Raw genomic sequence first — 67,316 nt, 5'->3', positions numbered from 1 at the left:
TGAAGGAGTATTTTTCAGCCATTTGTCTGCAGCTCATTCTGTTAAAAAATAATCACACCGTGGGCGCCCGGATAGCTCAGTTGGTAGAGCGGGCGCCCATATATAGAGGTTCGCCTCCAACCTGCGGCCCTTTGCTGCGTGTCATTCCCCCCCCCCCTCTCTCTCCCCTTTCATGTCTTCAGCTGTCCTGTCAATAAAGGCCTAAAAATACCCAAAAAATAATCTTAAACATTTTAAATCCTGAATCGCATCGAATCGTGAGTTACATCCCTAAAAATGTACTTTATTTATGATGACTTCTTTCTGGCTGGATGCTTATAAAAACTTCGAGAAAAGAAGTTTTTGTGTAACAGATTGTATTTGGTGTATTGAACGTATTTATACACTGGGCAACTTAACCCTCACGTTTTCTCAAAACTTCTATATCAGAACTATGGGTTTCTTTTTAACCAAATTACTCAAAAAATGAAATACAATTGCAAATAGGCTACTCGATTACTACTTTCATTGAATTGTGGGTATTCAATTTTATAGCATTTGAAAAAATTGAAATAGTTTCAAAACGCTAGGGAGGTGTTCCAGGCACATCCAGCTGGAAGGAGGCCTCGGGGGAGACCCAGGACTAGGTGGAGGGATTATAGCTCCAACCTGGGCTGGGAACGCCTAGGGATCCCCCAGTCGGAGCTGGTTAATGTGGCTCGGGAAAGGGAAGTTTGGGGTCCCCTGCTGGAGCTGCTCCCCCCGCAACCCGATACTGGATAAGCGGACGAAGATGGATGGATGGAAATAGTTTCAAAACCTGACTAAACTTTGACTGACACACGTCTGTGATTCTCCACCAACATACAGTCCTTTAACATTAGTCAAAATCATTTCAGAATTAGGTTAATAAGGATATTTATTGACCATGAATTCCAAAAATAGATGTAAAACTATTGGTAATAAGTCGGTGTCAGTGAAAAATAGCATCGAAAATGTGGAAAAAATGACAAAAACATTGAAAAAAGTGACCAAAAAAGTGACAAAAACGTCAGAAAATGTGTCAAAAATATAAAAAAGACGGTCCAAAAAAGTGTTAATTTGGACCCAGAAGGACAACAAGTGCATGGTCGACCAGCAGACAACACAAGGGTTAAACCGTATCGACTCGGGGGTTGAGTGTATTGTTACATCCCTAAATAACATAAAACAATATTTTTTCATCCCAAATAAGTGAAATCAAAAGAAAATTTCACACATTTATATTGATTTTTAACCGATTCAAGATGCATCATACATCCCTAGTGTTATTTTAAGCTATGAATGTGAGAAACAGTATCATTTCATTGCACTATACTGTACATCAAATGAAAAATAAGTTTTGGGGACATATATAGCCTTTTCAGTTGCTGTCGAGGTGCTGCGGATAGCAATGCCTTTGTAATAAGCTGACACAATGCAGTGCAAACAAGCATCTGGAATATTGTTCAAAGCTCCAAGTTAGCTCAGCTCCATAAAAAGAAGGTGAAGGTGAAGGTCCAGAGACATGGCAGCAACGGGACTGCAGGCCCTAAAGCTTTTCAGTTCAAGTGCAATAAAAAGAAATGAAGCTATTGCTCAAAAACCTTAAAGAATGAACTTCATCGGGAAACATTGCTTGGATGATGTTTGACACAGAGATGAAACTGAAACCCACATCAGACTGTTTGTCTGTTTTGAGAGAGAGAGAGAGAGAGAGAGAGAGGCGCAAGAAGTTTCATTATGGCAGCCTGGTGTCTCTGTTTAACTGTCATAAACGCCTGCTGTCATTATGAGGCGACATATTTAATCGGGCTGCACAAACAGCATTTACGTGGCTGTTTGTGTGCTAGTCTGTTTTAAAAGGTCAGTGCAATCAGAAGTATGGATCTGCTCCGTAGTCTCAGCCAGTGTTTAAGCCAGGGGCGATTCTGGGATCAGACCTTTAGGGGGTTCAGCTCCTAATGAGAATGTGACACGGATACAGTGCCTTGAAAAAGTGTTGTTTTTACGTTTTTTTAAACGTTAAATATCCCCATTGACCAAAAAGTAAACATCCATATTGACCGGCGACCACCCCCCTGTATCTGCATGAAATGGTTTGGTCCTGCCTTAGCGCACTCAGTGACGGTGTTTAGTTGCAGTCAGTTGATGCGCCAGAACTACAGTGACTACAGTGTTACCAAGTAACGTTAAATCAAAATCTGGTTTTCAAAAAAGGAAAGAGAGAAAAGAGAGAGAGGAAAGACAAAGAAAAGGTGTCAAACTGTAACCCAGTTTTTCTCCAAGAAAGGTGGGTAGCCAATAGTCTGTGAGTGGTATTAACCTGTTGGCTTAGTGAAATAAGCTAGCTAGCTACAGACTAGTGTTAGCCTACATTTAATCACCATTTAATCAGTGCAGGAAACGTTTAGCAAGATATTCATATTAAATCATTGTCCCTGCCCCTTTTAGCAGACTTAACAACAGATGAGTCAGCAGCAGCCCAGTCTCCCCCTAACTGTGCCCCTCCCTGTTCCAGTGAAGAAGGTGAGCAACATTGTGTCCAATGACATGCCAGTTAGCATCATTGTAGGGAGTCTGTGGGGATTTCTCTGTCTCGCTCGCTCTTTTTACCATTACAAAAAAAGAAAAGGAAATATTTATTAATGACAGAAATTCAAACACATTAATAGCAATTATTTTCTCACATAATGATCATTATGAAATAAAATGAAAACCTACTGTCTGTACTGGATGCTGGACAGTTGGAAACAGTGAGTAGCTTACCTGAGCCTGCATGTAAGATACAGACAATATTAACTGTATTGAACTACAAGAAGCAAGACAGTTGCAAGCCTTTAATTCGAGTTATGTAAAGCTTTTGACGGGACAGTTAGGTCCTAGAGATGTGGTGACAACAGCTGCGCAGAGGGGGCTAAATTAGATTTTTTTTTGTCATGGGGCCCCTGAGAGTAGGTACAGTGGCGTGAGGAGCCAGAGGTGGAGTGTGGAGAGAGTCAGGGTGGTTTCCGGGCCTTGTTGATAAGGCTAGTGGCGGAGGGGTAAAAACTGTTTATGTGGCGTGAGGTTTCGGTCCTGATGGACCTCAGCGAACTGTCAGAGGGGAGGGGCTCAAAGAGTTTGTTTGTTTGTTTCCTTTGTCACTAACAGACAAGTTCCCAAACTCTAACTTTAAGCACTAAAATTGATTAAAAAAACAAAGTTTTTATTGTTATAATTTTTAGGGGGGGCTGAGATGAAATTTAAGGGGGCTTGAACCCCCCTAAAAAGGGTCTAAAATCGCCACTGGTTTAAGCTCCGTCTGTGGTAAAAGTATAACATTAGTGTGGTGAAAACGATACAATACAACCACTCCTTTCTTGGCTGTTCTTCCTGTTTTTTTCTCCCTTTAATGGTACGCCTTTTACCCTCTGTTAGCTGCTCAGATTGAATTTAACATTTTTGTATGGGAAAGCAAAGTCCTCCATTAAAGATATGCAAAGAACGCACGCAAGGAACAGAGCTCTACACATGAAAAAAAAAAACTAATCAGGATGTTCAATGTGCAACAGTCAGTCGGAGCATTGTCCTAATTTCATTTCCTGAAACTCTTGATAATGACTGGCATCTTGACTGAAAGACAGTGAGACAAGAGAGGGGGGAAAAAGAAACATTTTTAAAGTTTTTCATTTTTAAAGGGTGTGTGAGTGGAGAGATGGGGGGGGGGTGGACGGGTAGCTCTTTATCATGCCTCCCTATCCAACCTCTTACCTCCCCTTTTGGGCCTTTAGGAGCATCCTGTGACCCCCCGACCCCCTGGACAATAGAGACCAGGACGTTTCCCAGTGAGCGGCGATGGAGCCAACAACAGGAACATGAGGGGTGCTCCTGGGAAACAGTTTTAAACAGTTTATTGTGCAGCAGGATGGACGCCCCCCCCCCGCCCATGTCCCAGTCACTTACGTTTACTCGCACAATCACAGACACTAACCGCTCTGCACGGTGAACTCCTGTCCAACGACAGGTGGCTGATTTCAGACTGCACTCATCAACCATTCCTACATATAGCTACGCATTGCCAAACCATAGAGAAAAGTAGTGCATTGTAATTCCTATGTATTCCACATATTTTTTGCTACACCACAGTGACTGCTGCTGCTTTAAGATTGTCTGGTCCGTGCATAGAGGAGCTCGGGGTGGATGGTTGTGTCCTAAAACGCAGGGCTTTTTTTAAGCCGGGGTGAGGAGTTTGCGTCCCAGGGAAAACAAAAGAGTTTCACCCAGGAAACGCCTGTGCGTGTCCAAGGACTGTTTTAATCCAAATCCAGTCGTTTGGGTGCCAACATTTAAAGCTTTAGTGCAGGGGTGTCAAACTCATTTTAGTTCACGGGCCACATAACCCTAATTTGATCTCAAGTGGGCCAGACCAGTAAACCACTCCAGAAACATCAGAAACACCGCCCAAGACGATTGTGATTGGTTTAAAGAAATACCAATAAACCAGAGCACGTTTTTCTCCCATCCAGAAATGCTGTGTGGACTATAGCCAGATCTTCCTCAGCAGCGCTGTGGAGGAAGATCTGGCAATGCGAGACTATTCCTGTCATAACTACTACGGCCACTAGGGGGCGCCAACACTATGAACTTAAATATAGGTCGTTATTGCTGCTTGAACAAACGGCCTATGTGGGCATTTTCAGGGGAAGGGCAGTCTCCTGCTGTAATATTACCATTTTTTGGTGCCATTTAACATTGGCATGTTAGGCCTTTATTTGGATATGACAGCTTAGACATGAAAGGGGAGAGAGAGGGGGAATGACATGCAGCAAAGGGCCTCAGGTTGGAGTTGAACCTGGGGCTGCTGTGTCAAGAGGTAAACCTCTATATATGGGCGCCTGCTCTACCAACTGAGCTAACCAGGTGCCCTTAGGAAAGTTTTTAAAGGGGGCTTAACCGTACGAGGAGGTACGAACCTACGCCAGACCCTACGCTGTAGCCTGACGTGCACCTCTCGAAAAATATAACTACACGTCGCGATGCACCTTGCTCGGCCGTGGCTTGGTAGTGTTGCATTTCCTCCTGACTCATTTCCTGGTTCTCCTTCTCCATAAACAACATGAAATCAAGGAGAGGGTTAACATTTCCTGCTCCAGATTTCCCACCGTGGTCAGAAAGAACAGAGGAGACACTTTGTTTCTCTCACTATGACTCTAGAGTCGGTACTCGCTCCGAAGATAATCTCTCTCACTTCTCCCTCGCTCTACCACACACTTCCCCCCCACACACACACACACACACACACACACACACACACGCCGACTCGACGCACACGCCATCGCACAAGTATAAACATCAGGCCACTTACGTAGGCTACGGCGAAAGCTCTGCGTGGAGCCTCTGCAGAACCATAAGCCTTTAGGGTTATGTATGCACCGACCACCGAGGCAAATTCCTTATAAGTGTTACTTGGCAATAAACCCTTTTTCTGATTCTGAAAAAACGTATCACAAAATGGAGAAACTCAGGTAAAACCAGAACTTTTAACTCTAAGTTCTTCTGAATACAAAAAAACAAAACATTGCTGTTATTACAACAGCAGCGAGCATGAGTTATGGATGCATCATTTCCGAAAATGATTTACGGGTTACTTTTCGAATTCTTCTCTGATTATCAGGATTTTAATGTTAGTGTCTCTTAGAGAGAGAGAGAGAGAGAGAGCAGAAAGAATGAGATCAGATCCAGTCCCCTGTGTCTGTCACCTCTGATCCACCCTGATCACATGTGCATCATTTGGAGCACAGGCACAAACCACACATATAGTCATAAAGAAGCAGTAATCCTTCGGGGGGTTAAGCACTTAAAGACCAATCCCCAGAGCGCCCTGTGTCGCTGCGTTGCACCACAGCTCTGGAACGTTGATTGACAGCTCTGAAAACAATTTTAGTGTGCTGCTCTTGCAATGAGTGGTCTCCAGAGCCTATAGGTATAGTCTGGAGTGTTGACTAACACGTTTAGCGGTGGCTCTCCGTAATCAAATACGTTCCAGCTGTTTGACTTCTGATGACAAATTTAGGTTTTCCCAGTTTTGATGAGCTTCCTTGAAAGACAAAGGAGTGATTTCCCCTGAAACAGACAGGCAGTGGCAGCACCAACAAACGCCTTGGTACTGCTATCAGATAGAAAGTGGGACTAAATACAAACTTATCATCTGGCAACCTGAGCCTGTTGCACAAATGAAGAGAAAGCAACGGATGAAACAATGTCCTCGGACAAAGAAAGTAGATTAAAAAATGTAAGAAAAGACGTATCCTTTTAGTCACAGAATGTGATAATATTTAGTGACCTCGGTCAAAGGGAAATATCTTAAATGTTATCTTTGTACTTTTGTTACAGCCAGGCACACCTTTTCTTCAGGAGATTTGAATACGAATGTTGCTTCATGATTCAGAGGTATTGAAGTAGCATTCTCATGAATAGGTCGAAAACTCGTTCGAAAACTTTTTTTTTTACCCAAGCTGAAACTAAACATGTTGAGTTGTATTAACACGGAACCTTAAGTTTAGTATTTATATGTATTAGTAGTGTGTACTCAATCATTAGATAAAACTAGCTAGCTATAGCTATTGCTACTCATTATTTATTACAATTACTGTATTTTCCTCTAATTGAATTAGCTTTTGATTTTGTTTAAATATGGTATAAAACATGTTTTCAATTAAATTGGATGGAAAAACCTCTAAATGCTGCAATGCATGTGTCTGTGTTGTGTATGTGTGTGTGTTGTATGTGTCTGTGTTGTGTGTGTGTGGGTGTTGTACGTGTCTGTGTTGTGTATGTGTGGGTGTTGTATGTGTCTGTGTTGTGTATGTGTGGGTGTTGTATGTCTGTGTTGTGTGTGTGTGTGTGTGTCTGTGTTGTGTGTGTGTGGGTGTGTATGTGTCTGTGTGTGTGTGGGTGTTGTATGTGTCTGTGTTGTGTATGTGTGTGTGTGTTGTATGTGTCTGTGTTGTGTGTGTGTGGGTGTTGTATGTGTCTGTGTTGTGTATGTGTGGGTGTTGTATGTGTCTGTGTTGTGTATGTGTGGGTGTTGTATGTGTCTGTGTTGTGTATGTGTGGGTGTTGTATGTGTCTGTGTTGTGTGTGTGTGGGTGTTGTATGTGTCTGTGTGTGTTGCGTATGTGTGGGTGTTGTATGTGTCTGTGTTGTGTGTGTGGGTGTGTATGTGTCTGTGTTGTGTGTGGGTGTTGTATGTGTCTGTGTTGTGTATGTGTGGGTGTTGTATGTGTCATGTGTGTGTGTGTGTGTGTGTGTGTGTGTATGTGTCTGTGTTGTGTGTGTGTGTGTGTTGTATGTGTCTGTGTTGTGTGTGTGTGTGTTGTATGTGTCTGTGTTGTGTGTGGGTGTTGTATGTGTCTGTGTTGTGTATGTGTGGGTGTTGTATGCGTCTGTGTTGTGTATGTGTGGGTGTTGTATGTGTCTGTGTTGTGTATGTGTGTGTGTGTGTATGCGTCTGTGTTGTGTGTGTGTGTGTTGTATGTGTCTGTGTTGTGTGTGTGTGGGTGTTGTACGTGTCTGTGTTGTGTATGTGTGGGTGTTGTATGTGTCTGTGTTGTGTATGTGTGGGTGTTGTATGTGTCTGTGTTGTGTATGTGTGGGTGTTGTACGTGTCTGTGTTGTGTGTGTGGGTGTTGTATGTGTCTGTGTTGTGTATGTGTGGGTGTTGTACGTGTCTGTGTTGTTTGTGTGGGTGTGTTGTATGTGTCTGTGTTGTGTATGTGTGGGTGTTGTATGTGTCTGTGTTGTGTATGTGTGGGTGTTGTATGTGTCTGTGTTGTGTGTGTGTGGGTGTTGTATGTGTCTGTGTTGTGTATGTGTGGGTGTTGTATGTGTCTGTGTTGTGTATGTGTGGGTGTTGTATGTGTCTGTGTTGTGTGTGTGTGGGTGTTGTATGTGTCTGTGTTGTGTGTGTGTGGGTGTTGTATGTGTCTGTGTGTGTTGCGTATGTGTGGGTGTTGTACGTGTCTGTGTTGTGTGTGTGGGTGTGTGTGTCTGCGTTTTACGTGTGTCTGTTCGCCTGCTTGTTTAAGAGAAAATAAAAAGGTTTACCCCACAGGTAAGAAAGTGTTTTACTGGTGTGGCAAATAAAAAAAATAAAAATAATTGTAGTCAACAGCTACTTCTTACAGTAGACTTGACATCTCTTTACATTGCGAGCTGATTTTTCAAAGTCTGTAGCTTCGGCTTTAGGTCAGTGTGGCCTAACAGGGTTGGATGACCTGAAATGTGAGCTTCATAGTCTTGGGGTTGTTAAGATGGAGTGCATACATGAGTCCAAACAGAATGCACATTGCTTTTGGCAGCTCTTGAATGTTGTCCATCACAACTTATCCCTCAATGATGATTTTCAAGGAGGCTGGACTGAGATGCTGGGAAGATGTGAGCCCAGCACCTTCACGCTCAATGTATCCCGTATATATATATATATATATATATATATATATATATATATATATATATACGGGATACATATATCGTTATATATACGTTATATATATATATATATATATATAACGTCAAGGTCACGAAAAGAATCATCAGATTCCTAAATAAAGAATAACAGAAGAGCCCAATCATTACATTAGATTTCTCATTTGAAAAACAACTTTAATCAATATAAGAGTGTAATGGTGAAAAATAAATAATGGTGAAAATGATAAGAAAGCAAGAGCTTACTTACAAAGCCTGCTTTGAAGAAGTTTGTGGTGTTGTCCCCAAGGATGATAGGAAGCCCTCTGAGCACCTGTGTCCAGATCGCAGTTGGCTCTGTAGTCTTTTGGGATTTAAACACAGTACCACAAGTTAGCTAGACAGCGAAAATGAAAACAAATAATGATCTATAAGAAAGCTTAAATAAACCAAGCAATGTTTGGATTGAATTATACAACTAATAGAGTAGCATTGTGATATGATGTTTTTACAAAACCTGTGAAAAACAATGCCAAGTACATAATGTGTATGGACCTACATTGGCCTGTTGTGAAATCTGTGTCAACAACTGTCCAACATTCCCTCTCTTGGAACGAAATAACTCGAGGAGACGAGGACTGTACCGGTCGACGCTCTCGTAGAATTCCTGCTTGAGGTTCTTGCCCACAATCCTGCTGAACTCCATGAACACCTGAAAAATACAGAGAAAAAAAAAAAAAAAAAAAGAACTAACATCAACTGAACTATACAAGGCAGCTAAGCCATCTGCAAAGTAGTGCTGAAAAACATCCATGAATGTCCTTTTCATATGATTTGAAATGTTGATGTTTAAATTAAAAAACATCATGCCCCAAATTAAAAAATACCAATGTTTTCCTTAAAGAGGACAAGAGTAAATGTGTACTGCGCAGGTGAGAAAGACTGCTTCTGTGCAGGGTGCAGAAAAACCACATGACTGACAGTGAAAGGTTACTGAAAGGTAGTTTCACTCAGTTGTGCACCCTGGGTTTTCTGGTGAATCTTTGCTAAGTGGACTATAAGTGCATTAATGGAGTTGAATGTGCACACACATTGTTGGTGTAAGCAGGAAAATGGGACAGTTTTAACCGATAATGTTTTAAAAGGTTACCCCTTTCTCACACATGAACTCACAATACTTACACTTCCACAGCATCCTCACACCACAAGGATCTGTAAAAATATAAAATAAGAAAACGTTTAGCTCAACAATGTCACTGTTAAATACAATAAGGCAATAGAACCGAAATGACGCATGTAAACAAGCGTGTGTGTGAGAGTGAGTGAGAGGGAAAAAGAGAGCGGCCAAGGACGGGTCAAGTGGATCAATGTGCCGCAAGCAGCTAGCGGTGTCCACATCGTAAACGCCTCCACAGCGCCTGCTACACGCCTTTCCCCCGACAGCGGTTGAATCGCTTTTCTATTGCGTAAAATGGCGGTTATATAAATGATATAGTCAAGCTTACTTGCCGGTATGTGAGCCGTCCTCAGACTGTTAACACTAAGCTAACTTTAACATTCAGCTGACACTGTTTTGAGTAGCTAGCTATTGTTAGCAATAAGCACGTATTAACACCATGCACAGGTTCAAACAGTAACATTAGACAGAAAAAAAACTGCGTCAACAAATCATCTGCAAGCTTTTGGGTATTAAAAATGCGCACAAAGATAACTAGGCTACAATAGTTATTTTACATACTATATTAACCATTCCACTTGGAGTAAGGTTGCTTCCTGGTCAGGGTACCGTCTGCTGCCGATGCCTGTGCTGCTCGTCCCGCCAGGTTTAGAGCCCTTTGGACACACATTACAAGACGCTGGTCTTGTCACGTGACTAGGCAGGTTTTTGAATTAGCCCCCTCCCCTTTCTTATGAAAGTAAAAATTCAAAGTTATCTCTGCTAAACCTGATTAGTGCAATGAATCTTTCAGCTAAATAGTACAAACAACTAATGCTGTTTGGTAATGATAGCAGATTTTTACAAAACATAAAAGTATAAGTAATGATCACTCGTAAGTTTAATTAGAAACAAAATTGGGGTTTACAGTATAGTTGTATTTCTTCTGCATCCCAATTGTCCTGATCTGTTTATCACATTGTTTTTCCATTTCAGAAAGTTGTAGTGTCTTTCTGTGTTCTTATGATGGTGTCGCTTCTTTTTTCTGTGTCGTTTTCTTTGTCTTTGTAACTGACTCGACGTCATTGTAAATGAGTGCAGCAGCTCAATGATCTCTCCAGTATAAAGAAAGGTTGAATGAATGAATGAATTGGTATGATATCCTAACAATTACAGCGACCGCCAGCCTTTAACGTGACGACCGGTCACAGTTTAGCGGCCTATACAGGTAAATTTAGCCAAGAAAAGGTGACTGTGAGCCGGCTACAGAGCACCGTGAGACAGAGCTGTAGTCAAGTCCACCTTTATTCAGTCCAAGACCAGGACTAGTCGAGATCGAGTCAAGACTGAGTCCAAAGAGGTTCAAGTCCAAGTCAAGACCGAGTCCAACGAGGTTCAAGTCCAAGTCAAGACCAAGTCCAAATAAGGGACAGTCAAGGCGGAGACAGAAAAAAAGAATCCTGAAAATGATTGATGCCTGATGATTGAGGTATATGATGCAGCCCGGCGTGTACCAGGCGACCAATCTCAACGCCCGTTCTAGATGGATTTTGAATTAAACTAATAGCTGTTTTCTGAACCACCCATTTCATCAATGGTATTGTTTTAAAGGAGGAAGTTACTTTAGAAAAAAAGCACATAGTGCTGGACTCGGTCGGGACCAACTACAATATTTGGCGAGTCCGATGGCCGAGTCCAAATACCAACAAATATACAAAAAAAGTCTCAGACTCAAGTACTACAGCCCTGCCGTGAGATATGGTCCTTTCAGGGGCCGTTACAGTTGAGTTTATCTGACAAAAAGTGAGTGTCATGCTACGACAGTTAAGTTCAGGCACCAAAACAACTAGTTAAGATTAGAAAAAAGATCACGGACTCTCAGGAGACACAGCAATAAATACGTAGAATCTCTCCTGCTCTGCCTTGTCTGTGTTTCTTTGTGCTCTGCCTGTGTGGTTGTCTGTTTCACTATTGTACAGTAAGGAAAATCTTCTGTTGCTTGTTACTGTCCCAGTAGTCTATATCGAAGACGTTTCATTTCCAGGATTGTTCAGGGGCCCCCAGATATTCCACCGGATGTCCCTCATTTCGGCCGGATGTCCGTTCCCTTAAGACTCTGACACACCAACCCGATGGCCGACCGTCGGCAGAAAAGGCAGTTGGACTGATCAGTCGGCTCCCCGAGGTAAAAAAAAGTGCGCGAGACGTCATATGTCAGGGTAACAGCAGGCAGCGCTAATCTGTATTGTCGCCCAAAAAATGAAAACCGGAAATGACGAACGCGACACGTGGGTCTGGCTTCTCCCGAATTTCAAAGCCGACCATATTGGCGGCTCATTCGGAATACGATCTCTTATTTTAAGAAAATAGTTCACCGAAACTAACGTGTTTCTGAAAACATTTTAAGAGAGAAATAGGCCATGCAGTTGCTGAATCTGTCTGTTTTTTTGATCGACAAAGGTCAGTTTGAAAAAATTTCGTCAGATTTCGTCACGCTCATCCCACTCGTCATTTCCGGTAAGTGTTTTAACATAAGTGCACTGATTCGCTAGTCAAGGGCTAGCACTCCACCAATCAGATTGGTCATTGAGTCCGACTGCCCACTGGCCGGTTCAACAAGTCAAATCGGCCCAAATTAAAGCCGACGGCTCCTCCGACTGACGACGGCACGGAAAACAGACTCCAGTCATCGACCTCGCCAAACTGTTCGACGGCTGATAATCGGGTTGGTGTGTCAGGACCTTTGGATTTGTGAGGACTATGGTTAACTGCTCCTCAGATCTCTGCAGGGTAAATCCAGACAGCTAGCTAGACTATCTGTCCAATCGGAGTTTTCTCTCGCGTGACTAAAACTACTTTTGAACGTACACATCAAAACAAGTTCCTTCCCGAGGCTATTTAGCAGAGGCGCCGTTGCCCAAGACGATTGTGATTGGTTTAAAGAAATGCCAATAAACCAGAGCACGTTTTTCTCCCATCCCAGAATGCTGTGTGGACTAGCCAGACCCTCCTCTGCGGCGGTCTGGCAATGCGAGACTACTGTTCCAACAATGTCGTTTTCGTGCACGTCGACCAAAATGTTTGCTGTTTTTCTGTGCTATTGTGCCTTGTTTGTTATCTGGTCTGACAGTTCAGCTGTGTGTGTTGATCTTAACCAACTGTTCTTGTTTTTATGTTGTTGTTGTGTTTTAGCATTAGTATTATCAACTTGTATTGTATAGGGCCAAATTTGTATGTATTATTGATTTCTTAATCGTTTCATCTTTTTTTAGGGTGACCTCTTACCACCAGTCCAGGCACAGCAGATGTAAAATAGCCTCCAGGCTAATTCTGGCACATTTTACTTTTATGTATTATTAGTGTGCATTGTCTGTGAATATGAATTACAATGCTTTACTTTGTGTAGCTATATGTATCAATTTTTCCTGAGAAAAGCCTGAATATTAAAATGCAAAACATGTAATAAACTTTAAATCTGATGCAGCAACAAGTCCTCCATACCATATGACGATATAGGTCATTTATTCCTACCCTCAAGATGCTTTTTTGAAAGGGACCATTCTTCAAAATTAGTTTCTGTATGTTGAAAATGAATCCAAACAAACAAGTCATCACTCAGCCTGCCACTTTTAACAGGCTTGGTTTCTGAAAACACTAAAATGAAGTATTATTTTTGTGGACCCCTGCTTGTAAATGAGACATCCCGTAACCAGCTCTGCAATTAGGCCCATAAAACCTGCAGAGTACTCTACGGCCACAGTTAAAGCATATAATACCATTTAATAAGCACATCCTTGAAGCTATAAATGTTTATATGATTGCATCATTTGAACCCGGTAAGCCAAAAGAAACATGTAGTCGTGTACCAGCGTGTTTTAATGCCTGAAACACGAGAAGAAGCTACAGAAAACTCTTATAATAGACTTTTATTTATTGATCCAAGTTAAGAAAACACTAATACTGATACCCACAAAAGCAAAAGGACGATTTGAGGAACAATCCAGAGATGTTCTAGGTCAAAGGCCACCTTAACACTGACAAGCAAAATCAAATCACAGCTAAGGAAATGAGCCATGAAACACTGATTGCTCCACACATAATGACCCTTTTTCCAGTTGCTTAGCTCAAGAATTATTTGATTGTGCATAGTGCTGACTTCACTGCAAACATGAGCACTGCTTGCACATATTGCCTGAGTGTATAATCAAATCAAGACCATTGATACAAGGAGTGAACAAATATCTCTTAGTGTGCGAAACAATGGATCTTTGTTCCATAAGAGAGCCCTCAGAAAGCTAATACACTGACCGAAGGTAGAACACCTCTGGGAACTGAGAGCCCAGCTTGTGCTCTGCATTAATTGGCTGTGCTTTTATTGGATAATTCAGACATTAGCAACATCCATTTAAGTTAATTTTCGAAAATGACACAGTGAGCATATGTGCTTTGTCATGGCAACCATGGGAAAAGTGCCACCGAGAGGAATAAACTTAAGCTCAGGCGCAACTTGAGCGTAATTGACACAATAAGTGGAATGTTTTCTGTTATACGATGTCTTGTACTGATGATTCATGTGACCAAAGAAGACAGATCACTGGAGTCTGTTGAGTCTGTGGTTTCAAATAACAGCACTATAGGCTATATTCCTCATGAGACAGGTCAACTAAACTGCCACCCCCACCCCACCCATATCATCCCGGCTTTGACACACTCACACTTCGGCTCATACATCAATTTGGAACTTGGGGCACCGGTCCTGTAACTAAAAACTCAACTTCTGCTGGAAATTCCCCATACAGGTCAATGATATGTTGCCTTAAAGAAACCACCACATTGCTTCCTTATTGCTTCACGCCGTAACTGAAAGGCAGGGGCGGAGCCAGTAAACATTCAGGGCTCAGCCCAAAGCTAAGGGGGATCCGGGGTTATGCTTCTCTCGTTTGTTTGTATACCCTGTAATGCGACCCACAGGAGCATTTTCTGTCCTCATATCTAAACCAGAGAACGCCCGTCACGGTTTTAAACGTACAGATTGCGGTTTTCAACTTGAAAGTTGTGAAATGGTCACAAAAACTACTTAGTTATGTTTAGAATGTTGACAGTTCATTTGGAGAGACGCGGACATTAACATTAACATAGTCTATATCCTTGACGTTCCACTTCTGGGATTGGTAGTGGGGTAGTGGTGGATACGGTAGTGTTGAATTGGCATCGCTTCAATGTAGCAGCTAATGTGACCTTACTTACTACAATTAACATTATTTTCTTTTAGAACAGCATTAACAAACTAAGCACAAACTGACATCGTAAAGCATTAATAAATAAACAGGACTCATTTAGTGTTAATTTAGGCCGGATATCCATTGCTTTGGGCTTTCTTTGTGTTGGAATTTTAAACTAAGGTGGATTTGTGAGGACTAAGGTTAACTGCTCCTCAGATCTCTGCAGGGTAAATCCAGACAGCTAGCTAGACTATCTGTCCAATCTGAGTTTTCTGTTGTACGACTAAAACTACTTTTGAACGTACACATGTTCCACCAAAACAAGTTCCTTCCAGAGGCTATTTAGCAGCGGCAAGACGATTGTGATTGGTTTAAAGAAATGCCAATAAACCAGAGCACGTTTTCCTCCCATCCCAGAATGCTGTGTGGAGTAGCCAGACCCTCCTCCAGAGCGCTTTGGAGGAGGGTCTGGCAAAGCGAGACTAACATTAACACAACTTGGTGGGGAAACCGGAAAAAAACTTGACACTCAGCAACACCTGCCCCTTCTCCCCTGACTCAATCTTAGTCTGCTTCACCTCCGCTTTTGTAATAGTGAAGTCGGAAGCCGGAGCTGCGAATGACGTCACGCCCGAGATGAACGCGTTCCATTTACAAGTCAGATTTTTCATTGTTTTCATTAGCTCTAGCTAGGTTAGCCATTGTTAGCAATACCCGTAGTAAACAACGCATTACGCTGTTTTTGTGCATACAAACAGCGTAACAACATGTACACAGATAGAAGTTGGACAGGACTGTGTGTACGACTGATTTAGTGAGACACAAATAAGACGGAAGTGCTATTTACTGCATGTTAATTACAGCTTTCACAGCTGTTGATACGCGGGGTAGCCATTTTGGATTTTGAACTCAAAGTACTGCGAGGTTGTCCTAATTCCAAGCTCTGTGACGCAGTTAAGCCACACAGCCACCTCAGCCTGGCGGCCAAAAGGAAAACAATTGTGTCGTGACAGTAGTATTTAAAAACTTAAAAGATTCAGGGCTTTGGAGAAAACATTAGGGGCCCCAGAAGCCAGCCCCCTCGCTCCTACCCAGACTGAAGGTCCACTACGAACCCTGCAGGTTTTAAAGTACACAGTAGCAAGCAAACCAATGTGATTTGAGATTTCAGGGGAAGCTACAGTAGGGGTGACTGTGGGAGGCTTTGTGAGCTGAGGCTTCAAGCCAACAAAGTGTGGGCTTGACCGTGTCTGAAAACCTCATGCTGATTAATGTCCTCTCCAAATAGACAAACTCAGAACACAAGGCCACTGCTGCACAAGACCCAAACTGCTACCTCTGCCGCTGCTGCTGGCCGAATCTGATTACAGACAGGCCCCAAGGACAGGCAGGTCATTGAGAGCACAGAGATGAGCAAACAATAAGATATTATCTGAAGGAATCTTCAGCTTTCCAAAGGAAAATGGTCCCTCTCAGTGTCACATTGACGATAGGATCCTCAACCTGACACTGAATCAGCCATTTAAGAAGAATGAACACTGCGACCCATTCATACGTACTCACTAAAATAATGAGAGCTCTTTTTTCACTCTTGTTTAAGACATATAAAAGGAAGCTCATGAGGCTTTCCAAGACAAGGCTGTGCAGAAACTGGAGCATGCAGCTGACTCAGATGAATATGGCTTTACAATGATTGGTATTGAATGAACAATTCCATAGTCTTTTTCTTTATTCCTATATGTACGCGTGAATAATACACGTGTTTGGCGCCATTGTACTCTGCTGCTCCATTGTCATGCCCTTTTGAGCTTGAGCAAATGAATTCAACAACGAAAATGTAAATGAATGAATTTACTTATGAGCGTTTCACTTGGTTAATGACACTGTTGATCTTGCATAAAAGGTTTTCCGGGCAGTCAAAGCTGTACATAATTCTGGCCATGCCTTTCCTCTGTGTGTGTGTTTTTGCTCTTTTCAAATAGTGACATCTTGTGGACACCTGGGCTCATTTTTTATGTTGAAATCATATACTGAATATGTTTGAGGCCATGTATTACCCTTTTGTTACAACACTGCATTCCTATATCAAATGTTAGTGCTGTAGAGTTGAGGTTCAGGATGATGCATTGATATCTTTAAATATAGCCTAAATAAAAAATAAAAAACTCTTCAATTGAAGGCAGCATGTGATAAAGGGGCACACTTGAAGAGACAGAGTTGGTGGCCACAGCTAAAAAATAGGCAGGAATCTGCAAATGTCAGAGACGCACATCACGTGAACAAAGTGATAACATTTCATTTTCAAAAAGTAGCAGTTGTTTTGTAGAAATATTCATTGTAATTATCTGCCCTAATAAACTAATAATAAACTCTGATATTGTGAAGTGGATCGTGTCAAAACTGTCAACAAAATAAAAATGTAGGCTATTTCTAGCTACTGGCATGGATGTTGTAATCATGTTGCAATTGTCAATACATGATTTGTTCGAACGGTCTCGCGATATTACCAAAACCTGTTTGCCTGGAACCAAGAGAGACGAGAGGAGAGACAGCAAAATATCTCGGTTGTTCTGTTGCAAGCGAACGAAAGATCAAGATTTAACACACACTTTGACGCTTAGATTGAACTTGAAACCATAAACCCAAAGCCTGTTATATGTCAGACGCGATATCCTGATTATACGTAAAGTGAGATTTGAAAGAACGCGGCCACAGAAGCCAAATTGTATGAGTGAAGTGCTAACTGTTAACGTTAGCTGACAGGCTACATAGCATAGCCATTGATGCAATGGCGTTGAAAAGAATTCAGAAGGTGGGTGAATGATTTCTTTCATATCCTAACATTAGCTATCTTATATTGTATTCTGAGTATGGTACCGTCTGTGAAGCTCATACCAATGTGTTGCCTTGTATGTATTATTTCCGTAGTGTTACCTGCTTTGTTTTTGGCTCCTTTTTAAAACAATATAGAGACAAAGACGAGCTAACCGAACCACTGTTGGCCCTGTTGGTGCATTGCTACGGTATCGTTAGCTATCGACAACAACTTAAACAGCGCCGTTATTTTGACAGCTACGTTGTGTTTGTGTTTAATATTTTTGTCTGAATCATTGTGGGTGGTCACTAAGAGTATTGCTGATGATGCGTTTAGTCCATGGATGTATTATAAGACCGGTTTAGTCGCTGAATGACAGCTGCTCTGTTGTTGCCAAAATTGAACCCTAGTGTCAGCGTTGCCATATATGGAAAGGCAAATGGGCCACCGAAGCAGGCCACGGTGTGTATTTATATAACAGAATAGATAGGCTTCCTTTTCAAAAGATATTAAATAACGGGCTTAATTTCTGTTGAACTATCTGGGAACGTTTTGTACATCCCCTGATTGATAGCTTTGCACACCTGGCACTAAACCGTGCAGCCTTGTTTTCCTTTTTAAAACAGTGACAGTTTGTTATAGTGTCTTCTATATTTATTAGGGTTAGGGTATCGTTTGGGTTAGAGATGCACCGATTACAACTTTCTAGGCCGATTCCGGTTTTCTTTGAGTTAGGCCAGCCGATACCGATTTTAGCCGATTCCGATTTCATTTTTTCTAACCTCTTTACAGCACACACAAACATTTATTTTCTATCTTTTCTTTAATAGAACATTTTGCACAGAACATAGAACATTTTTTGAGCAGATAATGGATCACTATAAAATAGAACTATATCAATGACTCCTGGTGTGGGAAACTCACACACATCTAAAGAGCAACGTTAGAACCATTTCCTTCTTTTCACGTCCAATATCCACCTAAAAAAATGTGATTTTGGTTTTTGGTGTCGTCCCTCCACGCCCTACTCTTTCCTTGCAGGTGTTGCATATTGCAAACTTGTTATCTTCTGCACACACGCTGAAGAATCTCCAAACAGCTGACATGTTGCAGGTTAATTCACGAGGTTCTCTACATGTGCGAGAATAGCGCGGACACACGCTTCACACCGCGAGCGGGTACGCGCGACACACGGCGGAAAAGTTGAGAGAAAGGAAAAAGAGACTGTGCTGTCGCGTCCGTGTGTGCGTGCGTCCTTGAGAACTGTAACTCGTACAACTTCTGTTGTCAGTTAATTGTAGTGTTGACCGGCATGAAATCGGCATATGTCAGACTGACCTGCCGGTCGCCGGTCATGGCCGAGCACGTGAAAACCGGCCAATTCCGGTCACTGGCCGGTCTATCAGTCCATCTCTAGTTTGGGTTTTTTCCGATACCGGTACTCAATCGATACTTTTAAAACGGTACTGGTGCCTGAACCGAAATATATTTATAATGTATATAATATAAAATATTAAAAAAGGAGCACAAAACGACAGTTGGCGACATTAAAGAACGGCTTGTTTATTGCTAAGGCCATATGGTCCAAATTAAATGATTGATTAATAATGTAATAACAATAACTTATAACAATGACTTATTTCACCAGTAAATTGCTGGTAAACGACAAAAACAAGCACCAAATGGGAAAAGGGTATTTAACAATAACTTTGAATGCACCACAAGGCTGGCGAGTTTCAAGTAAACGCAGAGGCTGTTTTTCCGACAACGGCAGCTGCAGTCAGACTATTACGTCCCGGTGCTGGAATCCTCTACAGGGAAATACAGTCACACTTTACACCGCTTAACATAAGCTGTCCGCATTTTAACCATTGGGTTTAATCCAGCTACTAGCTAACGGTAACGTAGCGTCCTGTGCAGCGATTCTTCTGAAAAATAAAAAAGTCAGGCACCGAAATGAGGAACCAAAATTTTCGTTCTCATTTGGTCTCATTACTACCGTTTACGTCGGAACCGGTGCCCTATTGGCACCGCGTGTCGGTACCCAACCCTAATATTTATGTTTTTGATTGTTGCAGTACTTTGATGTATTGTTTATTCCCTTTTTTATATGTGTATTGTATGCACCAAACCAGTGGTGGAATGTAACTAAGTACATGTACTCAAGTACTGTACACATTTGAGACGTTACTTGAGCCTTTCCTTTTCCAGCCACTTTCTGCTAATCTGACAGCTTTAGTTACTTTACAAATTAAGATTTCTGCACACAAAACTATAAAATATGTTTTATTATAAAGTAAACTAGCCAACAATATAACGGCCTACAAGTCCAGCTGACATGATCAGACCATTAAACACACAACTGGTTGGATCCTTTACACTTTCTACAATGGGAGGATTTTTCTGCATCGAGTACTTTTAATACTTTAAGTACATTTTCCTGATGATACTTACAGACTTTTACTTAAGTTACATTTTCACTGCAGGACTTTTACTTGTAACAGAGTATTTTTACAATGTGGTATTAGTACTTTTGCTTTTTGTAAAGGATCTGAATACTTCTTCAATCGCTGGATGGCTGAATGTTTACAGTAAATAACATTTATTTGTTTGTGATTGTTTTTCCTTTAGGAGCTGTCAGACCTGCAGAGGGACCCGCCTGCTCAGTGCTCCGCTGGACCAGTCGGGGAAGATTGTAAGTAGTTAGGAAATATGTATGAACGCAGGGGCGATACTAGGATCAGACCTTTAGGGGGCTCAGCCCCTAATGAGATCAGTGTCACATTCTCCATGAAATGACCAACTTCTTCTCTGGGGACTACCAACGTTAAACTCCCCAACCGTCTCCTGCTCTCCCTCTGACAAATCAGATAGAGACTCAGCCAAAGGCGTGAGTCTGGCACAACCTCCTCTGATTGGCCAACACTACGTTTCTGTTAACCCTTTCCTTGACGGGGTTATGGCGACAGCGACACAGGATATTAAACCTGTTTCAAGCCCTTTGAACCTGTGATTGTTTGTCCCTTGTCACTAACAAAGACTTGAACTACTAAAATTGATATAAGCCCCCCTAAAAGGGTCTAAAATCACCAATATATGAATGTATTAATAACTTATTGTGTTGTATAAATCAGCTTCTTTTTTTATTTTATTTTGTGGCCATTTTTTTTTAGCCTTTTAATAAACAGGAAAGGGGGGGAGAGAGAAGGGGAAGACATGACAAGACCATGAGCCGATGCGCTGAGGACTAAAGGCTCTGACACACCAACCCGACGGCCGACCTTCGGCAGAAAAGGCAGTCTGCCTCCCCGAGGTCCAAAAAGTGCCTCGGAACACCCCGAAGCGACGCCGACTTGAGCGTACGTTCTGTGCTTGCGCGAGACGTAATACGTCTCCATAACAGCAGGCGGCGCTAATCTGTATTGTCGCCCAAAAAATGAAAACCGGCAGCTGATTGGACGCATGCGTCACGTGGGTCTGGCTGCTCCCGGATTTTACAATGGAGCATAATGGCGGCTCGTTCGGAATACGATCTCATATTTTATAAAGAGAGTTCACCGAAACGTGTTTCTGAAAACATTTGAAGAGAGAAATAGACCGTGCAGTTGCTGAATCTGTCTTCATTTCAGATCGACAAAGGTCAGTTTAAAAGATTTTCGTCAGATTTTGAGAGGCGTTAGTCATTTCCGTGTTAGCGTTCCACCAATCAGATTGGCCATTGAGTCCGACTGCCCGCCTTTCGATTCAACAAGTCAAGTCGGCCCAAATGAAGACCGGCGGCCTCGCCAGACTGTCTGACGGCCGATAACCGGGTTGGTGTGTCCGGGCCTTAAGCCTCTTGCCTCAGATGAGCTACCCAGGTGCCCATAAATCAGCTTTTAAGGATTGTATCAGTAGAGTATGTCATTGTGCGTCAGGGGTTTGCAAATGTGTATGCTTAATGTGTTATTAATAAGGATGCACTCAACCTACAATTTGTTTTAGCATTTTAAGTTCATGATACGATTTTTTTTTTTTACAGAATGAGCTGCAGACAAATGACAAATATTCCTTTATTTAAATGAAATGTGCAAAACAACAGATGTTAAAGATATGTAAATAGAGATGTACCGATACCAGTATCGGTATCTCCTCCGATACTGCCTAAAACGCTGGTATCGGTATCGGGAAGTACTGGAGTTAATGCAACGATCTGATACCACGTAATAAAGCCCTAAAGAAAATCTACGTTAAAGTAGTTTATTTATGTTCTTCTTCCGTTATAACTGACTGTCAAACTGGATAATAAAAGAACGTTCTGTGGCATTCATGTTTCACAAAGAGTTTAACCTGAGCCAGACTGACAACAAAGATAGAAATCACATCACATCCATACAGGGATAGTATACAGTTCTTAAAATATATAACACACTGGTATCGGATCAGTACTCGGTATCGGCCGATACGCAAGTTCAGGTATCGGAATCGGAAAGCAAAAAATGGTATCGGACCATCTCTATATGTAAAACAAATCCCAAATCAATCAGTCAGCCCTAACCCTGAATAATAACTATATAAATAGAAAGAAAATCTCTTCAAATAAATAAACTAAGAAGACGTAGTGACGTCTGAAGTCAAAAAATTGAAATCTTAGGCCGGCGACAGACTGGCTGCGTGGCGTGAGCGTGTCAGCTGCGTGGCGTGTCCGTTTTTATTTCGGCTCCCATGTTAACAGGTTAGAGCACACTGCCTGCGTGACACTCACGTCTCAGGCACGGCTCGAGCCGCGCCGAAAACTCGTGCATGCGTATGTTTATATGTCATTTTGACACAAATACATATTAATAAATGACATGTTGATGTTTGAAAGTCTCGAGGTTTTGACATAAATGCAGATATAAATGTAATTTAAAAAAATAATAATAATAAATAATTATTGATTTTCTAATATTGCACCTGTCAATACAGAACCAAATATTCTGGAGCCCGTTTTGCCGTCAATACTGCCGACGTTGTCTTTGCTGTAATCAAATCAGTATATATTTATGTTTATGGGAAACATCCATGTGTACAGACAAGGCGAGCAGCAGCAGCGTCGCAAATAATACACTTAAATAGTATTTTATCCCTACCATAAATTGTCAGGAGTGTATTACATTTACATTTAATACATTTTACAGCTAATGTAATCAAAGTAAATATTTTAATTTTTTTCCTTCCGGTATCATTCCTAGCAGGAAGATTCTTTGATCTTGTGGGATATTAATATGTATAACCTCCCTTACAGCTTATATATAAGATATTTCCTTCCTTCCAGTACATTGTTTTTCTAATTTTTTGAATCTTTTATTAATCTTCTTCCCAGTGTTTCATTGGCAGGCGACAATAATGGGTCCGGTAAGTGAAACTGTATCTTAACCCAATTTGAAATATGAAGCAAAAAGCAGTGAAGTTGCTGTCGTCTTAACTTATCTTGTTTCTATTTTTATCCCAATAGAGTGACAGCCCTTATCAGAGCGGAGTGTTTTTCCTCACCATTCACTTCCCGACAGATTACCCCTTCAAACCTCCCAAAGTGAGTAAAAGGTCCATGTTGTGCATCACATGTTAAGGACCATGTACAATACACTTCTCATTGTTTTTTTTACTGCAGCAAAGGCAATTGGCTTCACAGTAAGCCTGCACGATATTGGAAAAAACTGGCATTGCGAGAGAGAAAAAATCCTGTGAGATATATATAGATATAGATATATATATATATAGATATATATATATATATATATATATACATATATATATATATATATATATATATATATATATATATATATATATATATATATATACACACACACACACACACACACTCTAACGGTCAAAAGAGTTTGGGGTCACTTAGAAATTTCCATTCCACTCCATTACAGACAGAATACCAGCTGAGATCAGTTGCATTGTTTTTTTAACCAGGGCAGCAGTTTTCAGATGACATTATGTGCTTACATAATTTCAAAAGGGTTCTCCAATGTTTTCTCAGTTAGCCTTTTAAAATGATATCAGATTAGTAAACAGAATGGGCCTTTGGAGCATTGGATGAATGGTTGCTGATAATGGGCAATGTAGATATTGCATTAAAGATCAGCCACCCACTCAGATCAGCTGGTATTCTGTCTATAATGGAGTGGAATGGAAATTTCGAAGTGACCCCAAACCTTTGACCGGTAGTGTGTATAAATATGAAAAAAGACTAGGTTTTACAAGATGACATAAATAGCTCTATTTGGAAATAATACATCATTCTTGACTACTGGGGTGAATTTGTAGGGGTGTGCTACATAGAAATCTTTAATGTGAACCATTATTTTTCAGATTTTTTTTGTTTTTTTCCGCCCTTAATGGACAGGACAGCTAGGTGAGAAAGGGGAGAGAGAGAGGGGGGAGAAGACATGCAGGAAATCGTCACAGGTCGGACTCAAACCCTGGACCTTCTGCGTTGAGGCATAAACCTCTATGTAAATGTGCGCCTGCTCTACCCACTGATCCAACCCGGCCACAATGTGAACCATTCTTTGTTCAACTGTAATGCTTTACAAACACCAAAGCAAGTAATGGCGCTTACCCACTGCTTAGTACCGGCTTGGCCGCGGTGCCCCGTCCTCCTTTTTCCATCGCAGATTTAGTACCGCCTCATTCGTGAGGCGAGCGTGGCTGGTCGTCATAGCGCCGCTGCAGGAAACTGCCGTGACCTCACGCGACACACACACAGAACGTGGAAGGTGTGTTGTTGGTTCTCAGCATGTGGCTGTTTGCCAGAAGACACATTTAGTTTCTAAAGAAGCTGGAGGCAACAGAAAAAACGCCGCTGGCTGAACTATTTCAAAATGGCGGGTTTGTTCAGGACACCCCCCCCCCCGTCTGTCGCTATAGCAATGATGACGCAGTGATTAGTGACGATTCTCTCCGACCAATCGGAAGTCTGCAGGTTTTCACGTCACCTTTTGGTATCGCCTCAGCTCACTTGGAACCTCGACGGAGGTGGTACTGTAGGGTTATTATTGTCGCACACCAGACGCTGCTCAGTCTGCTGGCGACACATGCCAGAGCGTAAATAGTGAGGGGCTAAGAGAAAAGACAGGCTGGAGGAAACGACAGAAAGTGTCCGAAGTTTGGAATCAGTTCAAACATGATTAAAACGGAAACTCTGGACAGTGAGTCTACTGAAAAACCAAACTAGCTTACCACAATAATATCACGACATCGATGCTTCAGCATCTCAACAGAAAACATTTCTCATCCATTCCACGAAGTGGACCCGACAAAAGTAAATCAGAGTCGTATGGACGATGAAACTACACCAAACACACCCAACTACTAAAAACAAAGACAAGAAAATACGTAGCAGTGACCACGGTCTGATCTAAACAGCCGACCATCCCGTCGGAGAAACAGCTGACTGTTGCATACCACTCTCTCTCTCTCTCTCTCTCTCTCTCTCTCTCTCTCTCTCTCTCTCTCTCTGTTCACGGAGAAACAGCTGATCAACGATCTACTAGCATAAGTGTAACAGAGCTGTGTAGCATTGTAATCAAATATAATAATAATAAATTAAAATAGATTGAGTATAATTAATATTTACATATAGGCCCATCAGTCTCAGGATGAAACTTGTACTTCTGAAAGTTAAGTTGCACAACTTCAGGTCATGTTTATGTATGTTTAATGTATGTTTAATGTATGTTTAATGTATGCCTTAGTGTGAGGTTGATGTCATTTCAGAAAATGTTTTCTTTAAACATTTTACTTTTTAATGTAATATGGCACTTCATATGTTTAGTTTTTTGAGAGATGATATTGTTAGCAATGTAGGCAGCAAAAATGTTGCTTTTTCCGAAAATGTAACCAAACTATTGTTTATTATTGCTCTTCAATAAAACAAAAGTATTTCTTATCCAATTAATCAATGCAGCTGCAGCTGCAGCCCTAGTTAGCAGGTACCAGGGACGTTTTTTCATAATGGAAAACCAAAAAAGGCGAGTAGAGTCGAGCAGGTACCATGTAATGGAAAAATGCCATGACTCACATAACACCATTGTATTCATATAATATCAATCCAGGCTAAAGTGAATGATATTAATAATGCATGCATGTTGCTTCCTCTAAATGTCAGGTTGTGGTCGACTAGCGGGGCCTAGCCTTGGTTGTTTGATAAATTGATTAACATTGACTGTGATTGGTGGTTGGCTGTGCATGCAGAGCCTGCATGTCACGCACTAGCAACTGTATCCAAGAACACTTCAATCAGTGTATATTACGTTATATCACTGCTGTAGATTGGTGTTTCGCTGCTCCGAACCGTAACGTTAGTTGGGACAGACACCTTGTTTCTTTAGGCTAACTTTATTAACTTTAGCCTGGCTGGTAGCAGCTTTCTGCGGTGAAAAACGGCCGGGAGACGTCGTGATAATTATTCATATTATTCATTAATTTAGTTTATCTTTGCAGCGAACATAAAACACTGACTACTGTAGCTTCACTACCCAGGGAAAAAGCATGTGCATCACTGTTTCAGAGGCAGCTGCTACTTTTCTACACACAGAGAGCCTCGCTTCCCATAACAAACACGGACTAACGTTGCGTCACATGACCACCTGTCTTAAAGGGGAAGGGTCGGCCGGTAAGAATCATGTAAAAGGTGAACGGTGAACGTTTACTTTTCTATCAAGCAGCAAAGAAGTTATAGCGTCAACATCGCAACGTCCTGCGATGTGACTATCGCGATGTAGACGATGAAACAAAATATCGTGCAGCCCTACTTCACAGGCATTTTACAATTACAAACATTTCCTGTAATTGTTTTATTTATTTTTTTCTCAACAGGTTGCATTCACAACAAAAATTTACCACCCTAATATCAACAGCAATGGAAGTATTTGTCTGGATATACTGAGATCACAATGGTCACCTGCACTTACAGTATCAAAAGGTAAGAGATAATCAGGGTTACATGAAATCAGCGGCCGCAAATAATGTCAATAATGGCTCACTAACTTGGCTGTGGTTAGCTTGCTAGCGCAAATCAACAAACAGTGTTGTCTTTACTTAGAGTTCCTCATGGGGGAGACAGAAACTACGCACTATAGCTTTAATACTCCACTAATATTCCCGTTTACATGCAGCCGTGGTCGGCTCATATCCAGAAACCTGTTGATATCCAAGTCTTTGTTAATGTTTGAAAGTAGCTGTGTTTCTCCTTCTTTTCTTTCGGCCGTGCATCTCTACCGCTGCCCTGCAAACTGTCGGCTGGTTGGTTTGTGTACACTAACCGTAGCAACCACACAGAGCTGACCGTAAACGGGCAAGAGGCCGGAAACTGTCACAAACTGCCATAAAAGTCCTGATCGAGAAGCAGATTCCGAATGAGCCGTACACATGTCCAAAGAATGCTTCTAAAACCTGAATAATACCAGCAAGTCACGCGTCCTGATCAGAAAAATGCTATATTCTGAATAAAAAAAACCTTTATTCTGAAAATCCAAACAGAATATGCTGTTTACATGGCCTGTATCAAATTCAGAATATTGTCATATTCCGGGGGAAAAAAGTGGAATATTAGTGTGCATGTAAAAATCCTCAGTGACTTTCTGTTCATGTAATCTAAATACTCTCTTGATTCATTCTTCCACAGTATTATTGTCTATCTGCTCCCTTCTCTGTGACCCGAACCCGGACGACCCGCTGGTCCCAGAGATCGCCCACACATACAAGGCTGACAGGGAAAGGTGAGTGTAAAACACGAGGCTGATTTACGGCGTCTCTCAGCTCGTTATGAGGAGAATATGCGATACGCGATGACGTTGCTTTATGTTGCGACGACGATGTTACTTGCAATATTAAAGTGTACTCAGTTCTGCATAGAACAAATGAAAGGAAATCATTCCCAACCTTCTTTTATGGCACAAATTGAAAACACAAAAAGTGAAACACAATAAATAAAAGACATAAGAATGCAAAGGAAAACAAGAACACATAATCGGACCCTAAAAAAGCAAAACCCTAAAAAGCCTGTGTGAATAAGTCTTCAACTGCTTTTTTAAAAGAATCGACTACATTTGAACAAAGTAAAGAGAGCGGCAGTGCATTCAACTGCCTAAAGCGTGACTTATGTTCTACGGAGGCTCCACGCAGAGCTTTCTCCGTAGCCTACGTAAGTGTCCTGAAGTTTATACCTGTGCGTTGGTGTGTGCATCGATCTCTTTAAGAGAATAGCAGGGCCGGCGTGTGTGTGTGTTTTTGGCGTGTGTGGGCGTGGGCGTGCGTGCGTGCGTGTTAGAGCGAGTGAGAGAGTGAAGGTGATTATCTTCGGAGCAAATAGTGACTAAGGCTCTGGAGTCGCTACTCTAGAATGCTGACTCTAGAGTCATAGTGTCCCACAGAAACAAAGAGTCTCCCCTGTTCTTTCTGACCACGGTGGGAAATCTGGAGCAGGAGAAGTTAACCCTCTCCTTGATTTCATGTTTATGGAGAAGGAGAACCAGGAAATGAGTCGGGGGAAATGCAATGCTACAAAGCGACGGCTGAGCGACGTGTAGTTAGATTTTTCGAGAGGCGTAGGGTCCGTGTCTCCACGTACCTACTAGAGATGGTCCGATACCATTTTTTGCTTCCCAATACCGATTCTGATACCTGAAGTTGCGTATCATCCGATACCAAGTACTGATACCAGTGTGTCATATATTTTATTATGTTTTAACAGCCGTGTACTACTATCCCTGTATGGATGTAATATGATGTATAACAGCTGTATACTACTATCCCTGTATGGATGATATGATGTATAACAGCTGTATACTACTATCCCTGTATGGATGATATGATGTATGACAGCTGTATACTACTATCCCTGTATGGATGATATGATGTATAACAGCTGTGTACTACTATCCCTGTATGGATGTAATATGATGTATAACAGCTGTATACTACTATCCCTGTATGGATGTGATATGATGTATAACAGCTGTGTACTACTATCCCTGTATGGATGTGATATGATGTATAACAGCTGTGTACTACTATCCCTGTATGGATGTGATTTCTATCTTTGTTGTCGGTCTGGCTCAGGTTAAACTCTTTGTGAAACATGAACACACAAACACACACAATGAACGCCCCAGAACCTTCTTTTATTCTGCAGTTTGACAGTCAGCCATAACGGATAAAGAACATAAATAAACTACTTTAACGTAGATTTTCTTTAGGGCTTTATTACGTGGTATCAGATCGCTGCATAAACTCCAGTACTTCCTGATAGCAGCGGTTTAGGCAGTATCGGAGGAGATACCGATACTGGTATGGGAACATCTCTAGTACCTACGTACGTAGCCACGGCGTAGATTTAACACAGAAGCATAAATGAAGCTTAAGTGTCACTGCTTGAAATGATTGATCCCCTCTAGTTATAAAACGAGTACCTAAAAACCTGAATTACCTAAATATTTTCTTTCAACTAACACAATAAATTTCTGAGTGTCTTTCCCGATATGTCGCAGCCTTTTTCGCGATGTGGGTTTATTGCGCCAGTTGATATCGCGATGAAGATAATAATAAAAAAAAGATACATTACGCAGTCCTAACTCGCTCATAATACTGACTTATTTTGTTCCTAGTTTTCACAGTCACCTGAAACATTTTTTTTTGCAAATCTTTGCATGTGTATTTTCTTCTCTTTATTTTTTACAGGTACAACAAATCGGCAAGAGAATGGACACACAAGTATGCGATGTGAGAGCCAGGGAGATGAAAATTACAAATGAGAACAAAAAAGAAACGCGTTTGATTTGTAACTTAAAAAGGCAAATGAGCAACAGAGGAAGAAGACAACAACAGCAACAAAAACTAGACAACAGCCCATCTTTTTTTTGGAGGAGGAAGCGATACGATGAGGTACAGTGCCACCTGGCTTTCCATGTGCTGAGCTGCTACCATGTGCTGTCCTTCATGACTCGTATGGATCTGCTGAGCAGGACCTCACGGGCTCCTTAAAGCACTCCCATATGGAATACCGGAAACTCTTCACACTCAGACTTTAAGCTGTTACTCCTGCTTTTATGAATCACTATCATCGCTATTCATAACGCATCATTTTCACTGTCGATGAGTCATAGCGGTATAGCATTTTGTTTTTATTTTAGGAGATTTGGCTCTCCCCTTTTTATTTTCAGAGGTACTGTCTGTGTCCCACTGGATGTCTTGCTGTTGTTATTATTAATGTATTTCCATGTTATTTAGTGGCCTTTCTGTATTTTTGATTTTCTCGGTATATGTGCAATCGAGGCAGAATGTTCCCTGCTCAACACAAAATGGTGCAGTGCCATTACCAGCAGCTGATCGGTTGGCGCACGCTGTCTCTCTACACCCCGAAACAATGTGAAAGATGTAAAGAAGGAATCGGTCTCTCTTATCAACCTCTGCGTTTTTCTAAATTGCGACAGTATTTAGTGGTTTTCTAGGGCAGGGGAGAGCTGCTGTTCAGAGCTAGCTGAGCCTTGCCTCATTAAATATGTTCACATGCACATTATGTTTCCACTTTTATTCCGAATATGACAATATTCTGAATGTGATACGGGTCATGCAAACAGCATATTCCGTTTGGATATTTTGAATAAGACCTTTATCAGAATAATTTGATTAAGACGTGTGATTTGCCGGTATAATCTGGGTTTTAGAAGCATTCTTTGGACATGTATACAGCGCATTCAGAATCTGCGTCTCAATCGGGTATTCCCGCAGTTTGTGACACACGGCTTCTTGCCTGTTTACGGCCTATGGTCAGCTCTGTGCGTTGCTACTAGCCTGACAAGCCAGACCCACATCAAGATGTTCCCTCTGCACGCAATAGGATAGCGCTACAACCAACCAGAGCAACCAGTCGGCAAAACTCCGAACACATCTTCCTTTTTTAAGAATGACTTCAGTGCCGCTCTTAGTTCTTTTCTCAAAGAAAAGCTTAACTCCAAGTCTTCCAGAGTCGCGGCCAAAGCCGATTCCAAAGACCGCTGTTCGCCAGCAGCAGCAGCCATCTTCTTTGTTTTCAAGTAGCAGGGAATTCACGCGGAACCGTCGCAACTCTGCCGTCATTATGTTAAGCCCGCCCACCGACTCTACACACTGTGATTGGCCTGACCAGAGTTTGGTTTTTCCAGCTTGTAAGCCAACGGAGAGTTGCTAGACGACCCTGGCTGCAAATTACATTTGCTGTCGCTAGGGTGCGTCTGGATTTCTAGGCTAGGTTGCTACGGTTGTTGGACACAAACCAACCAGCCGACAGTTTGCAGGGCGGCGGTAGAGATGCACGGCCAAAAGAAAAGAAGGAGAAACACAGCTACTTTTAAACATTAACAAAGACTTGGATATCAACAGGTTTTAGGAAGGTGGTTGAAGGAAAGAAAGAGGGAGGCTGTGTTCACAAGTCCGCCACTGGTGGGAAACTTTGAAAAAACGGGAAGATTAGCGGAATATTCCCTTTCATTAGCCATGTAAACGGCTAAGTCTGAATATAGTCTTTTTCGGAATAAGGGCAAAAACTGGAATATTATATGCATGTAAACTTCGTCACTGTTTTGGGGCTCTATAGGTTGAATGTCAACTTCCATTTTTTCCTCACACATGCTGTTATTCTTGCCCTTCTGTGCCGTATAAGTAACGCCCCACGGCTGGTGTCCATACTGCACTAAATCCTGCTGTTCTTTGACTTATTTCTCGTCGTGTAGCTATGAACGTAGCTACTCTTTTCTTTGGCATATAGCTGAGCTGTGTGCCATCTCCTCAGTACAGTTACTCAGGTATCTAACCAAAATCATCAGCCTTCACATGCAGTGGCCCCACGGTGAGGAAAACCCACCAGGTGTCGTCGTCGTCCCCCCCCCATCATCAGGCTTCTAAAAAAAAGAAAAGTGAGAAAACACTCCCGCTTCCTGAAGAGGCAAAAATGATCAAAGACCGATCTGCACTCCTGAAGTCCTTTATGCGTATAGGCCCGGACGGTCTGTGTTGCACAAAACATATGCTGTCATTTTATCACTACGAGTTTTGTTTTTTTGTTTTTTTTTTAAAATGAATATCCCTCTCAAGTTCTTTATATCAGCATCTCCATTTATTTTTGAGCAACACTTGGACGTGACCAGCGTTTAAACGACGCTGTTAAACGTGTACATGCTGCTGTTACTCTAAAAAAATGAAATGGCCTCGTCGCTCGTGCTCAAAATGGGAACTTAAACTGACATGACGGTTTTTCAGAACCTATTTATTTTAAAGTCACGCGCGTCTCTGTTACTTGAGGTGAATAAATACAGACGCCGTGACAATTTAATCTGCTTTAAACGTCCAATTGATGTGACGTTTGTTTGTCTGCATTTCTTCACCTTCATCTTATTATTATTATTATTATTATTCGGGTCTGCAAAAGTGTGCGTTTTGTTTGGGGATTAATAATCCACACTGACAGTGAAAGCGTTTGTCTCGGTGATTCATTTTGTGATCTTTTTGTATCGTGTCTTTGAAAGCTTCGGTGATGGGCAATTTCTTTTTGTTTTCACTCATGTCACCAGATTGAACATTGAACATGATTGTGATGTGTAATATTGATTTTAATATAATCCATTGTGACTGTTGGATAAAGTAGTTGACAAATGCTTTGAAAAAAAAAATATATATATATATATTTTTTTTTTTTCTTTCAGTCATGGCTCATAATGTGCTGATGCTGCCAATACAAAGGGAATAATTTGGTATTATGAAAGGGGGAATAAATTAGCTTTTGAGGCATATAATAGAGTGGATTCATCCAGAAAGGTCCATAGTAAAGCATGAACCTATTTAGAGGCTTCAATTGTAGAATTAACACCACAGTTTAGGCACTAACTATAGATTTTCTGTAGCTGCTGTAGAGAAAATGTTCAAAACAGGAGGTCATGAAAAAGTATACACTAATATGTTTTGAAAGTATATCCTCTAAAATGCAGTGAAAGTCTGTTTGCTGCCACACCCGACTGAAAAAGGCTTGTGTGCTGTAGTACTTTGTGTGCGTTTTGTTTGTTCATCTAGCTATTTATTTATTTTGAAAGCAGTTTTCTTCCAAATGTACGATTTGAATGCAGCCTCAATTTGTCATGCGAGTGGTGCAGCGTTGACTTCCTTTGTCCAGTGTGCTCAATAGAGTTTATATAGATAGGCAGCTTGGCATGCTTTGCACTCTGGAGAACCTTCTCACAGCCATTTGCCAGATATCAGGGATTTCGTTACAATTCATCTGCCTAACACCTCTGACTAAAATTTTAGCCTTAACCCTCATTTTGTGTGTATATATATATATATATATATATATATATATATATAGATATATATATAGATATATATATAGATATATATATATATATATATATATAGAGAGAGAGAGAGCATTGTCATAAACTGTAAATTTGCTATCAGGGCTGTATCCCCCTAAATGGGTGATTCATTTCATCCGTAGACATGGAAACCTGCTTGAACGGCACCAATATTTTTCAATTTTATTTGTTAAATCTTCAGCCTGGCTTTCTCTGAATGCAGGACCAGCCTTCGTGCATCTTAAAATTTGGAATATATGTGCTTGAAATGCCACCATGAACTTGTCCACTTGTCCTCACATAACCTACACAAGATAACTATTGACCTTCTCATAACATATGAATAAAGCTCATCTTGGTTTACTGTTGTCTGTAGTCCATTTTTTTGTGTCTTTAATTATGATGTAACAGCTGTGCATTGTTGGTATTAAATGAGTGGATGCTTTTAAAATAAATAACCAGATATACTCTTCTAAATCAGAAGATAGGGTTGTGTAAATGTTGTACATGTACTGTAGCAGAATCTGTTTCCCCCGTAAGGTAAACAACTACCGTAAAAGGTTTCTCTTAAGCTGCATTCACGTGATCCTCGGATAGGCCCATTTACCGAGTTGGGAATTCGTTCTTCCGATTTCGACGTGTTTGAGCCAGACTGTTAATATTAAACTAATATACAGTCTATGGTTTGAGCTTTAGTCGTAATGTTGGACATGATGTTGATAGCTTCCAGTATTTATTTCCAACTTGAAGTTTTATGTTAGTGATTTTGTCCCAGACTTGTTGCTGCACACCAGTAGCCTACATTTCCTAAAACCACTAAAATATTGCTTTAAATGACTTGTCAGTGTAAAGGCTAATCAATAACTTTTCTAACTAATGTAGGTCACTATTTGTGCAGCAATGACTACAACTTAATATATTACAAATGACATGCGAGTAAAAATTGTATATGCAATACTTTAATACTAAGTTTTTTTTGTTTTTGTTTTATCAGTTGCTTATCATTGACCTAACATTTACTTTTCGTCCGCCATGCGACTGCTTTATATGACGCCAACTCGGCAAGTCGTGTAGCAAAACATTTCGCCGACTTTCCGAGTTGTTAAGGGCATTCATGTGAATTTTACCAGTCGGGAACTCATCTTTCCGATAAATCCGATACAACATGAATACAGCATTAATAAATAGCGCCACCGTCATACCTGTGAACATTGCTCTAGGGTGCGTTTGATTCTACAAAATCTTATGCGCGGCTTGTGCGGTGCAGACAACATAATTTCCGCGTGAACCGATCTATTAATTATATCTTGCTTTCCTAAAGTGATTTATGTTTCTTAATAATTATTTGGAAATCGTATTGCAAATATTCATAGCCGAGTTTAGAGTTATAACAAAAAACGCAAACTAGCTCCGCGCTTCCGGACTGTCGCGGTATATCATGTGTAAGACGCCGTGGCTGAGAAGTAGCCAGTAGCTAAACTAGCCCATCTGAAAGACCGCATCGTCGCCACTCCTCCCAATAGGAAGGGCGCATCCCGGATAGCTAGCTGGCTAGCTGTACTCAGCGTAACGATGGCAGTTAACCTCAGCAAAAATGGCCCTGCATTAACGGCTGCATTTAAAGAAGTGGTAGATGAAAAATCCAATACCAACTGGTAAGAAGCCGCATTTTTAAAAGCCCGTATTAGCCCTACGTTAGAGGCGTTATGTTAGCTTCAGTGATGGCTAGCATTGAGCCAGTCAAGTAAGTTAACGGTAACCTAACGTTAGATAAACTTAACCTGGGACTTAATGTTAACCACAGCAGACCTTCTACTTATTAAACTTAGCGATAATGTAGCTAGCTTAAGCTAAAGTCAGCTTCATGGCCGTTTAGCTTTCTTACATTTATTGTCTGACGTGTATTAACTGAATAGCTAGTGACATTGTTAATTAGCTAACGTTAGGTAACGTTACACTGACTAACCAACAGGCTACGCACTTAACATTAGCAACAATATCTAGATATGCTTAGCTTGTTTTTAATCATCTTTCAGCATCTTTCTATAAGTCTGTGTGTCACGACATTGAATGAATAGGTGTAATAGCTACATCATCATGCACTTCCTGGTGAGATATCAGAAGTTAAAGATATGGGCAATATATAAAACTCACTTTAAACCACACTTTAATGTTATCAAAAAACAAAGAGAGCCATTAAAACTCTAAGCTTGTGCTCCCTATTTAATGTTTTTACTTAATTTATGAATTTATTTTCTGTTTTTTCTTTGCCGACCTCTGGCATATTTGAGGTTCCTTTTTTTTGTTTCATCATTCATTATTAAAAAAAAAAAAAAAAGAAGCTACCTCACCCACTTCCTGATAAGCTATCTAAAGTTGAAATATGGCCAATATGTGAAAGTAGAATCCAGGAACTTCGTCTTACTGTTACCTAACGTTGCAGGACTGTGTGCCTTGAGGCTGAAACCTGTTGATGAAAGCTGCAGTGTTTAATGATGACCTGAATTAATTAATCCCAAGGAGTAATCGCCCAGGGAGCCCTGCAGGCCTCATATTTAGTCTGAAAATGGCTCTCTTGCAGGGTTCAAAATTAGCACCATCTAGAATAAAATAGACTTTGATTGTCATTGTGCAGTAGAACCATACAACGAAATTTGCCTCTAAAACAATACTCTCTTCCACACACACTCACACAATAAATAAAATAAGAAAAATATTTAAAAAAAAAAAAAACATTATCAAGGCATGCAATATTGCAGTGAGTCCCATTGCCTAGAATCCCTTTCTAGAAAGTGCAACTGTGCTGACTGGTGGGTGGGGGGGGGGGGGCATGATTGTTCAGTTCTGTGATGGCCCTGGGGATAAAACTGGTGTGCAGCCTGGAGGTGTGTGCTCTAAAAGCCCGATACCTCCTGCCAGATGGAAGCAGGGAGAAGAGATGGTTTGAGGGGTGTGTCTCATCCTGCAGAATATTGTGCGCTCGGCGGAGGCAGCGGGTCTTAAAGATGTCGTCCAGTGGGGGCACGAGAAGTCCAATGATTTTGTTTTCCAGCAGATCTCATGATGGTAAAATCGGGCTGTATGATTTGAGGAAAATATGCAATAACAATATTACTTGCGATAACTAAACGGGTATAACCAGGGTGTCGATTTGTGAAAAAAGCAGAGGGGATCACGCACAACAAAACGCAACATCCAATAACGAAATCCCCGTTTCAATCCCATGGATATAGAGCCACTCGCCAAGCGGAGAGGCGTTCACTATATGCGGCGAAAACAAAATACTTTCAGCCGGGAAACCTGGCTCGTTCGTTCCCGATCTTTTTCCTCAACTCATTTTGGTGTCTGACTGTCAGCGCCGCATGACTACAAATTTTTTCTGGCTTAACTCAACTTCCATTGCCCCTCAAAGGGCCGTCCTCTGGCGGTGTCTGTACCCGGCTCACGGTCGCCTAGTGGCGGCTGAACAACTGCCGCTGGTAGCCGCCCCCGGAGCTCTGTAGCGGTTAATACAACCAGCAACTGCCACTTGGATTGTTATCGTTCTATATTCACGTTACAGCGCTTTACTTAGTTGAGAATACATTCCGTCCCCACCGGGGATAATAATAATTCAGCAGAGGCAGGGACATGTAAACCAGAATGAGGGAAATCCAACGCACCCCCCCTAAAATAGTTTTCTACCGTCTTTCGCGATATGTGTTTATTGCGCCAGTTAATATTGCGATGACGATACATTGTACAGCCCATAAAGCGAGTGCGTAGTTTCTGTCTCCCCCATGAGGAATTCTAAGTAATGACAACAAAACTGTTGGCGCGTCCACATGATACAAGCCTTCCGTGATTACGTACAACCTGATGTTACTTGTTTATTTTCTGGTCACTGCTTTCTTTTGTTTCTGCCTTTTTGTCTGCAGCGTTCAGACTCCGCTACCTTCATGAAGTGTCTTTTTTTAACAGCAGATACAATAAAAAGGGGAGTTCATATATATCTGACTGCTGGAATTTGTTGATTAAAAAAAAACATTTGTAGCAATATATAATAATATTGAGGAGGTGAGGCATTGGGATATCAAATCGATTGACTGTGCCTTCCCCATCTCATACCCTTCTTCTGTAAAATGGGTCCTGTTGGAATAGGGTTTTAAGGGTGATGGTTGCTTAAAATTGGTGCCTTTTCTGTTTGCCTGTGTGATGTGTTTTCGCTGGTATTTTAATATTCCATAATCCTGTTGTTTTCCACAGGGCCTTGTTCACCTACGAGGGAAACAGTAATGATATCCGCCTGGCAGAAAAGGGGGGTGAGTAACCGACTCGATATTGTTATGACGTTTTTATGATCTCAACACGAATATAATATCAAATGTGTGCAGGGATTTCTTTGTCAGCATACGGCTGCAGTCCTGGAATGCCTGCACAAAGGCAGCGCTTGCCTCGGCTCTCTCGCCCCTATCGTTTGTAAGAGGGGAAAAATGTCGGCAGTTACACAACCAACCACAGTAACCATTTGACTTTCCCACAATGTTTATGCGCCAGACGGAGGACTGGAGGAGTTGGTTGAGGAATTGAACAGTGGAAAAGTGATGTACGCTTTCTGCCGGGTGCAGGATCCAAACTCTGGCCTGCCAAAATATGTCCTCATCAACTGGGTTTGTGCTGCACTTAACTATCGTACATTTGTTTGTCCCCTTTCTGAAGTGGCCGTCTTTGAACTCGTCGAGTAATTCTTTGTGTTTCAGACTGGAGAGGGAGTGAAGGACGCCAGGAAAGGAATATGTGCAAATCACGTCAGCTCCATGGCCAATTTTCTTAAGGTAACACTGCAGTCATTTTTGAGTCTAGTTTAAATATCGTCACCTTCCTAAAATAATGGCCTACGTCATTTTTGGACAAAAATTATTTTCTTGCCTAAATCATCTCCTCATGGTGCTGGCCACCGCTGGTAACATTGCCTACATCCTCAGTTGAGCAGGTCACTTGATTCTACACCTTTTAGTATAATGGCCTGTGTCAAGAGTGTGACTTAGGCCATTTTATTTTGCCTTAGTCAAAAGACAATGTGACTTAGGCAATTTTGCAAGCTTTTCAAAATGGCAGCCGCTTCAAGAAGAACAAAAATCTACCACTGGAAGAGATATTTCTATTGTTAAAGTTATATTTGTCCATGTTGCAAAAGAAGCTGTGTGCTGTCATTGAGGAAGTGGTTCAATGGACTGTCACTGACGCATAGAAGGTTAAGCTTGGTGCGTGTAAACACTCTGATTGTTGACAGAGTTGAAGGTTTAAAATTGCTTTAGTCACAAAGGCATTTATTCTTCTTATGTTGCATAATTGACGGTGTTATTAGTATGTCAATAGTCATCTATTGTCTAGCATTTTTGAGTGAAATTATTAATTAATATTCAGTTTTTTGTGTTTTCTGAAAAACCTGAAGAAATGACATAGGCCATTATTTTAGGAAGGTGACGATGTGTATTTTCAGTTTCTATTACAGTGTGTTTTAATTAAATTACATTTTATTTATAGTATCAAATCATAACGAGTTATCTCAAGACACTTTACAGATAGAGTAGGTCTAGACCACACTCAAAACTCCCTTTAGGGAGAAAGCTGGGACAGACCCAGGCTCTTGGTAGGCGGTGTCTGATGGTGCCAGTTGGGGGTATGATGAACAGTGGCAATAATAGTCACAATAAAGATAATGGAACAGTGACTAGAAATAGTAGTTGTAGTAGTTCATGGTACTGCAGGACGTAGCAGGGCACGGAGCAGGACCACGGCGACAGCTGCAACCATGATTTAGGTGCCACCCTAATCCGAGGAAAACTGCTGGGTGAAAAAAAAACATAAGGTCTCCGGGGAATAAGCTCCCCAGAGCTAGGTTAACTTTAGAGAGTAGGTTCAGACTACATCTACACTACTATGTTTTCACTTTTTAAGCGGCGTTTTGAGACAAAAACGATTTCCGTCCACACAAGAGTTTTAGCTCCAGTAGCGGAACTAATCTCCGTCCATATTAACACGTCTGACATCACATATCACATGACCGTTCACACACACTGGGCATGTGCGTGCCGGTGTAAACAGGAAGCAGATTGTCTAAAAATCATGGATGTAGAAGTTAAAAAAAATACCGAAAATACTTTAGCGAAAGGACAACAACGGTGAAAAGTAAGAGAAGGGATTATTATCTTGGAGCAATGACGAGGTGGAACTGTTACTGAAAGGTCTGGAAGCTACCTAACAGATAAGACTGACTGACGTGCGTCGTCGTTTCCAAATGTCTCCGTTTGTGTCCGTCCAGACTACAAAACAACCCCGGAGTTTACAAACCAAAACGGGGGCAGCAGAGTTTCCAAATGTCTCCGTTTTAGGGGCTCGGAAATGCCGCAGTGGTGTGGACGCGAGGAGTAAACTTAGCAAAAGATATTCATTTTTAAACAAAATCGTAGTAGTGTAGATGTAGCCTTATTTGTGTGCTAAATGGCAAGTTAATGATGGCTTTGATCTGGGCCTAAAAATTTAAATAAAACGCTAGAAAATAAAATACTATACAGCTGCAAGCATTGTTGGAATACACAGACTAAGATAACAACTGTCGGTGTTTGTCTATTTGTGCGAGTATTAAAATGAACTTTCATTTCATATTGTTTTAGGGTGCCCATGTCACAATAAACGCCAGAGGAGACGAGGACGTGGAGCCCGAGGTGATCATGCAGAAGGTGGCCAAAGCATCGGGGGCGAACTACAGCTTCCACAAAGAAACTCCCAGCCGCTTCCAGGACAGCGGCCCTCAGGGTCCCGTGGTATGCAGCGCATGCACTTCCTGCCTCATGCCCTCCTGTTTGCTTATGTTTAATGCTAGAAAGATAAGCAAGAGGGCTAGATCTGAACTAGGCTCCTTAATCTGGATACATTTGAAATGTTTGTTTTTGTTACAGCCTTGCATTCACACTAAGCCAGCTCTACCACTGAAAAACAAACTCTCCACAAGGAGAAGAATCTGAAAATGCTGGCCTACTAGAAAGGCTTTACAACAACAACAAAAAACGTATACTTTAACTTGATTTATATCTAATCGTTGTTAGTCTATATCGACGACGTTTCATTTAGTGTAAATCCAGACAGCTAGCTAGACTATCTGTCCAATCTGAGTTTTCTGTTGCACGACTAAAACAACTTTTGTACGTACACATGTTCGACTAAAACTAGTTCCTTCCCGAGGCTATTTTGCAGCAGCACCGTGGCTCCGTCTTGTGCTTAGCGCCGTCCAAGACCATTGTGATAGATTTAACGAAATGCCAATAAACCAGAGCACGTTTTTCTCCCATCCCAGAATGCTGTGTGGACTAGCCAGACCCTCCTCCACAGCGCTGTGGAGGAAGGTCTGGCAATGCGAGACTAAATAGTTGTTTACAACAACTCTCACACATAAATCGGGCACATCATGTTAATAATTTTACCGAATATCTGTTGAGAGATCAGTGTAAAATTGTATCCAGTTAATGAATCATGACTAGCGATGTTAATAATTAACCGTTAAACTGACAGTAAGAATTTTGATCGATTAATATTATCAGTTAAACAAGTTAGACACAATGTTATTAAAACAAAAATGTTATTTAAAAACCTTTTGGCACGATAAAAGAAAAATGCGGAAAGTAATTCCGAGCTCCTGCTTGTCTTAGAACGGTTAATGATCGGTTAACAACTTTTAATTTCCTTTTTAATTAGCATCCTAATGAAAGAATGCACGCATGCCTTTATTGTCATTGCTTCTTCACATACAAGAACACTGTTTCTGTTCCCTCTGCTCAAACACACACTCACATCCTCACACATGAAAATGACTTCTGAATTCAAAGAAATGGATTAGGTTTAGGTACATTTTTGCTAACAATCACTTCTAGTAGTTGGGTCCCACTGTGTTTTTCTTTCTTTCCTATAATGTAAAATGTTCACACAATGATATTAAATAGTCTTTTCTTCACTTTTCCTTCACGTAGGGCTCAGTCTACCAGAAGACCAACGCGATGTCCGAAATCAAAAAGACCAACAAAGACAACTTCTGGGCTCAGGCAGAGGTAACCTTTTATTAAGTTCATTATGGTTAATGGCACTAATATTCTTATCTCTACAGTCTGTGAATAATTTAAACTAGGTCCTGTATTGAGTTGAATGTTATGTCTTTGATATTATTTTTCTTGTTTTTTATTTTTTTATTTGATTTGTTTTCTGTGATGGATCAAATGTTTTATTTGGTGATCGTTGTTTAATGTATGTATGCACTGCAATGTATAGATGCACAAGTTTTGGGTCGACTCCAGGAATGATGGGTCCTGTAGTATGTAGGGTTGTCACGATACATATGTTGTTTAAACGCTCTAAACAATAAAACCTAAAAAGTAAAAAAAAAAAAACATTTAAAAAAAACTAGTAGTCTGTCGCAGACTGATCTCATGAAGTGGCGTATGTATGACACGCCAATTCCTATGCCGTTATTGGCGTGTTATCAAGACGCATACTCTCTTTTTAGCGTGTTTATCAACGCCGTTTGGCCTCCATTTACTTACATTACCTTGCGATTGCGTGTCAATTGACGCCGTAGCGAGTAGTATGAAAGGGCGAAAATCGGCGTAGGGAGGTTGGTCGGGGGGGTGGATGGGTCAAACACAGGACTTTCACCCAGGAGACCGGGGATCGTGTCCCGCGTGTCACGTTTCCTTTGTGTCCGGCGTGTGACGTTTCCTTTCCATGTTTCTTCTTTTCCTAAACCCAACCCGCGTGTGACGTTTCCTAAACCCAACCGTAGCCTCACGATAATACGCGGCTTTAAAAAAGTGCCGTGTATGTTTACGCTGTGACGTTGCAGACTGACGTCCACTGTACAGCGTAGACATGCACGCAGATAGCTCAAAATGCGTACAGATAATGTACATACACATTACGCGAAGTCATGATGTCATGTTGTCTGTCGTGAAAGCCGTTGCTGTAAATATACGGTAAAGCCGTGCATGGAGATGATGCGCTGCATCATTTTCTGTTTTCCTGCGTCGGTCAGCTTTCTTCTTTTCCAGCATTTAGTGGCAGACTAGAACTTAACGCCATATACTACCCCCGTCAGGTCCGGAAAAATTGCATCCCCCAGTACCTATGGTACTGTAGAAAAACGAGTACCGTCACGTTTCCAGAATTTTGGTACCATAGTTCCGGTTCTCGTGACATCCCTATGATGTATAGATGCACAAGCTTTGGGTGGACTTCAGGAAGAATAGCTAATGGCGATCCCAATAAATCAAAAAATCATGCCGACTTCACCTCTGAGACAGTGTCATGAGTAGCTTCATTATCGCTTAAAAATGGCTCCCACTAGAAATTTGTTATTTTTATGTAAGGCGTTTGTGACTCATTGAAATTGCAAGAACTCCACAAAATATTGCACGAGTTTGCACTTTTTTTAAACACTTGACACACACTTGAAAACACAAGACAGGCAGTTTCTTATCCATCAGCAACCTAACCGTAGTCAGCGAAAGCATTGTTGTAACTTTGTCCTTTGTCTGCAGTTTTGGCTCTTCACCATACCTGTCACAGATAGACCCAGAAAGTGGTGCTCATTGCCTTGCAGTTTTCTTGGATAAACTATTGTGAAAAACCAAGCTTTTTAATGACCGTAACATTTGCAAAATTACCAAATCTAACGCTGACCTCGTCGGTCTGTTTGGCTTTTAGAAAGAAGAGGAGAAACGTCGGCAGGAGGAGCGGCACAAGGCAGACGAGGAGCGACAGAAGATGGAGAAAGAGAGGAAAGACAGAGAGGTCAAGGAGGCAATGCAGAGGGACAAAAGGGACAAGGAGAGGTCCACCCAAATCGACCAACAAAAGTAGGTAGACACTGAAGGAAATGCACACTGTTAAGAGCAGTTTGCAGTAGCACTAGGGTTGTTACCATTTAGATTTTAAATCGCTTTTGATTTCCACTATCAAAAGCAGGAATGGCGATTCCCCCACTATTTTCTTTCTCTCTCCTCCCCCGCCTGTTTGCGCACGTCCGCTGAAAAGAACAACAGCTTACCGGCTGGTAGCATGCATCCAAAGACACAGGGTAATATTAGCTTACCGGCTGGTAGCATGCATCCAAAGACACAGGGTAACATTAGCTTACCGGCTGGTAGCATGCAGCTAAAGACACAGGCTAACATTAGCTTACCAGCTGGTAGCATGCAGCTAAAGATACAGGGTAATGTTAGGTTACCGGCTGGTAGCATGCAGCTAAAGACACAGGCTAACATTAGCTTACCAGCTGGTAGCATGCAACTAAAGATACAGGATAATGTTAGCTTACCGGCTGGTAGCATGCAGCTAAAGACACAGGCTAACATTAGCTTACCGGTAGCCTGCAGCGGAGTCCGAGATGACGGAGAAACAGCCAAACTGTAAAATCCTGCTGCTTCCCTGAAGTCACCGTGTGGCAACATTTTGCCTTCCCCGTGAGCAGGGTGGGAAATTAACACCCGCCACCAGCGGGGGTTTTTTCAAAGTGGCGGGTGACTTTGCCTTGTATACCAGCCACAGTGGCGGATGGATTGTAAAACATTCCTTGTAACGGATTGGACAGCTTTTGTCAAAGAATGCTGTTGCTAAGTAACAATGCACAGTGCTTATAGGAGTCGCGTTGCGTTACTGCTAACGAATGCCCAACATTGTACATGTACAAACTGGTGAGGGCGAAGAAAAGAAAAGAAGTGGCACATTGACAAAACGTACAGCGAAAGACCGTGCAAAACATTTCAGACCGTCCTGTCACACACACACACACACACACACACACACACACACACACACACACACACACACACACACACAGTGGATGCAGGAAAAAACGGAGATGAGACGTACAGGATGACCTAAGTTGAGGACAGCTACGTTCGTTATTATAAGTGCAGTGATAAATAAGTTAAAGTCCTTTTATGAAACCGTATGAATGTGTGTCCCAGGCCAGGTTAGGAAATAAACTAACAATGTAAAGATCAACAAGCCACTGACAGAAATGTTAAAATGTGATTCATTCAGTAAACGCTGAAAGTACTCGTCTGCCATCTAGTGGCTCTTATTCCCGATTTTGAAAATTGAATCAAATCGTGGATTTGTGATTAACAATTTTTCCTTGTTTTTGACAACATACAAAACATACGATTGGCAACATAAACACATCTCAAATCATGGATTTGGAGAATTGTGACACTCCTATGTAGCACCTATTAAAAGGTTTATACTGCATTTCCTCTTCTTGTCTTCTAAATGGTCATTTGTTGAACAGGAAGTACCAGCAGCAGCAGGACGCTGAGAGTAAAGACCAGGAGAAACCACGCGTGGTGAGTGTGACGTTACACTTTGAATTAAAGGGTTTGTTTAAACTGAGACTCGAGTCAGATGTTGAAATGAGTGTGTATTGGTGTGGAACTAACTGAGTGTTAGCCACTTTTCTACAATTATGTTGATAGTTAAATAAGTTTGGATAGTGCACACATTTTAAGTCAGGAAGGTAGCTAATGTCAGCAGTTCCAACATTAATATCGACACCATCAGGAGGAGCAGGAGGAGAACCAGGCAGCCGAGAAGAAAGCAGTCAAGAGAGGTGAATCGGTGGAAAAGGTCAACGTGAGTTCCCCTTCCTGAAAGTGCTCTTCTCTGGCCAAACTTCCTTTTTTTCATGCCTATCTCGAAACAAGCGTTAGTGTCTTTCTAACCAAATGTTCACCATTTTTAAGCTTAACATAACGCATCCGTCTTCCAGCTTTTACTGCACGATGTCTCCTTTCTCTGTGATCAATGAACGGAAATCAGACATCTGTCTGTTCTGTCGTTCTTCTCACAGCAGCACTTCCCTCTGCATTGTTAACCCGTGGCTATCTAATGTTTATTGTATGCGTTATTCATTTCCTTTTTTCTAGGAGGCAGCTTCTCTCATCTCTCAGCGTGCTGTGAACCCCAGAGAGATGTTCAAGCAGAGAGAGAGGGGAATAACTCCCAGTGACTCAGACGTCCCCTCTGCGGCCCCTGCCAGCCCCCAGCCAGGTATCGGCCCTGCATATACCCTGACCTCCACGTGTAAATCTGTTTGCTTTAAATGGTAACTTCGGTATTTTTCAACCTGGACCCTATTTTCCCATGTTTTTGTGTCTAAGTGACTGACGGTTTTTGAAATCGGTCCAGTATTAAGCAAGAAAACAAGCTGCAATGTAACATTAATGAGCAATTACGCACTTTTTAATCTTTCACTCACAGGCTTAGATTATTATTCTAAGTGTCTGACAACAATATGGAAAGGATCCCTACAGAGAGAGACCTTTTTGTTGCCCCGAAATCACCATCACCAAAACCACCAGACTCCATTTAAATAAACAGTACTTTTATTATCGTAAAACACACTTTATTCAAAGTGGACAGAATCAAAATAAAACTATTAAAAGCCGTCTTGGTTCGTCTTTCCACTGTTCCAACAATCACCACTCTGGTTTGGTTGAAATAAACCCTTAATTCACCCATTTACATGTGAAGATATGCTGGCTCTATACACGCTAAAAGTACCGATTATTTACATGGAGTCTGGTGAGGTTGCCAATGGTGATTTCAGAGCCGTTTCTGGTTAAACTAAAAATGATCTTACTCTTTAACTAAAAGGTCTATCTCTGTAGGGATCCTTAACATAATGTTGTCAGATACTTAGAATAATAATCTGAGTCTGTCAGCGACAAAAACAGAACTTTTAGTGGAAGGAAATTGACGGTGCACATTTCAGCTTGTATCGCAGGTGCCGACTGCAGAGGTCTTGCTCAAATTGTTGTTCCCATTAGTCACTTAGACACAAAAACTTGGGAGGTTGAAAATAAAAGTTACCCTTTAAATGTCACAACCCCTCCGGCATTACTGCAAAGCTCTCTTAGCTTCTCTCTCAGCTTTGTACAAACCGGCGTTTTTTTCTAAAGGAGATTGCCTCCCAACGCTGTATTTTTCAGTGCTTTAACCTTCCATCAGACTGCCTTATTGTCTCCCAGTCATACTGTACATAACACTGTGTCTCCATCATGGTGTCTTTTCTTCTTCTGCTCAACTGGTCTGCACTTTGTGTTCCCTCTCGTCCCTTTCTACATTTTTGTTTCGGGGGTTCCATGTGTTTCTGCTCAGGCCGTCTGCAAAGCCCCTTTCTGTCTAAGCCAGTGTACGAAAGTGAGCGAGCCAGTTCCCCTCAGCGCCAAGCTTCTCCTGTGCCAGCAGGCTCTGCCTCTCCTGTCCGTGCCACAGGTGTGAGCTCACACACACACACACACACACACACACACACACACACACACACACACACCCCCATGTGTACACACACACACATACACAAAGAATGCATACACACGTATTGGGTGACAGTCTCATACTTGACTAAAAGCTCCATGCTTCATTTCTCATTGTTGTTTCTGTGTGCGATCATCTTCCTTATAAACACATTTCATCATGAGCCATGCTTCCATTCAATGTCCTTTTTTCTGTTTCCTAAGAAACTTCCCAGATTATTGTTTTGTTATTCCTCAAGTGAGCCGTGCCAACATTCCCCTTATGTCTGAGGTTGGTGGTTTCCAGCCTGTGTGGACTTGTGAATGTGTTCCCTTGTGTACATGCGTGTCTGTGCTTGTGTTTTGGGTGAAAAGAGCCTGATGTGGATGATGGACAGTCCCGCTGTGAGTATGATGAGCAGGAGGTGACCCCCCAGGAACAGTTTGAAGGTGGGGCCCATTTTCACATTACACAACACCAGCCTCGGGCTACATCTACACTGCTACGTTTTGGTTTGAAGACAAATATCTTTTGCTACGTTTACCCCTCGCGCCCACACCACTGCGGCGTTTCCGAGCCCCTAAAACGGAGACATTTGGAAACTCTGCTGCCCCCGTATTGGTTTGTAAACTCCGGGGTTGTTTTGTAGTCTGGACGGACACAAACGGAGACCTTTGGAAATGACAACGCACGTCAGTCAGTCTTATCTGTTAGGTAGCTTCCAGACCTTTCAGTAACAGTTCCACCTCGTCCTCGCTCCAAGATAATAATCCCTTCTCTTACTTTTCACCGTTGTTGTTCTTTCTCAGAAGTATTTTCTGTATTTTCAATTTCTACATCCATGATTTTCAACCGCAGAGTAACGTCAGACAATCTGCTTCCTGTTCACACCGGCACGCACATGCCCAGTGTGCGTGAACGGTCATGTGATATGTGATGTCAGACGTGTCAAGATGGACAGAGATTAGTTCTGCTACTGGAGCTAAAACTCTTGTGTGGACAGAGATCATTTTTGTCTCAAATCACCGCTTAAAAAGTGTCACCTTTCCAACCCTCCCATCTGCTTCTTTTAAAAATTATTTTTTCTTATAAGCACATATTATTCCCTCCAGCCACACTGTGCTGTCATGATCAGCTGCTGTTGCTGCCACCCGCTGGCAGGTAGAAAGCCTTGCTCAGACACAGCTCACTGATGGTAATCTCTCTTTTCAGAGGAGGCGCCGGCTGCCAACTCCTACGTCCAGGAGACGGCTTATGAAAAGCCCGCTCAGGTGATCGTTTGTTAACCTTTTGCAGGAAATGCTTTGACGGTTTTCTTCCGTCATATAAATAATTCCAGACCACAACTTCTCTTTATTCCAGCCCCCCGTGGAGGAGAACAACTTGTATGAGGTGACAGCTGACGAGACACCAGACAGAGGCACCTGTGCCAGAGCCTTGTATGACTACCAGGCTGGTGAGTTTTCTATCACTACACAATAGCGCTTAGATCACGCCCAAAAAATCAAGCCCGACCCTACCCGAGCCCGTGCACGTTGTGTCCGAGCCCAGCCCGACACATTGTCTGTAATTATGAGCCTGAGCCCGATTTTTAAACCCGAAAAACTATTTAAAAAAACAACTTATAACTGACGTTCTCAACTACAATTCCGAGTTGTTTGAACTACAGAAATCTGTTTAGAAATATCTTAATGAATAATGCAACAAGGACAAAGCATGTAAACTGCGTTTGTTTGTTTATTCAGAATGGAACGGATCGCAAATGATCCGAACGAAGAAACGTAAAAAAAAAAACTCGACCCTAGCTCCCTCAGCCGAATAGTGTGGGAAACAGATCAAGGCGTTAAAAACGGACAAATGCTTGATCAAGGGCTCGGGCAGAGAATCTAAACTCTACTACACAACTACACCGTAACAGTAAATAGGCTAAATAAATGTCACTAATATTAAAGAGCAACTTAACCCCCTGTTTTAGCTTGGACGTGCCCCCTTCACATATAAAAAGCAGACTCTCGCTCTACTACTGCAGATTTTTCACAGAGTTTTGGGAGGTCAAGAGGACAGAATAGCTTTTAGGCAGATAATGTCTGTTACAATAAACTTTAGCCTGTGTCAGATCTGTCGAGCCTACTTCCGAGCGTCTACCCTGCGTCCTCTGATATAGCAACCAACCCAATAGTCCTTTTGGTCAGTTACAAATACCAGCGGCACCCGTTAACGGCAGCTCTCCTCTAAATAGTTATGGTGCTAGGATAAGGTTTGTAGTGGCTCAGGTGAGAGCCCCCAGGGTCTGTTCATTTTTAACAGCTAGAGTAAAAAAAATTAAAAGAAATCAAACTAGAAAAGTGCTCTCAGTGGAGAGCAGATCTCCGCCAGGTGTGTCTCGCTCTCTCCTCCCAAACAAAGAAGAGTTGAATCTCACCTAATTGTCCCTCCTGGCTCCCGTACAGTCAAGATAGTGCCTAACTTTAGTGCATTATAGTATATCAGGTACGGAATGAATCTGCAGAAGCTCCGGTTCAAGAATGAGAGCAAACTTTTCTATGGATGTCCGTTTTTAAGCCGCGACAAAGGCCAAAATGTGGCCTGCCGCAGACGAGGTCAGGCTTGTTTTTATTGTTAACTTGCGGCCCAACTGGCCGGTGAAGAGGAGTCGGCAGTCAATGACGGTAAAGAAAGTCTCAGCGGATGTACATTGCTGTGATAAAGCCTGACATTGCGCGTCAAATGTTCCTCCCCTCTTGTTATCTCTGTTCTCGGGGCTTAGTGCCGCCGAATCACTGCAACCACGAGAGACGAGACAGTCATAAATGTGCACAAAACAGGAGGCTAATGGGTCCTGTAGTATTTGAGACAGACGCACGCACACACACACACACACACACACACACACACACACACACACACGACTGAACGCCTGGCGGAGATAACAAGAGTGTAATCAAGGGACTGCACGTATATTATGTTAACTCCAAAAAGGTATATGTAGGGTTGTTTGTTTTGTATGCAGAGTAGGAATTATAGGCTGATGAACTTTTGTTTTAAAATAGACATTGAGTTGGGCGCCTGGGTAACTCACCTGGTAGAGCGTGCGCCCGATGTACAGAGGCTCAGTCCTTGCAGCAGCGGCCGCGGATTCGGTTTCAACCTGCGGCCCTTTGCCGCACGTCGGTCCTCCCCCTATTAACCTTTATTTTACCAGGAAATAATCCCATTGAGATCAGAATCTCTTTTTCAAGGGAGTCCTGGCCAACACAGCAGTATAATACTTCCATTAAAATATAACCGTGAAAAACGAACAGAAAAAGGCAGTTTACCATCATCTCAACATAATTCCCAGCAGCGCCCAGTAACAGCACATGTGCATTTAGTACTCAAATAGTCCTCTATCTTAATGTTAAACGGTGTCATTGTTGATAGGTAGTCTAATTTAAGATGATTCTGCAATTTATACCAGGATGAGGGTGCAAAAACAATAAGGGCACTTCACCGAAGACAGTTTGCGTTCGGGGAATGTCAGACATGATTTGCCCTTATGATCGGAGATTAGATTCACTGGTGGTGACTTTAGGAGTCAGGAGAGAACATAAGAAATGATAAAAGATAAAAAATAAAGAAAAATATACCAATGCTCCAACCTGCGATTGTGCAAAGAAGGCCGACCAACACTCGCTACAGTGATGAGTACGAAAACCAGAATTAGTTAGAAATCTTAGTGCTGCATGGTACACTGAGTCCAGCATTTTCAGAGAAGATTGATTTGCCTGCATGTATAAAATCCCTGTCATATAAAGGCCTAAAATGCCAGGGGGAAAAATAGGCATGGAGTTGTTGAGTAATGTTTGAAACTGCATTTCACGCCGTAACTTTGCTGACGTTGATGAGACACTGCTTCTTCCCCTTCAGCTGATGACACGGAGATCTCGTTCGATCCCGACGATATGATCACCGGGATCGAGATGATAGACGAGGGCTGGTGGCGGGGCTTCAGCCCAGACGGCCATTTTGGAATGTTCCCAGCCAATTACGTCGAGCTTATCTAGCCCATCTACAACCCCCCCCCCCACACACACACACACACATATACACACACACACACACACACACACACACACTTCTCCCTTTCCCAAAGTTAATCCTCGCACATAAGTGAGCCGATCGGGCTGAAACGGAGCAAACAATCCTCCACAGCATGGACCAATCAACGGATGGTAATTGCAGGCCAGACGCTTTCAAAATCTCTCCTCTATTCAAAAAGACAGTTCCATAAGTGTTGATGTTGTGAGCAACTGCTGGTATAATTTAGGGATTTGTGAAGACCCACAGTTGGACCAATACTCCCTCCCACTCCCCCCAAATATCTCTTTTCCTATAAATGTGATGCAGTACAATATTGGCCTTTTGCTAAGTCTTAAATTCAAGTTTTGTTGTGAGCATTAAATAGCACTTCTAGTCCACATTCCTTACAAAGTGACTTCACTTCTATTTCAGGTATGATTTTGTTGTCACTTGTAGCAAACGCTCCTGTACATTTCAGGAGAGAGAATTCCAAAAAAAATCAAAGATAGCGGTACCAGCTACAGTATAATCCTTTGCCTTGTTTTTGCCTTTTCTTTACCGGCAGACTGAACTTTTTCCTTTTTTATGTGATTGATTTTTGTGTGAATTTCAACCCATGTTTTAGATCTGATCTCACTGTGGTTGAAGTGAATATTTAAAAAAAAAAAAATCAGATGTTTGCTGTGCTCTGGGTGGATTTAGTCGACGCGTTCTCTCTCCCAGCGTGTGTCAAACCGACGCCGCTTGGTCTGCGGCCTTTGGCGTTAGTTACTGACGCAAAACGTCTCCTTTAGCGTCTCGGTCAGACGCAGTGGGCTTTCTAATGTAATGTCATCCGCTGCAATGTTTGACGCTCTGGCTATCCCTTTGGCATCATTTTTGGGGACTCTTGGCGTCACTCTTTGGATCTGTACCCTTCATTTTTCAACGGGCAGGGTAAAACGTCTCCTAATTGAACTCCTGTGTTCGACGAAGTTGAGAACTTTGTAAGTGTACAGACAGTTTATTAAGGAGGAACGCCGTGCAACGTGAGCTGAACTGAATGCATGTTGCACAGCGTTTATCGTTCGACTGGTCGTGACTGTTTTCCCAAGAATGCGCCTGCCTGTATACGTGAACGGTACTGTCTTTATAATATTTTTAATAAACTGTCTGTACACCTACAAAGTTCTCAATGCTTGGGTTTACATTTAGGGACCCTCATTATGCTACCGTCGAAGTGTGGTGCTATTTTAAGCCTTGTTATCGTAAAATAACGATTTATTTTTACTTTATCTGTGCCCCAACTACTAGCTAATTAGCGGTTTGCGCTAAAACTGGTCACATTCGATTAGCGGCAGCGAGATCAAAATTGAAATAATTTTGGCTCTCCCCTTTTTAGGAAAACGATGGAACAGCCAGCGCAGTTTTAACGCAGCTCATGTGCAGGCAGCTTTAGTGGGAAAGATCGTGGGTGGGGTTTTCAAATAGTTGTTTCAGTGACACGCGGGACAAAAACGGGACACAAACCCCGGTCTCTTGAGTGAAAGTCCTGTGTCGTTTGAGACCCTAAGAGTTGCCGACTAACGCATGTGTTTATGCATCCTGCATTCAGCGCTGCGGACGGCGCCCACGGTCACCACGGTCAAAACTGCATTGTGGTCCTTTAACCCATCAAATCTGACCTTACCAAAAAAAAAAGTGATAATGTGTATATCTTTTGCTGTTTGTTTGCCATCTGCTGGACACTGCCATTATGCTTGTACACATTATTTCCGTGCCTTCATGGTCTATGACTATCAGGACAGACATAGACTATCTGGTCGTCGATACGGATTGTGGTCAAAGCAGTTACAGCAGTAGCCAGAGCTGCTCAAGGAACAGACTTCTTCTGTTTTGTAGCCAATCGTTGCCGGTGCACGCATTGTTACAAAATCTCTACGCTCAGACCGACCGCGCACAGCCGGCAAGGCCGCGTTTGCGTCATATCGGCGTCCAGACCGCGCTGAACGCAAGAAGCATGAAACGCGTGTAAGCGTCCGTACGTCAACGTGTTGGGAGAGAGACAACGGGTTGATTTAGTGGGAAACGAATACAACGGTTCACTTCCCTTTAACTGTGAGTGTAAAACGGTCGTTCTCATTTCAAGTCCTTAACTTTTCGGGGACATTCTGCAGAGAATAAAACATAAGTCAGCATTATTTTATTGTTTTTGTTTGGATCTCGCTGGTCTGAGGTTGCGTTTGAGTGCATAACAGATCTCTAATAATAAGTAATATGTGCTGTTATGGTGCCATAATGACGGGAAGTGAATGCCGTGACATTTTAATTGAGTTAGAAAGTTCACTGTTTTCATCATGGAACAAAAATGGTTGCTCTTTTGAGCTTTGAGGTCAGTCAATAAACAAACAAAATGAAGTGATATTGAATAGAAAAAGGGCATCATGTATCCTTTTGCATTATTCACATTTGTTTTTTCCAGAGTCTATTGTAATGCACAGACATTATTCATAATAAAATAAATAAATGAACAAAGACGTATTGTCGTATCGTGATACCGTAGGCTGCAAAGCTTGAAATAACATAGAACACCTTGAGGGATTTTCAGAGGTCTAACAGGAACTCAGACGTACACACAGACTCAGAATATGTGCTCTACAATCGGTTTCCTGGAATGAGGCAACAGCTGGGGAATTCACCGCTAATGCATAGGTTTCATTTTCACACGAAAGATCTGATTTTACTTCTCCCACATCCTTCAGTTAATCTTTGTTTGGGCTCAGTGGCAAAATAAGTGTCCTACAAAATTCAAAGATTGAAGAACGACAACAGTCTGCAGAAAAACTGGATTTCCAAAAAACTCGGTTACTACCTTTTTGTTATCACTACTTACTTGCTTTGCCCATTTCACATTATGTATTCTTCTAAATGGTTCGGTTTATGTCAGCTGCTACAAATGCATTTACACATTTTATATCCATATACACTGAACAAAATTATAAACCAACACTTTTGTTTTTGCCCCCATTTTTCATGAGCTGAACTCAAAGATCTAAGAATTTCTATGTACACAAAAGGCTTATTTCTCTCAAATATTGTTGACAAATCTGACAAAAAGTCTTAGATCTTTGAGTTCAGCTCATGAAAAATGGGGGGGGGGGGGAACTTTTTCAGTATACTTATGTGTCAGGCAGGTAATTGGGGGTGTTAACTATTTTATTTAAAGACATGCACCACAAATCTGTGTGTGGATCACACTCTCCTGCTGAATATTGCTCAAGAAGAAACACATATTTGAAATGCTATGCCTTCAGTAGACTTAATTAAACAACTCCTGCAATAAAACATAATTTTAATGCTGCACTTCCATTAAATACTTCCTAATATTTCAGTTTCAGCATGTATGAAATTTAGTCTTTAAGTGTAATTTCATATTAACTTGTCGCTAAATGAATCAACCTGTTATATGAACTTATAGTTTCAGGGTTATTTCCATGAACACCTACACCACCTAGAAACAAAACGGGTAGAGAAAAAAACAAAACCTATGCACTACACTCTTAAGTTTTGCACATCTGCTTTTAATGATTGCAGATCTGTACGTTCTCCCTGAAACAAAAGCGTGCGCCTTCAAACACTGTTATTCTGGAAAACCTGGTTCAGATAAATGACCGTTTCTCACAATGAGTGGAATCTGTTCCCAGGATAGTGACTCACTTCAGACAGGAAATCTTTTCTGTGTTGGATTCACAATATTTCTTCACACATGGTCATTTACAACGCGCTGGCCTCCCCTCAACCTTGTGTGTTTTGTGTCAGTGAAAGTGTGAAATGAATCGCCGGGGATTTTCTCCATCTTACGAGCTGTGTTTTTGCTCATCGTCTCCACATCGAGTTACCGGCTGCAAGATTTCATTTTGAAGCCTCGTGTATGACAAACTAATATTAATATGTGATTGTAGAAGTTCAAATATCACAACATAGGGCTGCAACTAAAGATTATTTTCATTGTTTTCATCTGGATTAATGGATGAGTTGTTTGGTCTCTAAAATGTCAGAAAATGGTGAAAAATGTGGATCAGTATTTCCCAAAAAGCCCAAGATGACGTCCTCAAACGTCTCGTTTTGTCCCCAACTCAAAGATATTCAGTTTACTGTCACAAAGGAGAGAAGAAACTAGAACATATTCACATCTAACAAGCTGGAAACGGAGAATTATTACTGTTTTTCAACAAAAAATGACTCAAACCGATTAATCCATTATCAAACTAGTTGGTGATTTAACAGTTGACAACTAATCCATTCATCTTTGCAGCTTTATCAACACACACATGTCTGCAAGTTATTTTATTTCCTCATTAGATCATCATGAAGTCTCACTGTGTCTATATTGAAGTAGTGAATCAGATTAGTTCATATTCAAGATTCAAAATACTTTCATTAATCCCACAACGGGGAAATTCACACTGTTGCAGCAGCAAAGGGACAAGACCCAGATGAACAAACAATAGATATAAGTAAAGAAAATAAATAGTAACGTGTGTGTGTGTGTGTGTATATATATATATAAATAAATGTGTGTGTGTGTATATATATATATATATATAAATGTGTGTGTGTGTATATACACATATATATAATGTGTGTGTATATATATGTATGTGTATATATATATATATGTATGTATGTGTATATATATACATACATATATATATGTGTATGTAGATCGATATGTATATCGATTCAAAAACGATTCTTGATTAAAAAAACGATTCTCAGTATGTAAATGTAGTTACTTTTCACATGTGATTGCAGTAGACATACAATTAAAAACAAATATATATATATATATTCTAAAAATGTTTAAAAAATATGAATCGATTTTGAATCGGTAGAGCTTGAAGTGTTTTTGCACACCCCTAATAAATATATATATATATATATACACACACACACACACACGGGAGCTGCTGTGCGAACACGAACAGTTTAATGTCACATTTCCTCCATTTCTGCAGAGCGCCTTGTTGATCATCTGGAAAAAAAAGCAAAACATAAACTTGTTTTGTATCTATCAAAAAAAAAAAATCCCTCTTGAGATTCGGACAGTTTGTTGTAATTTGGTTATTTTGACATTTAAATGTTAATCATTTTTGAAATGTCATACTCTATCCGCAGCAGATGGGGGAATAGGGCATCCCCTTTTTGAAAAAGATCAAAAACATGGGGAGGAAATGGGGATCGTGTCGAGTGCAGCTTCATCACCAAGTGTTTTTATCACGAGATGTGTGTCATTTCACCGAGTGTGGGCACGAGAAAAGGAAAATGGAGGGAAATTACTGTACGTTTTTAAATGTGAACTCGAGAGAAAATATCGGAAAAGGATTAAAAAAAAGAGAATTGCTAGAGCAACTTTCTTCTTTAAGGGGAGACACTGACACTGCAGGTGAATAGGGAGAATAGTCTAATACATAGCACCATGTTTAAATATGCAAATGAGGCATTCTCTTGTTAAATATGGCCTAATTTGCATCCATTTCCAGTGTTCCTGTGTAGAAAGCTTCAGAATACAGACAGGAATCAAAGTGGAAAGTTTGATGTGTGTAAGCTGAAGATTTCTGGCTCAGAGTCTGAGAAGAACTCAGCTCAGAACAAAACAGTCTTTAAAGATATGGATTTGTAAAAATCAGACCTTTTGGGTCAGGGGTCTCCAACGTGTTATTATGGATCCCACGTAACTTCTAGGCAAGTCCTGCCCTACGAAGCAGCCCTGTTGGTTGGGCTTAGGGCTCCTGCACACTGGCCTGCGTGGCGCGAGCGTGTCAGAAATAAAATAAGTCCTCCAGAGGCCAGCCTCCATTTCACCTCCTCAGCATCTGTTTTCGCGCTAATCGAAACGCATCACCTGACTGCTCATTTATTTATTTTTTTTCGGGCAAAGATCTTCAGCTCTAGTAGCTGTAACTATGTGGCCCATAAAAAGTGTACAATAGTCATGAACCTTGACGTAAAGTTAAGATTTTTCATAAACGTTGGCTATTGTAATTTCATACGTGTACAAACAGTAGCTTCATTCAGCCTATGGGTGTTGTGTGAGTAAATGTGATGCAAGTAGCTCTGGGCCACTTTAGTTTTTCTTGAAGTAATCCTCAGATGAAGAAAGGTTGGAGCCCGATGCTACAGGTGAACAGAAAACATTTGAACTAACGGATATCAACACGCTCCCCAGTTGATTACTGACATTAAGACAATCCTTTCAGTGTTCAAAGTTTGCTGAAATGTTTCCGCTTAAATATGTAAATGCAACATTATCTACTGCTAACGTTTGGTGGATTTAGTAGAAATGTACAGACACAAATAGACAAAAGTGAAGTAAAATTGTGTATTTGTGCCTGTACATTTCTCCTAAATCCACCAAACGTTAGCGTTAGATAATGTTGCATTTGCGTATTTAAACATAAACATTTCAGCAAACCTGTCATGCTGAAAGATTTGTTGTAATGTCATTAATCAACTGGGGAAGTTTCGTGTTAATATTGTTAAGTTAAAAAAAATTTTTCTCCGACAATCGCTTAGTCGCCTTTTTTGGGACAATTTCCTTTAACGCTTTTTATAGCCTTTCAGGGTTTTTTTTTCAAGTTTTTGTCACTTTGTCTGACATTTGTTGCCTTTTGACCTGCTAGCCGCTTTTTTCGATTTATTTTTCCCGAAAGGTTTTTGTCGCTTCTTTCAACGTTTTCGTCTCTTTTTTTCAGTGTTTTTGTCGCTTTTTCAATACGTGCAGAAATGTCCCGGTTAGGGTTGGGTCCCGAAACCAGTTTCCACTATGGAACCGGTTCCTACGCAGCCGGTAGGAATCAGACCGGATTAGAACGCCAATTTCGGTTCCTCATTTCGCTTTCCACTTAATGTGTCGACTGAAATATTTTCCCTCCGTCGCTCCGAAACGGACGTAAAAATCACACTTTCTCTGTAGTCTACCGTTAGCTAGCTACCGTAAATGTAGGCTACTTTTAAAATGCCATATTTTCCCTCTGGGCTCACCAAAAACAAAACAGACGTAAAAGCATAGTAACCATCATCATCATCATCATCATCATCATCATCATCATATTACATCTTTGATGTCATTTTTCAGTTTTTCAAGAATTAGTTTAGGAGTGTGTGTGTGTGTGTGTGTGTGTGTGTGTGTGTGTGTGTGTGTGTGTGTGTGTGTGTGAGTGTGAGTTTGTGTGTGAGTGTGTGTATGTGTGAGTTTATATGTGTGTGTGAGTTTGTATGTGTGTGAGTTTATATGTGTGTGTGTGAGTTTGTGTGTGTGTGTGAGTATGTGTGTGAGTTTATATGTGTGTGTGTATGTGTGTGAGTGTGAGTGTGAGAGTATGTGTGTGAGTTTATGTGTGTGTGTGTGTGTGTGTGTGTGTGTGTGTGTGTGTGTGTGTGTGTGTGTGTGTGAGTATGTGTGTGTGTGTGAGTTTGTGTGTGTGTGAGTGTGAGTTTGTGTGTGTGTGTGTGTATGTGTGTGAGTTTATGTGTGTGTGTGAGTTTATATGTGTTTTATCACCAAACTTAGAAGAAAAATAATGTTGCATTTGCATATTTAAACATACAAATAGTTGGGTCTTTGTAAATCATAGAGTGTGGTCTAGACCTACTGTCTGTAAAGAGTCCTGAGAGAACTGCTGTTAGGATTTGACACTAGAAATTGAATTGAGTTTTCAACTTATTACAGATACTTTACACTTCATTTTGGAATTTTTGGAATTTTGGAATATACCTCATTTTAATGTGTTAAAATGATGAGTTATTTTGACTTATGTTAGAGGAACGGATGTAGATGTGTCGGTCAAAGTTTAGTCAGCAGTCTATTTTCAAACCATTTCAGTTGTTTCAAATGCAAAAAAAAAATGGAATACCCAAAATTCAGTGAAAGTAGTGATCAAGTACGTGCAATTGTACTTACTTTTCGGGTAATTTGGTTAAAAAGAAACCTATATTTCTGATATAGAAGTTTTGAAAATGGGTCAAATTTGACTCGAGGACAACATGAGGGTTAAGCAACTAGGGAAGTAACTTGACCTAGATGTTTTTTTTAAGAACGTAAGCAGAATGAAATCTTAAGACAACTCCCTCTGACTCAGAACTGCAAGCAGAGAAATAGATGACCCTTTCATTACTCCTTTGCGACTCATCCCTCTAGTGGAAAAAGCTGCTTCTGCATTGTCTGTTTTATTTTTATCTGATATATCTTTCAGACATTGGCCGGTAGGAACCATTTATATAGAAGTAGTGCTTCACCTCTTCCTTAAAATGTCAAGTCTTCAGTCCCGGCTGCAGCTCCTCAAGTCTCAAAAACTTTCATTTTACTTACATGCAGCGTTGGAAGAAGTATTCAGATCCTTTACTTAAGTAAAAGTACTAATATTACACTGTAAAAATACTCTGGTACCAGTTAAAGTCCTGCAGTGGTAAAAGTACTGGATGCAGAAAAATGCTCCAGGATCCAACCAGTTGTGTGTTTAATGGTCTGATCATCTCAGCTGGACTTGTAGCCGTCATATTGTTGGCTAGTTTACTTTATAATAAAACATCAGATTTTATAAACTACATGTGTTTTGAGTGCGAACATCTTAATGTGTAAAGTAACTAAAGCTGTCAGATGAATGTAGTGGAGTGAAAAGTACAATATTACTGAAATGTAGCGGAGTAGAAATAGAAAGTGGCCTGAAAAGAGTGAGGGTACTGCTCCTTGGAGGAGGAGGAGGCTCCAGGACAAACCCTACAGGACAAATGTTCAACTTCAGTGTCCGTCCACTAAAAGTGCTGTTTTTGCCGCTGACAGACTCAGATTATTATTAGCACGCCATACACAACATAGCATTGGCTTCACAGTAACTACGGACAACCAATCCTCTACAGCACAGCTCACACAATGTCAATGTGGCACTACATTTGCATTTCTGCATGTAATGTTTCGGTAACACAGGACGTTTACTGTATTCATATTTCTTGAAATGAAGAAGCGCTCGCTTCCTTGACTGAGGTTCTTTAAATTCAGAGTGGTGATTGTTGAATCAGTGGAAAGATGAACCAAGACTGCTTTTGAGAGTTTTATTTTGATTCTGTCGACTTTGAATGAAGGGAAGGGAGCACTTCTTCATTTCAACAAATATTGGAAAATAATCTCCAAATTACTAAAACATTAACGAGGAAATGATGTGCAGTTTTTGCTGCTGATAGGCTCAGATTATTATTCTAAGTGTGTGACAACAATATGGAAAGGATCCTTACAGAGATAGACCTTTTAATTCCCCCGAAATCCCCGTCACCAAACCCACCAGACTCCATTTAAATAATTGCTACTTTTATCATCGTAAAATACACTTCATTCAAAGTCGACAGAATCAAAATAAAACTATAAAAAGCCATCTTGGTTCGTCTTTCCACTGTTCCAACAATCACCACTCTGGTTTGGTTGAAATAAACCCTTAATTCACCCATTTACATGTGGAGATATGCTGGCTCTATGCACGCTAAAAGTCCTGATTATTTACATGGAGTCTGGTGGAGTTTGGTGATGGTGATTTTGGGGCAGATTCTGCTGATGTAAATAATAAAACATGTAAATAAGTGCTGACTGTTTATGGTTTTTTTAAAGATTAGTTTTTGGGCCTTTATTTTTATAGGACAGCTGTAGACATGAAAGGGGAGAGAGGGGGGGAATGACATTCAGCCAAGGACCGCAAGTACTGACTATTTAAACACAAATACGTAAATAGTAAACTGTTTAAACATTGTAAATGGATTTTTGTAGATTAACTCAAATATATGAATAATTTGTAAATCTTAAGCCCCTGACACACCAACCCGACGGCCAACCGTCGGCAGAAAAGGTCGTAATACGTCTCCATAACAGCAGGCGGCGCTAATCTGTATTGTCACCCAAAAAATGAAAACCGGCAGCTGATTGGACGAACGCGTCACGTGGGTCTGGCTGCTCCTGGATTTTTCAACCATAATGGCGGCTTCGTTCGGAATACGATCTCATATTTTATGAAGATAGTTCACCGAAACGTGTTTCTGAAAACATTTTAAGCGAGAAATAGGCCGTGCAGTTGCTGAATCTGTCTTCATTTCAGATCAACAAAGGTCAGTTTAAAAGATTTCCGTCAGATTTTGAGAGGCGCTCATCCCGCTCGTCATTTACGGGTTAGCGCTCCACCAATCAGATTGGTCACTGAGTCCGACTGCCCGCCCTCCGAGCCAGCAAGTCTAGTCGGCCAAAATGAAGGCCGACTGACAACTGCACGGAACACACCAAACAGACTCGAGTCACCGACGTCGCCAGACTGTCTGACGGCCGATTATCGGGTTGGTGTGTCAGCGCCTTTAGAATAATAATCAGAGCCCGTCAGCGGCAAAAACAGCACTTTTAGTGGACGGAAATTGAAGGTGTGCGATGGAACATTAGCATTACATTGCAGCATCAGTCACTTAGACACAAAAAAATGAATGAATATATACGTAGAGGTTTAATCCTCGATGCAGCGGCCGCGGGTTCGACTCCGACCTGCGCTGCATGTCATTCCCTCTCACTCTCCCCTTTCATGTCTTCAGCTGTCCTATAAATACAGGCCTAAAATGCCCCAAAAAAAACGAAGTCACCCTTTAAGTTCAAACGATATGATGCACACACATAGCAACAAAGACTTCATTGACTTCTCACCTTGCTGCAGTGTTGACAGCTACATCACCATCAAGTTGAACTACGTTAATTACCATAACCAATACTTATATATATATATATATAAAACTGTAATAACCCTCTCTGTGTTGTGTTTTATTTTCCAGATACGCTCGTATAATAAATTAAGGAAGCAAGATGCTTTCAAAATACCCACTCATTGTGGTTTTTAATACTTGGCGGTTATACTTCTAAGAAGATATTTTGTAACCACAGGAAATGTCTCTCCCTTTACACACATTATCACACACACTTATGTCAAATTATATTCAAACACAAGATACATTTCTGTGCTAAACACACTTTTTTAAGAACAAACTAAGTGATTTCTCTTCTTTCTGAAACAGACACCTTATCTGATCCAGACTAAATGCTGTTTAATCTGTTCCACTGTGTAATATATAGTTCATCAGTAATTAGACAGCTCCAGGACTTGTTTAATCCTTCCTGTTGTCCTCGGGTCAAATTCAAGGTTCTCTATCAGAAATTTGGGTTTCTTTCAACCAAAAATTTGGGTGTTTTATTTAATTTTATAGAATTTGAAGAAAGAAAAATGATAAAAGGTTGACAAAAGTGACAAAAATGTCGTAAAAAACTTCAAAAACGTGGGGAAAAAAAACCCAAAAACATCAAAAGGCGCAGAAAAAATCGGCAAAAACATCAAAAAAGGACAAACTTGGATAAAAGTGACACAAACGTCGGGAAAAAATGACAAAAACATTGAAAAACTCGACAGAAACTTGGATAAAAATGACAACAAAGCGATTAAAAAAAACTTATATAATATATATTGAGAAAAAGTTTTAATTTTACATTTTTTTGTCACCTTTTCTGTCGCAATTTTCAACGTTGTCACCTTTTCGTCACCTTTTCTGTCAAATTGAGACAAAGAGCAAACGATTTCAACGCAGCTGGTGGTTTTTGGTCTGAGAATCAGGTGATGAAACAGAGAACAGACACTTGAGTAACAGAAAAGAAACTCAGTTTCCCAGACTCGTTGCGGTGCGAGCAGCACAACCAATGAAACTTGTGGAGACAACTTCCTGTTTCATGATGTCAAGTTGAAGAGGACGCCGCATTAACTACTGTCACCAAACACTGTCACGCCGGAGACTAGAAGACACACAACCTCTGGAGATGGGTGAGAAGCACTTTTCTGTTTAGTGAAGCCTGATATTAAACATATTTGCATTGAAAACAACAGTTTGAGTTAATAATAATATTTTTACCACTTTATATATATATATTTGTTTCATAGTATGAGTATATTAGTTAGTATTAGTATATACTTTAGTTTCAGGACAATTAAAACACAGACAAACAGACTCAAACCAAAAGCCAGAACTGCACTTAACACTACTTGAGTAGTAAGGATAAATCGTGCAGTGAATGTCTCGTATGTTTGTGTTTTTATGTCTTTACTTTCTTTTTTACAATATTCTGTCTCTTCATGAGACTTTTAGAGGCTCTTTTCTGCTTATTTATTCACCTGTTTTGCATTTTTGCTGATGTTTTTGCACCGATAGAAGTGCACCAAACTTTGTTGTACATATACAACGACACAAAAATAACCCATTTCTCTATTCAACACTTTAAATGCCCTTACATATGAATGAAAACTGTACCGAGTAATGTAAATTACATTCTTTTGTGAAAAAGAAAACTACCGTAATGTGATTTAGAAACCCATAATGCCTCAGGAATTGTTTTGTTTGTTATGAACCACAAGTGTCACAATATTCAATCTCGGATCAATATCTGGCAAAAACACCACAGCTAACGCCAAGAAACAAACCCATATTTCAGCGTAATCTTAGCTTATTTATGAAGTTCTTTTATTTAGGAGTCTTCTGTCTTGCACTGACTCTTTACTGATTGGCGGATGTGTCAAAACACAATTTAGTTTTTAACGCAGAGCATGAAAAAGGACAAATAAAGAAGTCTAAACCATAATCTAAACCAGAAGAACAACAGCACCTGTTTTAAAAACAAAAAGCTAAGACACTATATATACTAAAAATATTTCCTCAGCACATGAAATGGAGAAGTTGAATGCTTCTGAAAGCAGAATTAGAGGTTGAAGCCACAGCACAGGAAACAAGTGAACTCAAAAGAGAAGCATATTGGTGATATCACTGTGGGTGGAGGGTACCAGGTTCGGAGATGACAGTTTGTCAAGAAAAGAAATTCATTCTCAGAATCACATTTCATTCCCAGAGCGTGTTTTATTTTCCCCTTAATGAAAAGCATTAATACATTTTATATACCCATATAGTTTAGTTTACGTTTAATTTAGTTTAGGTTAGTTTAGTTTACGTTTAAGTTTAAGTTTACATTTAGTTTAGTCTAGTTTATGTTTAAGTTATTATGTTTACGTTTAAGTTTAGTTTAGTTAGTTTATGTTTAGTTAGTTTAGTTTACGTTTAGCTTACGTTAGTTTAAGTTTAGTTTACGTAAAAATCATCCACAGAATATCGAGCCATGCGTGTGACATGAGAATAAAAGGCACAATCTTCTCAATATCTCACCACCAAAAGTTAAACTATGTGCAGACTTTCCTCATGCACATAGCTGTGTTGGAAATATAACAAGATTGAAATAGATACAAGTTGAAACACATTGAAACCCATGAAATCAGAAAGAAACAAGAAAAACCCAGAGATTAAAAGTGCATCCATAGAAAATATCGAACCTGATCTCATATTCCCCCGACCAAAAGTAATATTATGTGCAGCTGGTTTTATCTTTGCTTACCCACAGAGAAAAAAAGACAATTACGCTTTATGCACATTAGTACATTTCTGTTTATTGTTTGAGGTTATCTCACCGTTGCCAAATATTGTCGTGTATGTTTAGGTGTGCCAATATCATCTGGTGCAGCAAACAAAGCGGTTATGTTCATGAGCAGGAAGTGGTTTTGCAGCTTGTGGTTTTATATCAGAAGTTGGTATTATGTTTTACAGATTTCTGTTTTCCTTTCTGATCAATCATCTCACCATTACATTACAAAAAGCAATAATAATAACAATCTTTTTGTTATAGAGCACCAAAGTCCACGTTACAAAGTGCTTCACAAAACAGCAAAATAAAACATCAGGTTTATAAAATGATTTGGTGTATAAAAACAGTGTAGGTACTGTAAGAATAATAAGAAAAAAACATTTAAAAAAGGAATAAAAGAGGTTTATGAAGAGAGTTTTAAAGGAGGTTCAAGCTCAAATAAAAATGATATCGTACGAAAATGTATGCACAACAATCCGTCTGATATCCTACAGAATTAGGCCTCCTGCACACTGGCTGCGTGGCGTGAGCGTGGCGTGAGCGTGGCGTTTCTGTTGCGTCTGGAAGTGCTTTAACACACAGTGTAACCAAATGTTTGTCAGGTGTATGCACTGGACTTGTCAAGCCACATTTCATCTTCAAATCTTGGCGTGGCGTTTCTGTTGCGTCTTTGCACGACGCAGCGCTGCTGCTCATAAGTTCACCCCGTCTGTTGCGAGTCGCCTAGGAACAACAACATAGTTGCAGCACACGTTAAGGTTACAGAAACTACAGAAAATGAGGCAGATGAGGCGGATGCTTTACGCGGTTGTGTTACAAAAAAACTATGGGGTTGTCGCTCTGAGACTCGTCGCTCTGGGACGGGCGAGTCTAATGCTCGGAGGGAAAAAATGACAGTATACTCACTACAAAAAACTAGACTATACCACTGGTTTCCTCGGAGCGGTGTGAAACGGCTAAGAGATAGGTGTCCCAGGTGATAACCAATCAGCAAAGACCTGTCTGTAAACTCATGGTAATAAAAAGGCAGAGCGCTTGCGCATCCAACAGGGTGTTCAATGCACGTTTATTGGTGTTTAAGCCCCTAACGTCTCCTTCCAGGCAGCGCTGCCTGGTAGGCACAAGGATTAGGCAATGGTTATGGTTAGGGTTAGGGTTGGGTTATGGTTAGGGTTGGGTTAGGGTTAGGGTTGGGTTAGGGTTAGGGTTGGGTTAGGGTTGGGTGCCTTTAAGCGAGCTGTCGGTCCTTTCAGGGGCCGTTGCTAATTGAGTTTAGCCGACAAAAAGTCAGCGTGATGCAGCGACGACGGTTAAGTTTATGCACCAAAACGACTAGTTAAGATTAGATAAAAAAAGATTGTAGGAACGTGTTTCCTGGGTGAAAGTCTTGTGTTTTCCCCGGGACACGAACTCCTGAAAGGGATGTGGTGCATACAGCAATAAATACGTTCAAAACACACGAATTACAGTGCTTTACTTTCCGTAGCTATATGTGCAAATGGTTCATGAGAACAGCCTGAACCCCCCAATTTCACACAGTAAAATACTTTACAAAAAGGAGCAAAACAGAAAACAATAACAGGAGAGTTGTAGTTTAAGTGAAACTGTATTAAATAAAGCACATCATACACAACATAGCATTGGCTTCACAGTAACTACGGACAACCAATCCTCTACAGCACAGCTCACACAATGTCAATGTGGCACTACATTTGCATTTCTGAATGTAATGTTTCGGTAACACAGGACGTTTACTGTATTCATATTTCTTGAAATGAAGAAGTGCTTGCTTCCTTCTTTGAATTTAAATTCACACTTTACTCTTTTAGTCAAAACATTATGCCTGTGTTGTGTGACTCTGTAAAATCCCTTTTTGATATCTGACAACATTATGAAAGGATCCCTACAGAGATAGACTTTTTAGTTAAAGAGTAAGATCCTTTTAGTTTAACATGAAACAGCCCCGAAATCACCATCACCAAACCCACCAGACTCCATGTAAATAATCAGTACTTTTAGCGTGTATAGAGCCAGCATATCTTCACATGTAAATGGGTGAATTAAGGGTTTATTTCAACCAAACCAGAGTGGTGATTGTTGGAACAGTGGAAAGACGAACCAAGACGGCTTTTGATAGTTTTATTTTGTTTCTGGCTACTTTGAATGAAGTGTGTTTTATGATGATAAAAGTACTGATTATTTACATGGAGTATGGTGTGTTTGGTGATGGTGACTTTTGAGCTGTTTCATGTTAAACAAGAAGGATCTTAGGCTTTAACAAAAAGGTCTATCCCTGTAGGGATCCTTTCCATAATGTGGTCAGACACTTAGAATAATAATCTGAGCCTGTCGGTGACAACAACAGCACAGCATTTGCCCGATAATGTTTCGCTAACACAGGACGTTTGCCAATATTTTCTTGAAATGAAGAAGTACTCACTTCCCTGACTGTGGTTCTTTGAATTCAAAATTCACACTATACTCTTAGGGCGTGAAATCCTAAATGTCTTGTCCCTGCTGTGTTTCGTGAAGCTCAAGAGGACCAGAGTGAGACGTCCCAACAAACGGCGACCAGTGACGAAGACAAGGGGACAGGAACGCAGGTACGAAACCTCAATCACTGCTGATGAAAATGTCAGTTGGCCTTCTGGCGTCAGTTTAGGCAATTTCCATCCGTTTCAGTTAATCAGTGACCACAGACACCTCAGAGTGAGCTGTAGCCTTTGTCGATTTTTCATTTCCCTTTTTTAGTGAATTTGCGATTGCTCCAAAAGACGATTTTGTGTGTACAGTTGTTTCATCTGGTTGTGAAATGAGTAACAAGGAATAAGTGATTCAGCTTCATGTCCTGAAAGCAGAGGTGGAAAGTGACAAATGACATGTACTTACGTTACTGTAAGTAAGTTTTGTTTAAAGTGCCCATATTACGAAAAAAACACTTTTTCTGGGATTTGGGGAGTTATTTTGTGTCTCTGGTGCTTCCACATGCATACAAACTTTGAAAAAAACCATCCATGCTGTTTTCAGTGAGATCCGGTTTCTGAATGTGTCCTGCCTTCAGTCTCTGGGTGAGCTGGTCAACATCTGCACGGCTTTCTACGTCACTAGCCGAGACGAGGGGGCTAGGGGGCTAACCGTTAGCATGCTAGCTCGTTCTCAATGGCAAAACACTGCTACAACACACAAATTCACCCTAATCTACAAAATAAATTGTATAGAACTACTTCTATGTCCCTGTTCTGCAGGTATTCCACGCAAAGTTGGAAGTACGCCCTCGTTTAGAAGAAGTCTCCCGGCTAATCCTGCCTTGTACTATTGAAGTTGGAGAAACAGCTAGCTAGCTCATGTAGTCCTTACCTAGCTACTGAGCGTGTAGTCCTTACCTAGCTACTGAGCGTGTAGTCCTTACCTAGCTACTGAGCATGTAGTC

The 67,316-nt window shown here is 41.0% G+C and overlaps 3 protein-coding genes and 1 long non-coding RNA gene across 8 annotated transcripts in view; 3 read left to right on the top strand and 1 right to left on the bottom strand.

The window, feature by feature from the left end:
• Positions 1-8,525: 8,525 nt before the first annotated feature.
• On the bottom strand, positions 8,526-10,278 carry LOC144517721 (uncharacterized). Its single transcript, XR_013501962.1, has 5 exons — positions 10,184-10,278; positions 9,628-9,657; positions 9,005-9,157; positions 8,717-8,809; positions 8,526-8,581 (listed from the first exon to the last, which is right to left on the bottom strand). It is a non-coding gene; the product is annotated as an uncharacterized LOC144517721 (long non-coding RNA).
• A 7,071-nt stretch (positions 10,279-17,349) lies between these two features.
• On the top strand, positions 17,350-29,510 carry ube2d4 (ubiquitin conjugating enzyme E2 D4). Its single transcript, XM_078251647.1, has 7 exons — positions 17,350-17,635; positions 20,270-20,333; positions 22,983-23,014; positions 23,115-23,192; positions 26,492-26,597; positions 27,300-27,393; positions 29,354-29,510. The coding sequence occupies exons 1-7, from the start codon at positions 17,612-17,614 to the stop codon at positions 29,397-29,399; spliced, it is 444 nt and encodes a 147-aa protein (XP_078107773.1). The 5' UTR covers positions 17,350-17,611; the 3' UTR covers positions 29,400-29,510.
• A 4,752-nt stretch (positions 29,511-34,262) lies between these two features.
• dbnlb (drebrin-like b) lies at positions 34,263-52,898 on the top strand. 4 transcript variants are annotated; one of them, XM_078251643.1, is made up of 15 exons: positions 34,268-34,652; positions 37,243-37,298; positions 37,534-37,646; positions 37,737-37,811; positions 39,654-39,803; positions 41,004-41,081; positions 42,730-42,881; positions 44,318-44,372; positions 44,587-44,658; positions 44,952-45,075; positions 46,186-46,302; positions 46,698-46,772; positions 47,536-47,594; positions 47,686-47,779; positions 50,230-52,898. In XM_078251643.1, the coding sequence occupies exons 1-15, from the start codon at positions 34,570-34,572 to the stop codon at positions 50,364-50,366; spliced, it is 1,440 nt and encodes a 479-aa protein (XP_078107769.1). In that variant the 5' UTR covers positions 34,268-34,569; the 3' UTR covers positions 50,367-52,898. The 4 variants fall into 4 exon arrangements, with proteins under 4 accessions (XP_078107770.1, XP_078107769.1, XP_078107772.1 ...); XM_078251644.1 differs by lacking the exon at positions 44,587-44,658 and having other exon boundaries at positions 34,263-34,652; XM_078251645.1 differs by lacking the exon at positions 46,186-46,302 and having other exon boundaries at positions 34,272-34,652.
• Positions 52,899-62,160: 9,262 nt separating this feature from the next.
• arid5a (AT-rich interactive domain 5A) overlaps positions 62,161-67,316 on the top strand; it is a 19,450-nt gene continuing 14,294 nt past the window's right edge. The window contains exons 1-2 of one of the 2 annotated variants that reach the window (XM_078251641.1): positions 62,161-62,246; positions 66,419-66,489. In XM_078251641.1, coding sequence (XP_078107767.1) covers positions 62,243-62,246; positions 66,419-66,489 — 75 coding nt within the window. In that variant the 5' untranslated portion in view covers positions 62,161-62,242. Of the gene's footprint in view, positions 62,247-66,374; positions 66,490-67,316 lie in introns of both variants that reach the window. The other variant, XM_078251642.1, reaches the window with a different exon arrangement.

The sequence above is a fragment of the Sander vitreus genome, chromosome 5 (assembly GCF_031162955.1).
Source record: "Sander vitreus isolate 19-12246 chromosome 5, sanVit1, whole genome shotgun sequence".
NCBI classification, from domain to species: Eukaryota; Metazoa; Chordata; class Actinopteri; order Perciformes; family Percidae; genus Sander; species Sander vitreus.
Note: the sequence above shows the minus strand (reverse complement) of the source record. Positions and strands in the feature narration are given on the sequence as shown.

Coding starts and splice junctions, on each gene's coding strand:
- dbnlb (XM_078251643.1), top strand. CDS start 34,570: ATGGCAGTTAACCTCAGCAAAAATGGCCCTGCATTAACGGCTGCATTT. Junction 34,653..37,242: donor GAAAAATCCAATACCAACTG/GTAAGAAGCCGC, acceptor TGTTTTCCACAG/GGCCTTGTTCACCTACGAGG. Junction 46,303..46,697: donor CTCTCCTGTCCGTGCCACAG/GTGTGAGCTCAC, acceptor TTGGGTGAAAAG/AGCCTGATGTGGATGATGGA.
- ube2d4 (XM_078251647.1), top strand. CDS start 17,612: ATGGCGTTGAAAAGAATTCAGAAG. Junction 20,334..22,982: donor TGGACCAGTCGGGGAAGATT/GTAAGTAGTTAG, acceptor TCTTCTTCCCAG/TGTTTCATTGGCAGGCGACA. Junction 23,015..23,114: donor AGGCGACAATAATGGGTCCG/GTAAGTGAAACT, acceptor TTATCCCAATAG/AGTGACAGCCCTTATCAGAG.